Genomic DNA, 55,762 nt, shown 5'->3' with positions numbered 1-55,762 from the left:
CTGAGAAATTACTTCAATTGTCAATTTTCCTCTACCCAAATAAAGGCAGAGCTTTATGACCCTCCTTTTCAGCTGGGGGAAGGAGGGCTGGGAAAAGACTCTGCATTTTTGAAAAAGCAGCCATATTTTGCACTTCTCCCCCCGTGCAGCCTGTAAGCCATGTGCTGGGCTCTGTGGAATCTCACAAAATGGGAGCCCCTGAACTGACTTTTCTCTAGGAACCATTGAGACCCACACCCTCTTTTGTGTGTTTCTGGTCCACGCAAACAGAGAACCTAAATCACTTCGGACTCTTGGTTTTCTCATCCAGTGTTAACATTGGAGGGTCCGATTTTTCGGTAAACGGTTTACAAACCTCTCTAAGCAGACTCTCTAAGCAGTCCAGAGTGTCGGCTGTTTGCAAAGGGTTCTCTGAAGGTTTATGCAAATTGCTGCAGCAAAAATGTTGGTTTGCTTATTGCCGCAAACCCTCGGATGTTTTCAGATTTGAGCCAATTAGAAGGGCATCTCCTGCACTCGTCATTGCGAGTTGTCTGCGTGAAACACTGTGATGGGGGTTTCTAGCCACTGTAAGAAAGAAGGTGGTGAGTGTGTGTGATCTGTAATTCCACAAGCTCTTTATTTGGAGACAAATCTATGCTTTTCCTAGCTACAAAAGGAAGCATATATACCTACATTCATTACCAACACTTTCTACACGACTAATCTACATATATGTACAAATACACCAAATATATACCAAAAATACCAAATTTGTAAATGTACAAATACTCTCAAATGTACTAATTATTACAACAGCCTTTTTCTGTACATGAGCTATGAGTTTACCATGGGTTAGGGGGCCGATGGGGCCAGAAGGTACAACACTTTCAGAGTAGCACAAAATGGAGAGGAAATAAGAACATTTTTACCTCCCTTCCTTCACTGATTTCCACATATATCCATGCACCAGGTCCCACACCATACAGAAAGTCTTGCCCATATCAATGGCTCTAAAAATGATTTTGGGGGAGCATTGTTGTGTAGGAGAGAGCGAATTTTGCTAATAGAGGAGTCTCTGAAATGGAGGGCAGCTGGAGCTCAGCCAGCACCAGTCTCTAGCCAGCTTACTCCCACCCTCTCCCCAGCCAGGCTGTTCCCTAGCCATGCTTTCAGGCACTTGGTATACTTGCTCTAAACCAGTCAACAGCAGAGTCTCAGGCAACACACAGAGCAAAATGTTTCCAAATGCAGCATGCACGTTTGCAGCTGTCTCCTCTCGTGCACCACCCTTGATTTAAAATTGTCTTTCCTGGCTCAGGTCAGCGAATGCCACAGCCACGGCCTCTTCCCTGGATAGAAAGCCAGGTGGTGCTTCGCCTCTTGCCGAACCAGTGCCAACATCTCCGTGGTCCTTGAAACAGCAGGCAAACAGCTCACCAACGCCTGAGGGGGTGATACAGGCCTAAAACTATAGGAATCCAGTTTCTTACCTGTGCAATAAAAGCCACTCTGGAAATTAAAATGTACCTCTTTAAAAATATACAGGCATCTAGAAAAAGAAGAGAATTCTTCAATGCCTACCTGATGAAAGTGCTTTCCCTCTTGGGGGGAGGAATGTTAGTTTACTTGAATTTCTCCTCTTCCCTCCCGCCGCTCTTCCCCCTCCTCTTCCCTCATAAAATGGCAGCTGTAGGAGCAGCCTCAAATAGAAAATGGGTATCTTGTTAATAACAGATCCCAAACCCCAGCATCACGCCAGCTCAGTGGAATAAGCCGTGGTGTAACCTGGACTCCGGGTTGTTCCCCACTGGACCTATGACTCCAGTCCTTTGCGAAGTTCAAAGCTTTCCAAGTATCTTATCAAGGTTATTTAGAGCAAGATGAAGCTGGGATAGCCTAGCCAGCCCTCTCTAGAATGAAAGAGAGGCCCCCCTCCTTGCACTGATTTATTTATTTTTACAGCAAGGGTGCACATACCCCCCCCCCGTTTTAAAAAATCAAATAGACGCTTTAGCAGGATGTTGCCTTCACGTGAGCCCAGACAATTGTTCCTGACTCAGGAAAAGGGTTATTGACGGCGCTCAAAGACACTAGCTCTAGAAAAAGATTCATTTCTTTTATTAAGGAGCTAGCTATGTTCTGCAGCGGTTGTTTACACTCGGATTTTTCTGCGTTTGCTCTCAAGGATTGTTTCAAATAGGTGAGGCCAACCTGGAGAACAGCAGAGGACGTACCAACCGACATCTGAGACGTGCACAGCAAGTTGGCTCACAATGGGCGTGCAAACAGAGCGAAGGGAATACAAATAAATATGGCACCTCCTCAAAAAAACAGAATCACAGCGGTGGCCACAGCACAGAGACCTAGCAATTTCAGGCAATACCAAGCACAGTTCAAAACGAAAGCAAGTTCAGAAACGAGAGGCGTTCCACAAGGCGACTTGCCAAAGTAAAAAGTATATGAGTGAAAATGTTATAATTGGCTTTTCAAGTATTCATTCACTCTAGATGATTAAATTGCCATAATTTGTATAAACTATAGAAAAATGATTAAATGTCAACTTTGACATTGTCCTGAAACTTCTGTCACTGGCCCAACATTTTCCCCAAGTTTAAGGCAGCTGCAGAGCCAGGACTACACACTACACTCTTCAGCTAACATGTGCTTTTTGAATATTTGGCCCAGACTTTTTCCCAGAGATATTACATTTACAAAATACTCAAAGAAACCTTTTAGGAGTAAACAAAAGGCACCCGAACCATTCATTATAAAAGTAGAAAGAAAAAATATAAATAATACATTTTAATCAAATAATATAAAGTAAATATTCTGCAGGCATAATTTTTTTAAAAAAATTAATAGACTTCTTTTAATTTACTCACCATAAAGGAAAGATTTAAAATGTTCAAGTGCACTTGTTTGATTAATAAAGCATTTTATATTCAATTATTTAGTGCTAAACATTAGGAAGTTTACGTTGTTGAGGCAAAATCACCAGCTCAGCCATTAAAAACTACCATTATAAAAATATAGCTACAAGGTCAGTATCAAATTACTCTTACATAGGACAGCTCAAGGGCTGTTTCTGTACGACACTAGAAACTTTTTTTAAAAAACACCCAAATCCCTCTCAAAGCGCAGAAACCTCAAGAGCAGTGACATGAAGGTAGCTTGAAATACAGGTAAAGTCCTTTCCAACAAAGAAAATAGGTGGTGTTCACCAGAATATGCTGATCATTAGTTTCAATAATCTGCGGTAAAATTTTAAAGGTGGAAGTTAATTTGTCGGGCCTTCGGCTCGGTCTTCCTCCAGCTCTTGGGCTTCCTTTTTGGTTTCCCCATCCTTCACCTCCTGTCGGGAAACCGGGAATTTGTCCTTGTTGTTCTCCTTTTTCCATTTCATTCTCCTGTTCTGGAACCAGATTTTTACCTGTCTCTCGGTGAGGGCCAAGGCGTGGGAAACCTCGATTCTTCTCTTCCTGGTCAGATAAGGGTTAAAAAGGAACTCCTTTTCCAGCTCAAGTGTTTGGAATCGACTGTAGGTTTGTCTTCCTCTTCGTCTACCAGGAGCTGCTGATTAAAACAAACAGAAAAAAAAAGGAAAATAAATGTTTTTAAAATGTAATGGTGCATCTGCAGGTTGCTGAAGGTTTCTGGAACGGGTCTAAGGGGTGAAATATACACAACTCTCCTTAGGTCTGATATATATATAGGATGGGCAGTCAAGAGGGGCAGAGAAAACGTCTTCACAATCATTCTGTCCCCATCATCTTTAAATGGTTTCCACTTTTAAAAAAAAGTTTATCTTACTTTATAAGAGTCACTGTAAGCTACACAAAAAGGAAAAGGAGAGGGAGAGGAAAAGGGAGTTTTAAAGCTACAACGTGAGATGAAAGCAGATTTCTCCCCCTCTCCCCGCTTAAAAAAAAAAAAAAAAAAAAAAAAAAAGCATCCCAACCTTGTGGTCTCATCCAGGGAAACATTTGAGAAGGAGACGAGCTCTGATTTAAGTGGTCTGGGTCCTCGCCAATATTACCACTGGACGATTTACAGTCAGGATATTGTACCAGCTCGGCCTCTTGCTGGGTCGTAAAAATCGGCTGTCTCTGTAAGTTATCGTATCCGTAAAACTTCGCGGGCTCCCGGTGACAGGCAATCCCGCCGCAGGGGGGAGGCGGCGGCGGCGGAGGTGGGGCGGCCTGGTAGGCTGCGGCCGGGCTGCCCCCTCCGGGGTGGAAGTACTCCTGGCCGGGACCGGGGCCGCCCCCACCACCGCAAGCCGGCCCGGCAGGCGGCGGCGACGGGTGCGGGTGCGGGTGCGCGTGCGCCTGCGGGGGCGCGTGCGGGAAGCCGGCGGCGCTGTTGCCATAGAGCTGCAAGGCGGCGGCGGCGGCGGCGGCGGCGGCGGCGTGGCGGCCGCCGACCTCTGGCGCGAAGTGACAGTCGTAGTAAGTGGGATTGATGGCCTCGCCGGCCGCCTTGTACTTGGAGTACAGCGGGTTCACGAAGTACGAGCTCATCGGGGCGGCGGCGGCCGGGGGCCGAGGAAGGGCGGCCCCGGGCGGGCGGGCGGCGCGGAGCAGACAGGGAACGCGCCTCAGCGCGACCGCACTGCCGCGGGGGCCTCTGGGGCGGCTGCTGGCGCCGCTGGGGCCGCCGGGCTACGTTGCTGCTGCCGCCCGCCCGCCCTCGCGTCGCCTCTGAGGCCGGGTAGCCGCGGGCACTCAGCTACCGGGCGCTCATGCTCCGCTCTCGCGCCCGCCGCCTCTACCTCGCGCCGCCTCCCTGGCGGGTCGCGGGGCCTCACCCAGCCCCCGCGTTCCACCGCCCGCCCGGCCTCTCCCGGCGCGCGCCGGCTCGGCCTCAGTAAAATCGCCGACGCCCCGGGTGACCTGCCCCGCTGCCTCCACTGTTTCCTCTCAAGCACCAGGCGGCCCTGCAGGAGCGCACCGGACAAGAAAAAAAAGTACGCCCGGCCCACGGGGACACTCTTTGGCTTCGGTTTACAAACCCCCGCTCTGGAGGGAAAAGGAAAAAAACACCCTCTGCCCACCGCCACCTCTCACCTCGCCCCCCCCCGCAGCCCCCTCCCACCGCTCTCGCCGCCGCTGCCGAGGCTGCCACCCCGGTGCGCCCCGGCGAGGCATTTTCGCACCAAGCCACTGCGCAGAGACGGAGCGAGATGGACGCGAGATAACCGCGCGGAGGGATCCGCGCGGAGGCGACACTGCTGCACACGGTGGACGGCTCACAGTGGCTGGGAGATGCCTCCGCCGGCCTTAAAGGGGGCCCATAAAGCCGCACTGCCAAGGGCTCGCCGTGCCCCCGGGGGCCGAGGGAATGCGAGCCACGGCCGGCGGGGCGGGGGCGCAGCAGAGCCTTACACTTGGCGGGGAGGGAGGCAGGGAGGACACTCCCAGGAGGCTGTGGAGCAAATGACTCCCTCCCCGGGCCCCTGGAGCAGCCCCTCAGAGGCTGGCTGTGGCTTTTGCGCCTTTGGACACGCGGGCGCAGCCCAGGGAACGAGGGCAAGCCGTGTAGAAGATCCGGACCGAACATTTGCGTTAGGTCCTATCCAAGTAATTTGATTAAAGGCCACAAGGGTGACCCCAATACCTTGCATTATCAAAGCGAATCTAAGCCCTTCTTTTCCAGCCGAGCGGGCCTTGTGGAAATGAGATGTACATTTACCCTTGAAGCACTGCACGCCTGGCTGAGGCTCCCAGGTTAATTGATATTTAATGGAAATCATGCCCATGAATATAGTTTCCATCATTTCACCCTCGATAGACGTCAGTACCAGGCGCAGGGGGGAGGCTGAAGAATGTGGCGGGGCGGGCGGGGGGAAACATTAGCATTGCTGAGGGAGTAAATAGAAAAGCGGACAGAAATGTTCCAAGGCGGGAAGGGAGGACTCACGCTGGGGTGGGTGGTATTTCCTCGGGCAAGACGCACGACTCCCGGGTCTCAGCCCCTGCGCGGAGCGGACCAGGGCAGGCGGTGGCCCCGGGCGGAGCACGGGGGACCGACGCCCGCGAGTCCCCCCTGGGAGCCTCCGGGCCGGCGTTCGGATCGCACCGGTTCCAAGCAGCTGCAGGCGGCGCGCGTCTTCTGACGATTCTAGTTCATCCAACAAGCCGGTGAAGTTACCGCCGAGAGCGGGTGCCGGGCTCAGCTTTAAAAGTTACCGATTTTTCCAAAAGAAAAAAAAAATAGAAACTCGTTCTAGCTTATGAGCGAGGAGGAAGAGGACCGTCCCGTGTCATGTGGGGAAATCGCGTGTGAATCGGCAAAATATTCTGATTTTAGAAACTCGCTTTGAAGCCGCTTGGCGTTACACCACCGTTCGCTTTCTCTTCCCATCTCCCACTCCCTCCTCCCGTTTTCATGTCCAATAAATGTAATAGGTCTCTACATTTGAGTGCGTTTTCCTTTGCCTATTCTGCCTTTTTCGTGGGTTCTTTGGGTGATCCTTTTCCTTAGGATGATCCATTGTTGTTGAGGGCGCCAGGCCCACCGGCCTTGGGAACCGACCTCAGAAACACTCCCGAGCCCACCGAGGAAGCTCCAGCTAAAGCTAAAACATACCTCCCCGTCTTTTCACGCCAAATGCGAACGTCTAAAACCCCCAGACGGCTCCCAAAGGTGCAGCAGGCGAGTGATTTCAACTACCCCTCTCTCCTTGTGGGTTGGCCCAGCTTGTGAGTGAGCTCCTGAGGTCAGTCCGAGTGGACTGAATATCATATTTTGCAAATGGAGAAAATAAGGTCGGGATGGAAAGGCATAACAAGATAACGTTTAAGACTCAATTGTTTCTACAGGGAATAGCTGAAAATGGTTAAGATAAACGGATTTCTAATGAATCTCCAAATGATAAAGTCATGCTTTGTTTAACTTTTAAATTAGCAGGGAGTGCAAGGAGGCTTTTGTTGTCAGCATGGTGACGGGTAAGGGTTTTTTCTTGTTGTTTTCTGCCAGTTATCGCCGGTAAAATTTCCTTTAAATCCGAAGGCGAACGAACTGATTCTGACAGTTAACGATTTGTACTCCAATCTTGCAAATACCCAATTAAAAGAGTATTATTTTCAATAAAGCCTTGGATTGTAATTGTGCCTTTTTATTTCACTGTTTGGCGTGTGTGCGTGTGCGTGTTTAAACCCTCGATAGTGGGTTTTGGAATGGAATGGGGGAAAAAGAAGAACGAGCCTAGATCTCAATAATACAAGGCACCTTCTAGAACTTTGTGATTCCTGGGGCGGGAGGGCGGGGAGCGAAAAAGAAACACTACAGAATTCATTTCTACGCATTCTGGCCTAATTAAGAAAACATTATAACACAACATTTCCTCTTGGGACAAAACACTTAGTTTTTTGGTTTTTTTTTCCTTCAAGCATTCTGTTTATAATCTGAATAGGAACAGAGTGCGATTAACTTCGTAAATAAAGATGTATGCTTTTACACATTTCTGTTCTGATACAATGCATTGACTTACCATAACGTTTTATAGTTTCAGCTGTGCCGTAGTCCAAATTTTCTGAAATCCTAAGCCAAAATTTTATAAGTAACAAACCCTTCTGGAGAATTTAACAGTGCACATTGCTTCTTTTTGCTTAAATTTATCCTGACTTGGAATTTAAAATAAGATTATATCTTTAATCAAAACCTTCTTCCGCCGCAACTCCAGCTTTACTATCACAAAGTGGAGCAACGGCGCTCTCTAGTGGCCAAATGCCACCTCTAGCCGACGGAGCTTAACCTCTTTAGTGGACTCAAACCATTTCCAATCTTGTTCTTTAGTTTGACTGGGGCTTGGATCACTGACACTAATAATGCTTCATCCCTTTGTCGACGAGTCAAGTGCAGCAAACAGGGGCTCCTAAATGCCAAAGATATTTGGGCTCCCAAGAGCTTCCAGTAGTGTCTTTTTCAAAAGCTTCCAGCCCTTCTTTTGCCAGACACAGTAAGTCCCCATTCTGTAATCGCCCACAATTATAGATAGGATGGGCTAGATTTTTTTAAATCACAACTTTCTGAATATCAACTGCAACAGGCCTGTTTTTTTCCCCAATGGAGCCAGGGACTTCAAAAACTAAGAAATTATAGAAGTTACATTTGTTAATTTTTTTCTTTTAAAGCCGTTACACTTAGCATTAAATCGTGAATATTTGCTACTTTAACTTTGTAATTTTAATGCTTCGGGCCCATTTCACTGGACAATGGAGGGGGATAGAAGTCAAATTAGAAGCTTTTTGCTGTATCTCTGAATGGCTGTCTGAAAAGGCCCTGTTGGGCGGTGTTCGCTGGAACTTCTATGCACAATAAATGAGACATTAAATTTATATCAAAAGTCACATAGTGAAGTGAATTGACTAAGCATTCCACTTGATTTTTTTTTTAAGCCAAGACTTTAATCAGTTTAGGTGTTTCCTGAGAGGTTAATCTTTTTTCTCATTTTCAAAAATTCTTTCCTCTAATTCAGCTGTAACGGTTAATTTTTCTATAAGCAAATAGATATAATTTCCAACAATATTTCTGCTACGAGGTTTGCAGTGGAGGGCCAGATATTTTTGTGAAAGGTCATTTAAGTAACTGCATCTTTTCCTGCCGACCATGCGGCTGGGAGACGCTCGGCCTAAGTAAATGACCCAAGATCACTAACTCTCCCACCCCCAAATAACAGGCCTATTTTTCTCTTTTTTAAAGTACAAGCTAGAAGGCGGCCATAGTCAAATATTGAGAGCCACCCACCGGCTACTTCTAATACCCAGCCCATTTTAAAAATCAGAAATATATCATCTCTTCCTTCCTGCCGCCCTCCATTTTTATTCCCTAGGTGCTCATCCGGGGGTCCCAAGCCCCTGCCTTCTTAGTCCAACAGAGTCCTGTTTACATTTTATTGTCCAGATTTTAAGACCCAGTTTTGTCTGCATTTTTCCTTTCCTCCCACAAACACAAACATCAAAATGAGATGGTTTCAAAGAGAAGCGCCGGGCTTGTCGTAAACTCATTACCTCCAGACGTCTCGCCGGCTCGATGGCTTTATGACACCTTGTCTCTTCCTGTTTTCAAAGAGCCCAAGGTATCGGGTTGGCCGCAGGGGCGGGGGTACGCAGCACCTTCTGCCGGATCTGGGCCTTGGGTTTCCCTCCCAGCCCCCCTCTGCTTTTCCTTCAAGTCCCCTCTTTCAGCCGGATCCCCCAAAACTCTGCCATCGCCCCCGCCTTCCGCCGAGCCCAGGCCGCCCGGCGCCTGCCTCTCCGGCCTGCAAAGGCTGGGCTGGGCCCGATCCTTCACTTACAATGACCTTCATTTTAGCCTCTGAACGCGGCCCTCAGAAGGCCGAGCTGGGGGCTAAACACACAGAAACTGGGTGGGGGGAGGGGCAGCGGGGTGGGGATAGCTGCGGAGGAGAGCCTTGACCATTTTGATCTGCTAAGGTCACTTTGGGGCTCCCGTGGGGAGGAGAGGAAGCTCACGGTCTACCCGGCTCAGCCCTCCCGGAGCCAGCCAGCCAGCCCCGCGAACCTGGAAGAGTTGCCCCAGAGTGCAGAACTGGCCTCTCCCTGGTTTGGAGACGGGGTGTCGATGGCTACGACTCCATGAGCAGAGGGAGAGGTGGGGCACGGTACGTCAAAGCCCCAGCGAGAGGGTGCCTGGCTTCTGGAGCTCGTGGGGCCGCTGGCACTGCTGCAAGGCTGACACTGGGGCCAGGGCACAGAGTTCGCAGAGGCACTGGAAGCAGGCTGGGCGGCAGGGGGGGCGGGCGGAGGACGGCCAAGTGCCCCCAGGGGCCGTGCTCAAGGCTGGGCCTGCCCACCCAGAGGGAGACTCAGAGGCACATCAGAGAAACCTCTCAGGTGGAAGGGCCCCGGATTTTTAGCAGCGTCTCCTTCCCAGGGATGGGGGAGAAGTCCCATGAGGGTGACATTTTGCAGAGAGCCGGAGAAAGCAAGCACACAATGTTCAGGGCCAGCGTCTGGGCTCCATTTGATCAGGTCAGCATTTATTGGTAGGAAGCGGTAACATTTACAACTGGTCCTCAGGCAGGAACCGGGAAGGCCTACACCCGCGGCTGCCCACAGGAGCCAAGCCCTCCCGGGGAGAGAGCGGCTCCTCCAGTGCCCTGAGAAGAAACCTCCGACCCACCGGAGGCCCTGGGCTCCTCTCTCGGCCTCATTCCAGGTCTTAGTGGAGGGCCCGCGGGCTCCCTGAGGAAAGTGGGCTTCTGTAACCGGTGGGCAACACGGCCGGGGCTCAGCCTAGGCCGGCTTCCTCATTGTCGTCGCTCTGCCTTCGCTCTCGGAAGTGGGGTGCGCTTGGCCCCTGCTTGAGCAGCGCTGGGGGCTAAACTACAGCACTTTTCAGAAACATAGGGGACATTTACACAGGAGAGAGCTCCTCAAGCCGGCGTGCACTCACAAAATATAGCATTTCCTAAGGAACCAAAGGGACAGGAAACGGGGGAGCGGGATAGGGCAACACCCCAAAGCCACTTGGTTTCTCCAACACATAAGCGAGCAAATACAGTCCCCCAAATACCTCACAGAAACCAACCACACAGTCACTTCTACCTAAAAAAAAAAAAAAAAAAAAAGGCCGGGGGGGAAATGTCCGAATCGCTGGAGAACTTCTGGAAATCAAGCACCCACACACACAAAAAACCCTCTGCCACTGCAAAGCCGAGCGGTCCCACCGGCGCCGCGCCGGGTCAGTCTCCTTTAGGGCATTTCTCCTTGCTCATCTTTTTCATTTTCATCCTACGATTCTGGAACCAGATTTTGACCTGTCTCTCTGTGAGGTTCAGAATCCTTGCCACCTCATAGCGCCGGTCCCGGGTGAGGTACATGTTGAAGAGGAATTCCTTTTCCAGCTCAAGCGTCTGGTATTTGGTGTAGGGACAGCGCTTTTTCCGAGTGGAGCGAGCGTGGATCCAGTTTGCTGCGGGGTTGTCTATGAAGAGGGGTGTTTGGAGAAGGGGAATGAGGGGCGGAGGGGAGGCAGGGAGAGACGACAGGGTGGGGGAGAGAGGTCGTTAAATTAATTTCACCAAGGATGGCTGCTTTTCACAACTTGGGGGGGAATTATCATAAAAAGCCTTAATGCCCGCGCTCTGTTTACCGTACAAACCGCGCGCCCAGGGTAGGTGGTTATGGGAAGCTTTTTTATGGGTGCGTGTTGCTCGCCTAGGCTAGGGTAGGCGTCTAGACGTTTTTATAGGTTAGTAAAACTATCAGTTTTGCACATTCGAGCCTTACAGGTTTCAGCAATAAATCAGGAGGCAATTTCTTTTGCACTTACTTGGGTCAAGTTGCTGCTGCGGCGGCTGCGGATGCTGCTTCTCCTCCTCCTTCAGCGGGCAGCCCGGGCTCGGGTGGTCGCTGCAAGCCGAGGGCTCCGATGAGCCGCCTGCCCCGGACCCAGACCCGATCCCCGCCCCGGGCCCGGTTCCCCCAGCCACTGCTGCCGCCTTGTCCCGTAGGAACGACTTGCACGAGAACTCGGGGCCGCCGCTCCCCTGGGACTCCCGGGCCGCGGAGCACTCAGTCCGTTTGGAGGAGGAAGACGAGGAAGTGGAGGAGGACGTGGAGGTGGAGGTGGTGGTGGCGGCGGTGGCGGCGGCCGGTGCCGCTCCATTTTCAGGCTTAATCCCGTAGTGGCGCCCGTTGGGTGGACCGCTGGGTCCAGGGCTGGGACCGGGGCCCGGGCCACCGTCGCCTCCGCCACCGCCCGCACCGCCCGGGAAGCCGGACAGCGGCTCCATCCAGGAGCGCATGTAGCGGCCGGGCTCGGAGGCGGCGGCAGCCAGGGGCGGCGGGGGCACGTATGGGTGGTAGAGGCTGCTCATCGCCGCCGCCGCTGGGGGCTGGGCGGGCACCGCGGACCACGAGGCGGAGAACACGGCCGATTTGGGGGCGAAACTACACGAGGCAAACTCGGCGGCGGCGGCAGCCGGGCTGTCGGCCACACCTGCGGGCCTGCCCTGCGCGCCAGGCCCTGGAGGTCCGAAGCGCGCGGCGAACACTTCGTCGCCCTCATGGCCTATGAGCGAGTCCACGTAGTAGTTGCTGAGGGTGCCACTGGAGGACATTTTGAGGCGCCGTGCGCTCCCACCCAAGGTTACACTGCCCGCCGCCGCGCCGCTCCCCGCCGGCGCCCGAGCCACCGACTAGTTCGCAGGCTGCAGCCTCCACCATTGGTCGCGCGGCCCACGTGATCATATTTACCAATACCGGGAGTAAATCAGTCCGCTAAACTGGGGGCTGCTGTGATTTAAAAAAAAAAATCATCAACATAAGCGTGGCAATTAGAGCTCGCGGGTCCCGACCCGTGCGCCGGGTTCAGCCCGGCCTGACTCGGCCAGCCCGGCGGCGCCTGGGGCCACACGCCCGATCGCGGCCGGAGGAGGCGCTGGGGACTATTTGTTCCCCACTTCTGGCCGCACTCGGTCTTGCAGTCCGGAGCTGGTGCTGCCTCCCCAGTTCCTGGGCTCGGAGCTACCGGCCGTGCGTCCTGGGCGCACCCAGCACTTGGCAGAGCCCAGAGTAGCCTGGGGGCGGGGGGGAGCGCAGAGCCGGTGCGGCCCGAGACAGGACGGCCTTCGGAGGCGGCCCCCCTGGCGCCCGAGGGGAGTTCTTCTCCCCGTGCCTCTCTCCCGACCCAAACCCACCCCTCCCTACGCATACCCACACACACGCTCTCTCACAGCTTGTCGTGTTGTTTAAAACAGGTGGAAGACCTCTGTAATGATATTATGCCTTTCAATAAAAATTTTATGAGGTGTATTTGATTATAGATTAATGTGTCCCTAATAAAACGGACGGATGGAGCAGCTCGGAGGGCCCCCTCCCCCTACCACACTCACACGCGCGCGCAGCCACACACACCCCCGATGTGAGGCTGAGCACACGCCGAGGCCCGAGGGGTGAGCTGGGGCGGCCTGGCCCGTGGGCTGGGCGTGGCGGCGGCCACCGCCCGGGCTCTGTCTGCCCTCGGAAGTGTCCGCAAGCTGGCAGTGGGCACCGCGCGGACAGTGGCGGCCAGGGTGCCTTGTCTTCTTCGGGACTTCTGGAAAGGTCCTGGAAGAGAACACTCCATAGGGCAGAACCCAGACTGTAGAGCAGGCCCGCTCCCACCCGCTGCCCCCCACCCCCGAGTCGCCTCAAAGAGGCCAGCATCTCCCTGGGCCGGGCCGCTTCCCATAGTTCCCACTTAAAGGCCTCTGAGTGGACTCCGGATATGTCTTTTAAATGTCTTGGTCCTTTGTCTACTCTCTTAGGAATTCTGTTCTTTCTTTCTTTCTTTTTTTTTTTAAGCCTCCAAAGGTAAGGCTGGGCAGCCTTGAATCTGAGGGAAACGCCCATTGTCACTCCCAAATCCATGGTACAGAGCCTTGGAAGCCCGGCTGGGAGCCGAGACAAAAGCAGCCAGGGCGCCGGCGGTGGAGGATATATTCCTCGCTCTACAAGTTGCCCAGCGCACCCTTGGAGGGCTCCCAGCCCACCTCGAGCCCCGGAAAGGAAGGGGGAAATGGCTGTTTCTGGCCTAATCGATTGCCTTTGCCAATGGCTTTCTGATTTTATTCCAGAGGAGCTGCCTTTGCCTGTAGCACGGGTTTTCCTCTGAGACATGGCCCCTGTCAACAACGAATGATGCTCCCCACATCGCAGGGGGTAAACTGAGAAGCTAAAATTGCCTTCCTCTTCTGCCCAACCAATGGAGGTCTGGGCAAACCTAGTCCAGTGTTCCCAACCTGGCACTGATGCGCAGCCATCCCTCTTCCACCCTAGGAAATGGCTCCCCTAAAGGGTTCTGTCTTGGAACTGGGAAAGACTCTTCGTTTTCGGGAGGAAGTTTAAAACTCTGAATAAATACTGAGTCTCCCAAAGACTCCTTGGATGAGGTTTTAAGGCCCAGACCCCCTAAAAAAGGGGACAAATGAAAAGGACGTGTTTTGTGAAGCTGCTTGAATCTATCGGAGACCCTCTGAAACCACAGTACAACATGGGGTAACGAATTCTCTGTCAGCTCATCCCCCCAAGGCCTCTCCTCTCTTCTCCCTGGACAGACTAAAGTCTGGACCCTCTTGGGCTGAGGATCCTGCAATCTATCTATCTACTTATACACACACACACACGTGAAAGCTGGCTGGAGTTTTCTGAGCCATGGTGGTAGCTGGAACACGGGGCTTCATGGGAAGTCATGTTCATCTGTAAATTCTCTTTCGGTCACCCTTCGTATATTTTCTTGCCTCCCAGATACAGTGGCTCCAACCAGCATTTTGTAATTAAATAGGGGGAGGATTAACTGGGGAAAACCTTTTCTTCCTCTAAAAAATTTTTTCATGTCGGCCACTAAAAGGTAATGACTGAGCATAAAATCCTTCCACAAGGAAACCAGGGCAACGTGGGATGGGAAAACTCACCCATCCTCGACTACACTTTGGCCTGGCTGTCTCGCACTTGGGATGGGGGTGGGGGTGGGGATGGGGATGGGGGTGGGTGTGAGGGAAATGGGGGCCGAATTGGATCCGATGCAATGCTAAGTTGCTGCTTGTCCTTGCTCCTGTAACGGAGACCTGGCGGCTTCCAGGTGGGCAAGACAGATTTCAACCCAGCCCCTGATGATGGCACACCAGCCAGAAATCTCCAAGACTCCACTGAAAGCATTAAAACTAACAACCAAAACCAAAGAGAGGAAGACACACAAGTGGGGAGCTGCGAGGAAAATGCGGTTTGGGCACAGGCTTACTTACCAGGCTGAGACTGGAGGGGAAGCTCACACCCACTGACAAATCAATTATGTTACTATCATGGGGGGAGGGGGAGAGGGGACCCTCCTTCTTCCCAACTAGGAAAACAGCACACACAGTCTGGATTATCACTCCCCTGACCACTGCCAAATTTCAGCACCAAAGACCCTCTTCAGTGTTTCTCTCCCATTTCCCCTCTCCTGTTCTCTACCACCCGGTCAACTGCCCCAAACAAGCAGTTTAACAGGAAGACAATCTCACCAAAGTCTTTCATTTCCACCGTAACATATTTCCATTTCAGAAAGCAGAGGGAGTACACTCGTTTCCAGAGTTTATTGCATTATACATGCGACCAGAACATGCACAGAAAGGACAGGTTGCTGTTGTACTTCTACCAAACCATAGATGCACCACAAGGGAAAGGCTACAAGGCAAATTCTCAATATTCCATCTCACCAAGGACAACTGCTAAACTCATTTGCAAAAAGATACACTGTAATGTGCTTTTTTAGTCCCTCCCCCCAAAGCTTGTGGGTTTTCTTAATCTTTTTAAAATATATATGTAAAAGTACTTTTAAGTACTGGATGTACTCAAAACGCCATGAGCTCATGGACTAACCACACACACAGACCTTTTGTGTTAGGAAAAACATGAAAAAGTCACACTGCTGGATGGACGAGTGGATTGATGGATGCTCTACAGTTCCAATAAGTTAAGACCCAAACGAAAATTCGCAGTAATAGTTACCCTGCATTACGATGAAAAAAATAATAAATTACATGTGCTAGTTTATATATATATATATATATATATATATATATATATATATATATACACTCATAGGGATTACAGATCACTTGCAGCACGAACAGAATGACCCCAAAGTCACATTCTAGCAGGAAACAAAAAAAAAACAAAAACAAAAAACAAAGAGCAATGAAGGTTTTGTTTCCGCCTTCCCAGTCCTCCAGCACTCGGCTCTGGAAGTTGGTGCCCCCTCTCCGATCCTGGCCTCTGACGGGCCTCGGACCTAAGAGAAGGTGAGGTTGGCGGTCAGTTCTCGGATCCGGTTCTCTCGGCTCATCTTCTTGAGTTTCATTCGGCGGTTTTGAAACCAAATCTTGACCTGCCTGTCGGTGAGGTTAACGCTCTTACTGATCTCTAGGCGGCGCTCGCGGGTGAGGTACATATTGAACAAGAACTCTTTTTCTAATTCCAGCGTTTGGTGCTTAGTGTAAGGGCACCTCTTCTTTCTGCCACTCTTTGCAGTGAGCCAATTGCTGGTTGGAGTATCAGACTTGATTTCCTCTAACAAAATTAAAGGGAGAAGAAGAAAAAATATCAAGAATTTTTTTTTTCTCTCAGTCTGTTCAAATGTACCCTTGGCCATGACCCCTGTAGCAGCCAGGCCCTTTGGGAAATGCTGGTATTACACATTACTCACACGAGGTGGGCCCTGGAAGGGATTTGTAAATGATGCCAGATTAGTTAAAATACCCCAAATGACACGATGGGTGGGTACTCTCGCCCTCTGTGTCAGCGTTCCCTCTCTCTCTCTCTGTACTTTCTGACCTGCACAAAATATTAGTACAATAGTAAACTTTCAGGATCTCACCAGCAACATTCTAAGTGATCATCTTACAACAGGGATAGAGTGGAAGAAGCAAGACACAGCCTGACAAGCCTACAAACCCGACTGCTTCCTCAGATCCCCAAGTCTGCCACTTCTTTCCCACTTCTCCTAGGCAGGCAGGGAGCCCTGCATAGCCATGTTTATAGGTACCAATTCTCTTTCAAAAGATAACCGAGTCCACCTTCTCCGCCCTGCTTGGGCATCGTTGTGTGCCCAAGAATTTCCTGAATTCTTATGCCTTCTTGCCCCCACACAAAAACATTCTCCCAGAAATGTAGCTCCTTGCTGAGCACTGGGGGAGAGGATCAGGGGCAGAAAAGCCAGAGCCCTTGGCTCTTTGCCCTGCCCAGCCCTCAGGCTGGCCCTGCTGGGTGGGCCACACACATTCCATTCTCTCCCCCTTCTGCCTCTGCCCCCTTTGCAAATGGTTTGCAAAGCTTGCAGCACTTTCCCCAGACAAAGCCAAGGTTACCTAGCTCCGCAGAGGCAAGGAGCCCTGTTCTTTCTTCGGCCCAAGCACCAACCGGCCCAGCTACCTCATTCCCCTTGCCGTCCCCAAGCTCGCAGGATGCGGGGTGCATACACTTGAACACGAACACGGTGCCTTGGACCACGTTAAATCATCATTGGGTGAAAGGCAGGGCTGGGACTACAAGTCTGAGCAGGAGAAAGGAGGTTCTGGGGCCGTGTTTACCAGCCGCGGGTCTCATTTGCGCTCTTTTGTTGCATTTCAGGTCTAGCTCAAGAAAAATAAACCCAGCAAGCCCTTCCTCTGCCAGGGCGCCCTCAGCACGGAGCCAGGAGTAGCCAGGAGGCTGAGGGCAGCACGGGAAAAGCGGAAACCATCTCGGGACTAAGATTGCCCCTCTAAGAGCGGGGAGGAGTGGCACTTGCCAGTCGGGGCCCCAGGCTGCCAGGTTCGGCACTGGGCACCCAGGCGTTCCCTCTCTCTGCCGGGTTCCCGGGCTGCGCGCCCCGCTGGGGTGGCAACTCTGCTCATACCGACCTTTGCTTTCCTTCTCCTGTACTTCGGGACTGGACACGGAGACCTCAGCTAGGCAGCTCCTCTCTTCTGGAAGGCCGCCCTTGGCCTCGGGGCTCTCCACCTGGGAGACTTTGGCGGGCTCCTGGCCACTTGCGGGCTCGTTCATCTTCTTTTCCATCTGCAGCTGGGCGGCCGAGAGCTGCGGCTTGGCCGCGCCGCGAGGGTTGAGCTGGAGCATGACTGTGGAGCTGCCTTCGGGGCTGTTATTGTACTCTTGGGTTTTCCCGGTGGCGTAGGTCTGACTCAGTCTAAAATATCCAGGGACAGGAACCTCAGGGTTCTCAACGGGACAGGACTCAGGGACCAGCCTCTGGTACGAAGGGACCTCAGCAGAAATGAGTTTGTTGCGCTTATCAGAATACATGCAGCAATTGGATTCTTCCTTAATGTTGGTGGTGAAGGAGCAAGTAGGGACTTGCTGTGTAACAGGTTGCTCTATTCGACAAGATCTGTTCGGGTCTGTCCAACTGTCTACTTGAGGTATATACGGATGCACATTCATACCCATATTTTGGTGGTTCACTTCTCTTTTGGCCAGAGACGGGAGTAGTCCACAGGTTTGCATTCCATAGGTCCCCATGTCTGCGCTAGGTGGTGGCATGTACATGCTGGCGCTGCTCGAATAAAAACTGTCACTCCTGCAGGCACTGATCAAGGAATCTACTAAAAAAGTATTAGCAGCAGGAGAGCTGTTGGGAAAGGACATTTTGGGGAGGAATTTGAAGAAGAGAGATTGTGTCCTTTGTAGGCTGACATCTCTAGGAAAACATTCCCCGTGTAATTGTGGATGCCTCTGCCGACCACATGACAACCAAGCCAATGAGATTTGAAAATGGCCTTGAGCCGCAGCCTCCTCGCAGGTCACGTGCTCCAGAGCCCGGCCAGCCGGCCGCGTAAGCACGGACAACAGCGACATCTACTACGCGACCGCGATAGTGCGCGCTGGAGACAACCGGCCCAGCACTCCCCGCCGTCCGCCAGCCTGCCGGGGCTCGCTCGGCCCGCCCGCCCCACTCGCGTCCCCCACTCCAGCCGCTGGGCCCCGCAGGCGGAAGGAAAGGCTCGGCCCGAGGGGTCTCCGGGAGGACACACGCGGGGAGGGAAGCCGGGGCGCCGTGGCGCCAGCACACAGAAGCATTCTCCGCACACGCCCAGGCAGAAGGCGCCCAAGAGGGCCGGGGCCAGGGCGGGGTTGGGGGCCCAGCCTGGTTCATTTTGTCCCAGGCAGCCTGGGAAGGTGAGTTGGATTCCCCAGGCTCTGAGACATACCACCCCAAGGGTCCACAGTAAAGAGATCTGGTGCGGAGACGCGGCCAAGATATCCTGGGGAGCGGAGGGGAGAAGGGCCGCGAGAGCCGAGAGGCCAGGCATCTGGCCGGCCCCGCGGAGCCCCGAGGACCGGCCCGGCCCCGGCGCTGTCCTCTGACTCGGCCCGCCCGCCCGCGTCCCCGGCGCCTCCGCGCCCCGGTGGGCTACCCGAGCCTTCGGCTCTCCGTGGAACCACACCCTAATCTCTGAGGGTCGGGCCGCTGGGAGCTTTCAGCCCGGAGACAGTCCCTCGCCAGCAGTTCGGTATCCGCGAAAGCATCCCCCGGGTTTCCAGCGGAAGAACTAAACCAACTAAACCAAGGATTCCCTCCCCACACGCCCTGATAGTAGAGGGCAAAGAGGAAGGAAGAGAGAAAAGAATGTTTTCTAGGAAAGGAGGAAACTCTCGCCCTCAAGACTCCAGAAGTTTTAGAAAACTGACTGGGCCAAGCAGGAGAGAGAGAGATGCAAAGGTGTCCTTGGGTTCTTCTGCACAGAAAAATATGTTTTCCCTTTATGGATTTTGTAAAAGCACTGGTTTCTGACAAGTGCAAGGTACAAAATGTTGTGGAATTTATTAATACATATTAAGAAGAATCAGGGTGATCAATAAAATTCTCATCTACATTCTTGGGCTACTTGGTAATTTTCTGGCTTCTGAAGGTTTTTAAAGAGTTATACCCACTGTTGCCACACACTGGAAGATATTTTATTAACAAATCAATTGAGACTTTGTAAAGGATAAGATTAATAGTTAAGATTTAGCATAATGGCGTTTGCTTAATGAATTATTGAAAATTATACTATTGATTTTTCCCCTTCGCTGCTAACCAAGAAGGTCAATTTTTGTTTTAACACAAATTGTCAAATATTGAAAGCTATACTTTTGTCAGAAGTTGAGTTTTATAGTTTTGGACAATTCCTAAAAGTATTTGACATGATTCTATTCTGCTTGGGTAAGGGAAGGGAGGGAAAAAGGAGGTGGGGAAACCTCAGTCCTCTGTTTCCTTTGGTGAGGGAAAGTTCTATAAAGAGGATTTAGTCTGGGGTTGTGGTCAACCTCATTAAAAGAACAACCACCAGCACCACCATGGAAACTCAGAGTTTTATGAGAAACTTCTTCAACAACTTCCTCCCTTGTTCTCTGGTTGCAGGCGGTGAACTGTCCTTCGGAAGCCGTGGCCTCCGGGTAGCAGCAGGGAGCTTTAACCTTGATTTCCAAAGGTTTGCCCTGGACGAGGGACCCCGGCTAGGGCGCTGGAGCTGATCCGGCTTCCCGGATCCCCTTTCCTGCATCTGGGAAAGGATAAGGGCCCTGGAAACTCTGATCATAAACCAGTTCTCTGTCCAGGAAGGCATCCGTGTTTTCTTCTCCCCACACTAGTCCTGTCATGGGCTGGCCTTGGATTTCAGGCCCAGAGACTGAACTTGTGGGCAAATTGGGTTTCTGCCTCAGCAGAACCTTTTTTTTTTTTTTTTTTTTTTGGAGCCTGATGCTCAGTCTACTGGGGGACATAATAGCCCGCTCGCTCCTTCACAAAAACCTTTTCCAACAAACTCTTTGTCCACCCCTCCCCAAAAGGAATCCCCCTGGCCTGGTGGAAACAGTTGTTGGACATTATTTTCGGCCTTGGGACCGCTTCGACTGTCCCCTCACAGTGCCCTCGCCCAAACAATAACCCCTTTTAAAAAACTCTGCAGTGGCAGTGAGACAGACCTTTTAAACCTTTACGCAGCTGTTCAAATACAACATCATTGTCAGGTTAAAAGCCTGGCGCCTCTAACTGCTCTGGCTGCGGGATGCCGCCGATGAAGCGGAGGTTTAAACATTACCTTCGGCAAGGGTGGCTGTTTTTAAGCCTGGGGGTGGGGGAGTGAGGAAGGCAGGGAAAAAACCCAACTTTTGACTCTAGTCTGCTAAGGTCCTGTTCAAAGCTAACAGCCACTGACTAGCACCCTTAAAGTTGCTTTCTCTCAAGGCGGAGATCATGATCTCAGCCACAGCTAAGCATGCCCAGGGCTGGAAAAAGTGCCCGCTGCACACTCTCGTGGCAGGCGCCCTGACGCCAGCCTGGCGCTCCAGCACTGTCCTCCCTTTGCTTGTCGGCCAAGGGAGCTGCTGGGAACTCCGCTGTCCAATTCTCTCTATTCCACAAGAGAGGCAAGAGTGTTCAATCTAATCGAGAATTTTATGCCCATCAAATGCCCTTTCATAATCTTTAGTTATACATGAATAAAACATCCAAGCTAAAACCCAGCGATACCTCACCGAACGGGTAGGTCTGCCACGAGCCAGGACAGGCAGGATCTGCCTTCCGAATGTGGGGGGACTTTGTTTCATCTCCCCGTGCCTTCAAGCTCAAAAGTCACTCCCACATTGGATTTAGTTTTAAATAGGTCTTCTTCACTCACAGGGGAAAAATGTGTATCAGATATAATTTTGGATCTATTATTACAAAATTCTCTTTTATTCTTTTTCAAATTTCTGTCTTCAGACCAGCTCCTTGAGGCCAGAGACTGCCAATATTTCAGAGAGATTTTATTATAAAAATCAAGCAAAATAGAAATAGTACAAGATAATGATCTGAGCCTGGGAGGATGGAAAGTTTGCCTAAGACTCTAAGGCTAAGATAAAGCAAATGGAATGAAAAAGCAAGGCTTTGAAGGCCAGGCTTTATTTTGCTTACAAGCATTTAATGCAGCTACATAGGTGCTGTTTTCGATCATCTTTAGATCAGTTACCATTAATAATAAATCAATATTGCACAATAAAGGAGATGAATATCCACAATTGTACCAAGACATCCTTCTCCCTGGCACAGTTCTTTCCAGAGAAAAATTAAAAGGGTCGCTTTAGCAAGGAATTAGCATTTGTAATTCAAGAAACGGCTGGCTTGCATCTCTGCTCTCCTGTCACCGGGAAGAAGGGCAGCGGCCCTGGGCCTGAGTGGACCTGGGGCTAGGTTCACCCTGAATTTGGGCCCTGAGTGGCCTCTCAGGGCTGTGCCACTTTTGGGGGGCAGAGTGGATGGGCACAAATTTTAAAAGCTGCTTCCTCCGAGCACCCTTCCAGATTGCACCGTGCATCTCCCAGCCAACGTAAAAAGAAATCAAGGGGGCAACTGGGGAGGTTAGAGAAGCCACCACCAATACAAAGAGGGGTCTAAGGAGACATGCAAAAGGACCAGCAGTCTAGGAACCTCTTCCCTTTGCAGACACAAAAGACTACTTCTCCCAATTTCCCTCCACTTCAGGATCTGAGACCTCAGCGATTCAAGACATGTGGCCATGCTCTATGAGCCCCACATGCTGCGAATGATCAAGAGGGGTCAGGTCTGCAGACCCCAGAAGTCCTGATCCAATTCCCTGGCCTTTTTCAGGCTCAATTTGGGCGCTGCTGAGAGGAAAGGAACTGCAGATTGCTAGGCATCCGTGGTCTGGGGGAGGCTGCCAGCCAAAGCCAAGGGTCCCTGAAAGGCCACAAGCTCCCCCACTGGAGCTGCCTAAAGAGGAACGCAACGACATTTGGGGAGGGGGGCTCTCACCCCACTTGGACTGAGGCCCGGGTTAGGCTCCCGGAAATGTCGATTCACAATAGCTAAGCTGGACCCACGGTCAGACAGGCAGGAGCCAGGGTATGCGTGGGGAACATCAATGCCTCTGGCTGGCGCCTCCCATAGGGTGGGGAGACTCATGGCCCCCAGCCTCCACTGAAGCAGATGCCAACTCCCAGGGGTGGACCCAGAGTCTTTGGTCCAGGGCCTGGAGGGAGGGGGGCAGAGATAGCGGAGTGAGGAGGTCCTCACTAATTCCGAGGTTGCATGTACTTACAATGAACTTCAGGAAAGAAGGAACTGCCACCTTTCATTTTGGAACTTCCCTTTTGGACGGCGGATGGTGGCACAGGCCCTCCGCAACGTCAGGGGCTTTTCAGGGTGGGAGTGGGGTCGAGGAGGGCACGCAGTGAGAAAACTGCTTCCAAGAGCTTGTGCCAAAATCAAACTCGGCGCTCAAGGCCAGCAGACGGCTTGGAAGGCTGGCCAGGGTTCTGTCAAAAGCAAAGCCCGTTTGCTTCAAATGCATTCCCCATTCCACGACGCCTTGAAGTTTAAACGTTTCCCGGACTGCCTGACGCTCCCCGCAGCCACATTAGCCCAATCTGGCCCGGGCGCCCCAACTCAGTCCTGCCTGCGCCTCCCGGTGCTACCGGTAGCCCCGAGCACCAGGCACGACCGGGGGTGGGGGGATCCCTCGCGCAGAACGACCCGCTAGGTCCCCACGCGTCTCATTTTTCTGAGACCACACTCAGCTAAGTTGCCGGCGCCCTGATCTGTCTTAAACAAAAGCCTTTTAATCACCCCAGGCGGTCGGAGAGCGTGCAAGGCGGACGCGGTTTTGGGCAGGGGTGGTTCTACCTTCCCATGGCTCTCCACACTCAAACCACCAAGAAAATTGATTTCCATAATTTAAATAACTCGCAGTGGCATGACCTATTTTGAAATGCACATATTTGTCTTTTAAAACCCTGTCCTCGACACCACCAGGTTATACCAAGGTATTCTTTGCAACAACTTTAAGAAGACAACGATTAGGTGATCTCTTGTTTCAGGAATCTGCTCCCGTTCCTCTGGCTTTATACAACTTCCCAACCTCATGGCTGCTTAGAATAAACAAACATCAAACACCTCCGCGATTTCTAACCGCTATTAGAATCCAGTATTGGAAAGATAAGGTACCGCTGCCTCTCCGACAAATGCGGCTTCTGGAACGTGAGCACGCCCCCGTGTGGCTCTCCAAGGCCAGGCAAACGGGAAATGGTATCTCTAGGTTCGGCTCTCCTACTGTGGTGGACATACAAGCTTGCTACATTTAGACGCAGTTTAAAAGAGAGAGAGAAAGAGCGAGAGCGATAGATAGATGGAGAGAGAAAGAAATAAACCAGTTTTAATCTCCTGGAACGATCACATTACTAGGGCACTGACACTGTAACGGATGCCTAGAATTCCAAACAAAGGAATCCCCCTCTGAACGAAGTTATTCCACTGTAGGCTTTGTTTCTATTGCATCTTTAACCAAAGGTTGAGGGACATTTTGGGAAACAGTATAAATATATTTTCTTTTGTTCCATATCATAGGAAGTGCAATAATTTATTTGATAGGGTGACAAATTTTTTCAAATATAAAGAAGTAAGTCTGTAATACCTTCCTTTTTCAAATACCTGCTTTTAAAACCTCGGTTCTTCATTAGAGCAAAAGGACTGCTATCTATGACTCCCCCCACAAAAAAACCCCAAAACAATCTCAGCATTTCCTAGCTGTATTAAAAGCATGCTGGTGGACATTTTAATATAACCAGTATTTTTAAAAGCAGTCAATTGCTATTGAATTACACAAATGTTTGAAAGGAAATTACGGTTATTGATCCTGAAATCAGGAATTGGCTTAGATTTATGGTGAGCCCCCGATATGATTCTGTGTGGTCATAAACGTGTGTGTGGTTCTGGATGTGTGTGAGCATGTGTGCATGACAGTGGGTGGCAGTTGAATATCACAGAAGAACCTTAAGGCACCTAATTATTCAGAAAGGTTAAAGGTGATGACCTTGACATTTTGGAAGTTCAAAGGCATACACTTATGCACTTATGTTTTTCCTTCCCCCCAAAAGCTTTGGTAATCAAAAAAATTTTGCATTTGGAAATGCATGCCCCCTTGGAAGATGCATGGGGTGCTGTGCCTCTTATGGATTTATTTTTTGACTTTGGGCTTACGAGAGGTTACGAGTCATAAGATTCACTTTATTCTTTTCAGAGAAAGAGAAGCTCTTCTCACTCTTCCAGTTTATTGCACATTGCGGAAATCTCCTTTGGGCCCACCAGAAGGTGTATAATATAACCCAATTAAGCTGTTTAGAACTTTGGCTTTTATGGTGTTGTCTAGACAGTTCAAGGTTTTGTAAACAGCCTGGCCTGGCCCTGCAACATAAAGTGCAGTGCGGCCCCTACCACATTCTTTACCTTGAAGCAGTAAATGTGGTGAGAAGTGGGTCTGCAGCCCTGGGCCCTATTTCCAGGGAGGAGGGGTTACCTTCTCTGCTCCAGGCCCGTGTGACACCAACAAGGACCCAGGCCCTCTCCACCCACTGATACCTTCCCTTTAGCAAACTTTTTTTTTTTTCCAATGAGAGGTTCTAGTTTTAATTTCTTCTTTTAAGGGACCCTTCATCCTTGACAGCTTGTTAAGAGTGAATTTGGATCTCCTAAGCATTTTTTTAAGTTTCTTTTGTTTTTTCAGGAATTCCAAGTTTACTACACTGGGGGTGGGGTGGGCAAGGAGGTTTGTTTCTTAGGTTCCTGCTGCCCCAACCTCACGGCCTGGAGAAGGCAGCACCAGTGTGGCTGGCTCACGTCTTCAATTCAGAGATTCATCCCTAAAGTGATTTTTAATGCCAGTGCAGCCTAGAAAGGATGGGAGGGAACGACTCTTATTTTAGCGGGATTAAAAAGCATTTCACTTGATTTTCAGTTACTTGGAAGAGAAGGTTCTGGCCCCTAAAATATCCTAATCAGACACTAAACTTCTTCAAAGAGGAGAATTCATAGTGTATTGAAGCTGTAACCTCCATTTTACTAGAAACCATTTATTCACACAAAAGACAGTGACCCGTGCCTTGATACGAGAGACCAAAGGTACATTCCCCAGAGTTTAAATAATCTGCATTCACCAAAGGGAAGGGATGCGGTCCCTTAAACTCAGAACAAAAACAAGCGCCTTCCAGCCCCTCGGCCTAACTCTCTACAGATCCCACAGCGTGCCCACAGGAGCTCAGAGAGAGGGAGGGAGAACAACAGCGCATTGGCGGTAAAATTGTAAAGGGACGTTTGCATTTACCATTTTCCCCTTATTAGGATCCGTTCGGCCAAGTCCCCGACCTCGTCCGCAGGCTGCAGTGGTCGCTGGGAGGTCCCGAGTTGACCGTGGGAAGGAATCGTGTAGTTCCACAGAGAAGAGGCATCATTAAACCCAAGGACATTGGGCCTGCCCAGGGCAGGCTGGTGGGGAGGAGAGTGGGTGAGTGGGGCTCAGGGGAGAGGGGTGCTTCCTGGAGCTCTCAAAATAAGGGGTTTCCAGTGAAATACTGCAGACGGTCTCTGTTCAGTTTCTTTTCTTTCATTCTGCGATTCTGGAACCAGATTTTGACTTGCCGGTCAGTGAGGTTGAGCATCCGAGAAAGTTGGAGTCTTTTCTCTTTGTTTATGTACACGTTAAAGAAAAACTCCCGTTCCAGTTCGCGGATCTGATACTTGGTGTAGGGACAGCGCTTTTTTCGGGATCGCTGGGGGGCCACTGCAAGGCAAAAAGACCAAGAGGTGAGAGAGGCCGTTGCCTGCCCACCCCCCGGCCGCCCGCCCGGGCCCGCGCGAGGGCCAGGCCTCGGCCCGTTGGGGACGTCCCCTGCTGCCGCTGAAAGGCCCTGCCTGCGTCGTGGGGGATGATATATGGGCGGTCACAGGAGAGAGTGCGGGCGTGGGCGTGTGTTCACGCCCAGACACACACACGTGCACACACACACACACACACACGGCCTGGCATCGAGGTGGGGAAGCAGTGGGCGAGGCAGGCTCTGAACTGGACTCGGAAGGGAGAGAAACACGAGCGCGCCGGGCAGCCAGCGGCTTGGATAAAGTCCAGTTCAAGCATCAAACTGTCCCCAACCCCCCACCCCACCCTTTTAAAAGCAGGAGGCTCGAGTGTCCACACTCACAAATTGGCTTGAAATCTCTCCTCCCTTCCTCCCTCCCTCCATGGACTCTAGGACCAATCCCCCTCACCGCACGCACAAAACTGGGGGAAAGCTCTCTGCAGCGATTAATGTCCTCATCGAAGTCTACCTTAAGCCCACCTAAATTGGTTTCCTATCGTAAACACGCTTTACAACGGCCCGGGAAATCTTATAGGATGTATAAACTCCTTCGAACGCTTATAAAGTAGCACATAAAACTGCGCAAGCAGAGGGAGGCCCCCTCCGCCCCCCCCCGCGCCCGCGGCCCGCGAGCCCAGCCACCCACCCCGCGTCCGGTGCCTACCTGCGCCGCCGCTCTTCTCAGCCCCCGCCTCCCCTGGGGGCACCTCGCCGTCGCCGCCCTCTGCCGCCCCCTTGGGCTCCGAGCCGGGGGTCGTCTTGGCGCAGGGACTTCCCCCGCCGCCACTGGCCGCCGTCTTGGGGTTGCTCTTGTCGGCGGCGCCCTCGGGCTGCGGCGGCGCGGGCGGCGGAGGGGGCTGCGGTCCGGCGAACTGGGGCCCGGGTGCAGCCTCGTAGAACTGGTCGAAGCCCTGCGGCAGGATGCCGTTGCGGCTCACGGCGCTGTAGAAATTGGAGGCGGCGCCCGCGGGGCCGTGCGGCGGCCCGGGCGCGGCGCACACCGGCTCCGGCGCCTTGAAGAGCACATCCGGACGGCGGCCCGCGGGCGGGAGCAGCTCGCGCTGCATGGCCGCCTCCTCGGCCGCCGCCGCCGCCGCCGCCGCCGCCGCCGCTGCAGCGTAGTAGGGAGCGTAGCTACCGGCGCCGGCGCCGCCGCCCCCGCCAGGGCCGCCGCCGCCGCCGCCGCCGCCCCCTGCACCTCCTCCGCCGCTGCCGCGGTATGGCCACTTGGCGCGCTCCAGGCCGTAGTCGCGGAAGGCCACTTCGCGCACTGGCTGGACGTGCGGCGCCAGGTTGGAAGAGTAGGGGAAAGTCATCTGGCAGGACGACGGTTGTGACAGGAACGACGGCTTGCTGGCGAAGTCCGACGGGGCCACATAGTAGGCGCAGCCGGGCAGGTACATGCTGGCTGCGCTCGGGCCGCACTCGTCAAAGTCGTTCATGGCTCCGCGGCGTGCGCGCCGGCGAGCCCCGGGCCGCTCCCCGCGCCGCCAACCTGAGCCATCGATTGCACAAGAGGCTTGGGCCAGGATCAACTAAGCAAAAATCCCCACCGGGAGCTGACGTGCTATTCATCTTGATTGATTCTGGTGGTAATTATGTCACGTGACGCCATGGAGAGAAATGTCCTTATATCTATATCAGTGCAACACACTCCGGGACGGTTCCTGGCGCCAAGACGCGCGCGCGCGCTGGGGGCGGATCGTCCTCCCTCTCCAGCCAGCTCTCCCCGGGCGCCCCCTGATCAGGCTGTGCCTCAGGCCGGTCACCTGTGCGCCGCCGTCGGCTGCCGCTGCTGGGTGCATCTGCCACCTCCCGGCTGGGCCGCCCGCCCGCGCCCGCCCGCGCCTTTAAGTACGCGGACCGAGGCCGGCTGGGAGGAGGAGGGAGGGGGAGGAAGGCGGAGGAAGGGGGAAGGGAAAGAAGCGGAGAGCTGAGGGGCGAGCCCCAGCTCCGGGCACAGGGGACTAGGTGTGAGGGTGTGAGTTTCCCACCCCCCACACCCCTTCCTGCAGCCGCTCCCTCCCCCGCGACGCCGCCACCCTTTTCAGTTTGCCCGCCGGGAGCTTGTTGCTTCTTGTTCAAGGGGTGTAATTGCGCCTCTCTCGGGGCGCAAGGAGCCCTGATTTACATATTTCTCTGCCCAGCGCTTACGCCGCGGAGTAACTTGGCTCTCTCCATGGACGACCGGGAGCGCGAATGCCAGCCTCAAAAAACTCACGCCAAAACCCTACCAGGAGCTCACCCGGCCCAGGGCCTCGGTGCCCACTCGGCCCTGTCGCCCTCTCTCCTTCCTGTCTCTCTTTCTCCTTCCTTGTCTCCCTTCATTCTTCTCACTTCTTTCTCTCCTGTCCTCTCTTCTCTCACTTTCCCGTTTCCTTTTTCCTTCTTCCTTCCTCTTATCACTCCTCTCCTTTCCTGTCTGTCTGTCCCCTGATCCTCTCCTTTCCCCTAGCTACGTGTCACCGCCTCTATCTCTCTCCCTGTCACCTCTCTGCTTTTTCTCTCCCAGTGCTAAAGCAAGAAGGGAGTTCAGCCAGCGAAGATACCCCGTGGCCCTCTAGAAGCTGGGGGATCTAGTGAACAAAAGGATCTAGAGTCCTACTTTCAGGGTGCCTGGCTTCCCGCTTTCCCGCAAGCGGAGACAAAACGCCGGTGCCTCCGCCCTCCTCACCCTCTCTGCCTTCTGGCCTGGACTGGGACCAACTAGCCTCACACCCAGCCCCTTTTCGGCGTCGGAGCCCCGCCAAGGCCTACGCATCCGTGCCGTGCCGTGCCTTTCCAAAGCTCCTGCGGCACCCTAGGGCCTGCAGGGTCACTGGGGGCCCCCCGGAGGTCCGTTGGCTCTGGGGGGTGGGGGGCGGGCTCTCAGAAGCTCTTGGCTCCTTCTTCAAGCCCCTCTTCTCCACTCGGCTCTGAGGGCCCCCCATCCACTCGCCCCAAGGCCTCACTCTCCTCTGCGGTGGCTGCGTCCCTCTTTTTTAGCCTGGGGAGTCCAGGCGAGGCCTGGGCTCCCGCCTTGGGAAAGCCAGCGTTTTCCAAAGGTAAAATCAGTCTCTCAGAAAGAAGCTCCCCAAACCCAAATCCCAGAACCGAGGGCAGGAAGTTGCCCCTATCCCTAGGATTCCTCTGCCAGGCAATCCCAGCACTGGTCCTGGGCCTCAGCCCTATGCCCAGGACAGGCAGTGCAGGTTGTGAAGCTGGTTCCCACCCTGGCCCCGGCCGCCGCAGTGCCGGTGCCGTGAGCTCTGCCCACCATGCCGACAGACAGAAAAAAGGCGGGTGATCAGAGCTCATATCTATTTTCTGGCCGATGTTTCCCCCCTTCCTCTTTTTTCTCCTCCCTGGCATTCTCCCTCCCACTCTCTCTCCTCCGCCCCCCTCCCATCTCAGCTTCCCTCAGAACACTGCGCAAACAGGTCGGTGGGACTGGAGGGCAAGAAGCCCCCCCACCAGAATTGCCCATCCTATGTGCACCTTCCACGCAGCTGGCACTCTCGCCCAGATTCCAGCTCGCCCCCTTCTCCTTAGCCCAGACCGCCGGCACACTTATCTGCCTACCCATCTCCATCCGCGGCCCAAGCCTCTCTCCCTTTCGGGCTCGTAGTCGACGCCCCTGGATCTGTCTCCTAAAATGGCTCCCCGGCCACTGCACACAAGCCAAGGGGCTGCTCAGGATCCAGGGCAGGGACCGCAGGGGCCCCCGCCTGGGTCTTTATGTGTCTGCAAGTGCGCAAGGTTCTGGTACCTTCTCTCTGCACGGGTGGGGCGCAGGCAGCCCGCTGCCCCCAAAGTGGAGCCTGCTGACGGCTAAAGAGGGAAATGGGGGAGGACGAACCATTCAAGTTCAACGACATGGCGACGGCGCTCGGGCTGGAGCCTTGCTTTGGCGGGGGAGGGTGCGCCATCTGCAGCGGCGCGCGGATGCACAGGGAAAGGGGCGGCTGGCCCCTCTCTGCGCGTTAGCGTGGGCCCCCACCCCCACCCCCAAGCCAAGGCTTTCGTTCTGGGCCCAGCCCGCTTCTTCCTTTGGTCCCAGCTTTTTCCTCCATCCTTTCCCCGAAACCCAAGGAAAACCGCAGCCTCCCGACCCGCGCGTCCCGCTCGAGAACCTACCGTGAAGATCCCAGAGCTGTGGCCTTGTCTTTGCCTGCGCGGCCCCACTCGAAGTGCAGGCAGCGCACCGGACCCTCCGGGCACAGCCAGCAGCTCCGCGAGCGGTAGCTTTCCGCGCAGCGCCCGGACGCGATGCGGTAATTTCGAGCCACCCAAGATAAGACACTAACTTGACCTTAACTTTGTCAGGGCGCCCCTGGTATCTGGAGAACGTGAACAGACACTGTCTGGCAGCTCTCGTAAAAGCTGACTGGGGAAGGGATTCTGAGTCATTTCATTTATTGCCACTACAGTTCTGCAAGAAAGCTTTTCCTCCCTGCCAAACTTTAATTATTTATGCTCTTTTAGGAAACGAAAGAAGAGGAGAAACGCGGGGAAAGCACCCAGAGCCAGTCCCTTCCCTGCAGAGCCTTCGGAATGGGCTCCTTAAGTCAAGTGACTGAAGAACAAAAATGTGGGGAGATTACCTTTGTCCAAGGACGGTCGGACAGGCACCGAGCCCCCCCTCCCCACTAACGGGGGGTGGATGCAGCTGGGAGAGGCGGGATGAAGGGGCACACCCTCCCTCCACCTCCACAGACATGAATATTTACAATGGTTCTGGATTTCTCCTCCGCCCGCCCGCCTCCCGGAAGCCTCCCCAGCCTGCCTCCCGTGGGGAGAGCCCCCAGGCCTTAAAAGCGTCTCCTGGTCGGCCCTCTGAGCTCGCAGCCGATTGAATGCCAGACCAAGCCGTTTTTTCTCATTTAAAAACCTTTTCCTTGGTCAAGAGGCCTGCCTGGACTGCAGCATTTCAGAGGACGCATTTGTCTTTGTGCGAGGGAATGTTAAACACTTAGATTTCAACATTTCTCTCGGGTATTTATTTCTTTCAAATATCATCGTGGTTCCAAATCCCTGCCAGGACTTTGGTTAGGAAGGGAGAGAGAACACCACCACATTTGTATTCATATGGATCAGTAGAAAGGATGGATTTGAAAAACACTGCTGAAGCTCCAATTGACAGACAAGATTTTACACTTAGAATAATTTCAATCTCTTTGGGGAGTGGTCTCCATGAATATCTCCTCCCACCCTACATCCCAGGCTACAGAAAAAAGAACACAATGATAATGGTATATATTGCAAAGAAATGGTCTCCCTGTGTTGTCTTAGGCCTGGGTCTAAGTCTGGTTCCCTGGCCCTTTACCCAGCCCTCCAGACCTGAGGTCTGAGTGTGGCCTCTGCCTTTGTTCAGTTGTCTTGAAGGGGGCAAACCTTCTGGGACTCAGAGAGACTCAGTTCTGGTACCGTCACCTCCCTGAGCCCCACTAGGTGGGGAAACATTTCTAACGATAGGGCCTCCCTCGGCAGCTTCTTGCTTCCTTTATTCCTGTATTTTTTTTAGGAGCTGTTTAAAATATATTTCATCAAATTAGCTTCAGGAAAGGGGAGTTGGAACCACTAAATGCTCGGAATTAGAGACTTAACGGTTTTGCTAATTTTCCCACTTACTAAAAGCTAGCAATTCTCTAGTTTCCATAACTGAGCTAGCTGGGAGCTGGGATCTGCAAGAGCTCGGTGAATACCAAGCAGGCCCTAGCTTTCCTGGCTTGCGATAGAGGCTCTGAAGGCCTAGGGGGTGCAGAGGCCACGTTTCCCAAGGGAATCTGCTGGGTTTCAGGCAGAGGTGCCAGTGTGGAGGATTTCCACAGAGCGTTGCCTACTCACAAGAAGCCTGACCCAGAAACATGGCAGGGAGAGATGTTTTGTATTGAAACCCGAGGAACATATCTTGGCAGCCCCCTGAACAGCAAGCTTCAAAGTTTGAGAATTTAGGCAAAACGTGGAAGCCCCAGCCAGCAACAAGCCGAGGGGTCGCTTAGTGTGTGAGACACGCTGAAATCTGCTCACGATTCCCCCACCTTGGATGTTTTATACACATTTTGTTTATAGGCTTTTATACACCATTTCCTGACTGACTTGGAAGCCATTTTCTCATTTAATGAACAGTCAGCACTCATAGTGAAACCGCAACCAGGAAAGAAAAATGAATTTGGTGGCCTGAAAAACATTAGAAGGGAATCTGAAACGTTTTGAAAAATCGACATAAGTCCCATGACAGCATGACTGGGACTTGGATATTTATTTCCACTCAAAACATTTCTGTATGTCTGATATATACACGCTATTGTTTTTGACAAAATCAAAACAAAACAAAACATGCATGAAAACTATTAGATAGCAGAGAAAATGCAATTCATCTAAACATCAACTGAGGTCAGTTGGGATGAGGCTTAGGGCTCCCCGTGAGGTGCCCGCTCCAGATCTCAGGCCTGGTCCTCCACCGAAATAAATCATCATCATACTTTGGTAAGGAATCTTCAACTCTTTGGCTGTTGTGCATCTTGCTAGGAGTTGGGGCGGGGTGCTACTTCTCTGAAGGAGATAGAAAAGGGGCAGAGATGGTAGAAGGAGCTTGAGGGGCCCTTAGGTTCCCAGAAGCTAAGGCAGGACACTCCAGCATACCCAGGACATCTCTATCTGGCATTCAGCAACCGCAGCCTCCACAAAGGAAGCCAGGCAGGACCCGGAGTCCTCCAGGCTCAGCTGGAGCCGGTCAGACATGGCCTCAGAAGGAGCACAGTGGCAGGGACCCTGGTGGAGCTGGTGGGCGGTGGAGAGAGTGAAGAGAGGGGAACTTCTGCTTCTCTCTACTTGGTCTAGAGCAGAGAAGGGGCTGAGGAGCTGAAGGGCCTCCTTCCTAGCCCTCCTGACTGTTGACTGCTGGGGGAGACTTCACCTCTCCCTGTGGTGGTCCATTACCGTAATTCAAGAAAGACAGACAAGTCAACACCTTTGCCTACCTCGACAGGAAAGCCATATTTACAGTCGGAAGGTAGGACACCCCCCCCTTCCTGGCTCACTCCCTTATCCTCCCCCCAGATATTTCCCCCTCCTCCTAGTGCAGCCCAGCCCCAAAGCTAACTAGCAGCTCTCCTCACCAGAGCTCAGCTCTGGGGGTCCAGTTGCAGAGTGAAGGGCCTTGCACTGGGCATGTGTGAGGAGGTGGAAGGAGGAGGGGGATTTTACCAGTCTGGTCTGGAAGCTGCAGTTTGCTGTGGAGCCCCAGCCTCCCTCGTCCCATCCACTGGAAGGACGTATCCAATCCATTCAGCCCAGCCGGAGGGGGTCAGTCCAGCCAGACTCTGAGGTGTCTCTGGAGTTTGGCCACCATGCCCCTTACTCCCTTTTCCTCCTGAAGTCTGAAGGTCTAGGATGGCTATTGTCCTCCCCAAACAGCCAGGGCATACAGGAGGGGGACGGCGCCCTTTCCTTCCTCCAAAGTCGAGATTCTGGCTTTGCCACAAGGGGCTTTGGCTGCAAAGAGACAAAATTGTGCCCTCAACCCTTTCTAATCTGCCCGGGAGTTCTTCCTAAATTCAATTCCACTCTGAGCTCTAGTTAGGTGCCTGCTAGATGCAGAAAGGGCTGGGGAGGGCGGGGGAAAGAAGACTAATCAGGTGGAAGCAGAAATCCAAGTACAAGGACACTGGAGTGAGCCCTGGGTATAATAACGCCCCAGCTAAGAGTTAGGACAGATGACTCCAGACCCCCACTCTGGAAGCCTCAAGGCCAAGGTTGTGCTGCAACTTCTGCAGGCTTCTCTGAGAAAGGGGAAAGAGTGGATGCTCAACCGGCCAGGTCTCCAAACAAATCTCCTGCAGGCTTCTGGAGCTGCTGTCTGAGCGGGAGGGTACCTGGAACCAGCGGAGAAGGAGCAGAAGGAAAAGCCCTATCCCCTCACTTCCTTCATGCCAGGCCTCGATGAAAAAAGGTAGGCCCAGCCCGGCCCGGCCGGGGCCACACCGGGAGCTAGTATAGCGCCAGCGCCTGCTCGCGCAGCACCACGCGCTTCTTCTTCATACGCCGGTTCTGGAACCAGATTTTGACTTGCTGGTCGCTGAGGTTCAGCCTGTTGGACAATTCCTTGCGCTTCTGCCGGTTGATGAATTCGTTGAGAAGGAATTCGTTCTCCAGCTCCGCAATCTGCTGCTTAGTGTAGGGTTTCCGCTTCTTGCGGGCCCTCCCCGGGGCCGCCCCCCACGGCAGGCCTGCAACACAGCCCCAACCCAAGTCAGCCCGGCCCGCTCCCGGTTGCCTGCCCGCCCCTGGCGGCTCCCTCCCTCTACACACTCTCCCCTGCACCCCACCTCCCACCCCGGCCCGGGGAGCGTCGCTCGCGGAGCGTGGCCACCCTTTACCGTCGGGCAGCGAAGGTTGCAGGCAGGAGGCGACGCCCGCCGCCTGCACTGTCATGTTCAAGTTGAGCGGGCCTTTGGTCTCGTCCTTGAAGCCGGAGGAGCAGGGTGTCCCCTCGAGAAGGGCCGAAGAGCCCGGCGCGCCGCGGCCCACACCCGCGTAGTCGTACTTGGCCGCTTTGAGAGCAGCGGACGCGGGGGCCAGGCTAGACTCCGGGATGAAGGGAGGCCGCGCACGGCCACGCTCCTCCGGCCCGGCGGCCGCGTCGGGAGTATAAAACTTGGCCTGTTCTTCGGATCCGTCCTTGGCGCCCAGGGGCTGCAGGCCAAGAGGCCCAGAGCCAGCCAGGTAGGGCTGGGAAAAGCTGCCGAAGGTGGTGGCACCGGCAGGCTGCGCTGGGGCGCAGGAGGCGGGCGTGGTGGCCCAGGGCAGCGCGCCGCGCGGGTATGAGATGGAGGGAAGCGCGGCCAACTGGCCGCCATTCGGCCGCAGGTTGGAAAAGTAGAAGGAGTCGGGCGACTGTAGATTCAGAAGCGAGCCCACATAGCCCGCTCTGTAGAGACTGCGCTCACACATCTCCAACAAAGGGCTTGGGCTGCGCTTGCAGCAGTATTTAGTTACAACCGGGAATAAGAGGACAGGCTCAGACGATTGGACGAAACTTTGCCTGCAGGTTCTTCAAAGCCGGTCATTTCAGCACCGCCTACATCCCCCGACCCGTTTCTCCCCTCCCCGCCCCATTCAGGGTATTATGATAACACCCGCAATATTCGATGGCGAATGACGAGGCTGCCAAGCAGAGCTAAGGCATGTTGAGCAAAGGTGAAGCCTCTTCGAGTTTCCAGGCCAATTTCAGCAGCTGGGGGCATTGGGCATCGGGTGCGTTTGCCTCAGTGTCCCTTGGGGCCCTTCTTGGTCTTGACTGGCTTTGCACTCCCATTTTCCGCTGGCTGCATGGGCCAGGCTTGCTTCTCCCAGCTTTAACTCGCAGCTGAGGCCTTTTCCAGTACGGTGCACTTCTTGGCTTGTCCAGAGAGCCCTTGGTCTGGTGGGGTCATTAACTCTGTCGCTAGGCCTGAGCAAAGCTACTCCTACCCCGTCCCTCCCCACCTCATCCCTCTGGACTGGACTCTGCACGCATGATCTGGCAGTGAAGACCCAGCGCTGCCTGAGCCCTAGGTCCCCGGCCGCAGGCATAGTTTGCAGAAGAGGAATGCATCACAAATTCTGCCTAAGTTTGGCGCCCAGGAAGCAGGATTCACATCACTCCTGGTGTGCTTCTCCATGGTCCAGCCCTCTGCTCCTAAGAAAGTCACCATCCAGGTCCATGGAGAATGCTGGCCTGGGGACCCGGACAGCTTGATTGGCCAATCGTGGCCAAAGGCTACATTCTTTTAATCGCCAGCAGTCACCCTGGAGACTGCAGCCCTTCAAACCAGAACTCCAAGGTGTTAATCCACTCCGTGGCGTGCAGGACGACCTCCCCTGATCTGATGTGGAAGGACAGAAGAGCCAGAGCCACCGGCCGGGAACAGCGGGGCACACCGAGGCAGCGGACTAGCAGCGTTCCTCTGCTCAGCGCCTCCAGGGGCGCGCGGGCCGCTGGCGGGTTCGGAGGTCTGGCGAACAGGGTGGCGGGCGGCAGCGCTCCCTCGCTGGGAGCAATGTGGCAGTCCCCGCCGCGGTTCCTCCCGGAGGGTTAAGGATCCTCCTTTCCTGCCTCCGGTCCCAAGACCCCCAGCTACCCCGTGACTGGCGCCCGCCCCAGCCTGCAGCCCGCCTCGCGGTCCCCGAGCCAAGCTGGAATTGGTTAGACCGCCAGCTCCGGCACGGAGACCACACAGGCGCCGCCGGAGGGCAAGGCTGACCAGCGCGCCGCGACTTTATTGTGTGAGTTATGGCGACCAACTGGGCGGCTCTGGGGAACGCAATCGGCCTCTTCTTCTTGCTCTAGGGCGGGGGTAGGGGGTGCGGGTGGGGGTAGGGGTAGGGGTTGGGCAAGTCTGGGCTCCTCAGGGCTCTGTCGGAGTTTCCTTAGGATCTCAGAAACAGAGACGTATTCCATTCCCTGTCCTTTCGGGGGGGGGCGCGGGGGGTAGGCGCAAGCTGCAACCTCAGTTCCTAGGGACCTAGGGAACCTAGGCTCTCATTTTGGGAAACTCGCCCTGTTTTCGAGGAGCTACAGCCTCCCTAGGTCTGAAAGCTCCAGCTCCAAGGGGTCCCTGCAGTCTTCTCTCTTCCTACCTCAGTATTATACAACGATTCTCCGGCATTGCCAGGTCCAGGTGTGTCTCCTTTGGACGCTTTGGCAGCCGCATAGCTGCGGTTTGCCCTATGGGACTAGAGGTGTAAAGGAATTAAAAGAGAAATAGAAAAGACTAGAACAACTAGACTCCATTTCTCTTTGGCTCAGGTGATGCCCAGCCGCCCCACCTCATCTCCTGGGTTTATAATTTCCGAGGTCCAGCAGACAAAGTTGTACCGTGGAGCTGGCAGCTGGGGACGGGGACAGGGAGGGAGGGAGGCTTTGCTGGTGAGCTGGAGAATGGGAAAAGAGGATTTGGTTGAGGAGCTAAACGGCGAGCTCTGCCAATGCCGCTGACTGCCCAGGAGATGGCGAGCGAGCTCCACGCCTGGTGAGGCGCCGCCGCACGGTCAAGATCAACAGTGAAGGGCGGCGCAGCCGGCCTGGGGTCGCCAGCTCGTGCGGTCAAGGCCCGCTGTCGGGCGCGGCCGAGCGTCTCGGAAAGCCGGAGATCGTAGCTGCAAAGCTGGCCGGGACAGCGGAGTCAGATGGACCCAGCGGGCTGTCAAAGATTGGAAAGCGTCTCGGCCGCCCCTTTGTATGGCAGTACGTCCCGGATCCGAAGCCTCCTTCGCCTCTTGAATCACGCGTAGACGCACCGGCCTTGATTCTCCACCGGCGGCGCTCGTAACCTTCCAGGTTTTGGAGGCGCTCTTCCTGCGGCCTTTCAGTCTCCACCCGAAGCAAAGGCCTCTCCCTGAAGCTCCCTTCGCCTCGCGGGCCTCCCTATCAGCCCTCCGACCACCGACCGGCTCCGCTCATCCCTCCTCAGTTCAGAATATAAAAGGAATGCATATAAATAACAAAGTCTTCATCTGTTATTGATTTAGCCGTCAATTCAAATTCCACTGGAGAGCGTTTGAGCGCAGTTTTAATCTTCAGCAAACCTCCCGTTTCTCTTAGGCGGGGAAAACTGACCGGCAGACTACAGATAGATGAAAGGAAAACCTCGAGGCAATCCTCCCTATCCACGTCAGGAAACCTGAGAAATGGACCTGGGAAATAGGATGCGGCCCTGGAGTCTGGAATTTACAAAAAAGAAGGCGGGGTGGTGGTGGGGGGAACGATGGAGAAGAAGGGGAAACAGGCCCGTTTCAAATGAAAACACGTCTTGTGAGAAAAAGAGAGAAAATGTTAGTAAACTCTTCCCGAAGTGGAAGGTCGGGACGGTGTGGCCCCATTTTCAGGAGTTATTTCTTCTTGAAAGATTGAATCATGGTCACTTTTCCTTTTCTGTCTGTCTCTCTATCTGCCTGGCTCAATTAAAACGAAGTTGCCTGCTCGAAGTCGGTTGCAAGATACGAAAGAAATCAAGCCGAGGAGAAAACGAAAGTAGCTCCGAACCTTGGGTCTCTGCGCCTTCTCTGGCAGATCCATAGGGGAATCCTCCCGCCAGAAGAGTTTACATATCGTGTGAGGTTTTACACAACTGTGTTTAACTCACACACCAAAAGTTAGCAGCCATTGAATTCATCGCGCCTGGGCGCTAACAACGACGAGGCATCCAGCTCCTCAGCGGCCATTTCCCTGAGTGGCAAAAAGCCCTCAGAAAGAAAGTTCGTAGTGCCTAAAAATTGCGTCTAGAGGTTTAGGGTGTATAATTATGGTTTCAGTCTTCAACTGCTGTGTGCAGGCTGCCGGGAGAAGGCGATAAGGGATAAGCCTGAAATGTTTCTTTTTCAGAAGTAGAATTTAATTGGGAATTTTTTTGAGCTGGTCTGGTAAAAAATATAATTTTAGACACCACAAATTATATGCTAATTTAAAGTCATCACTATTTATCGTAAAGGCACAGGAAAAGGAGAGGGAAGGGGTGATGGAAGTGGAGAGCCTGGAGGTTTTACAGACCAGAACTGGTGTTGAGTTTCCTTCATCTATAGGGAATCCCATAGCATTCAGGATAACAAGATTTTATAATAAATAAGACCAGTTTCTAGAGGCAACACAAGCTTGGAAAAAGAAAACAAATGTATAAAGACTCAGAAGAAACAAGAGAGTTCTGTTTATTTGCATCTCCCTAGGAGTAAAAAAGTGATTTTTAAATGCCTGAAGCACTGCCCATGTATCTCAGCTCACAGACATTGCATCTACAAAAATAATCTCTCAGTTGTATAAATATGCAGCACTTTAAAAGTAGTTATTTATCACCACTTTCAGAAACATCTTTTTTTTCTTCCTGGACTTCAGAGCTCCACATTTGTTAGATGTCTTAAAGCTCCACGAGAGCCCAATACATTTGTTCAGACAGTCAAGTTCTTCGCTAGGTTCTGGATAAAAGTCCCCACCCATGGCCACACTGATTCAAGCCTCTTTCAGGGAACTGAGGAGATGGTCTCAATTCTAGCCCCACAGACTGGAGGCCAAGGAGAGGGGATGCGTTTATACCATCCGTGGGTCACTCTGCCAATTGCAGCCATTTAAATATCTGCATCTAGAGAAATGAAGGCATCATGAGGACACATTATTTCCAAATTAAAGATTATAAAAGCACAACTCTACAAGGTGTATTAAACACAAAATTACAACTGCAAGTGAAAGACCCAAAGTCAGAAAGATTGTCTTCACTCCAATATTGATACAAACCCTATTTAATAAGGTAGCTGCTTTTAAAGCCATCACAGTCCCTCCAGCCTCCTATTTTTAGACTTTCCCAGTGACCCTAGAACACTGCTTGCCCAGAGCTGTTTCCATTTGCCTCAGGGAGACTGCTGAGAGCTAATGATTCAATTACCCAATCACATGATATGAATGACTGCAAATCATTCTGCCCTAATGGATTATGAAGATAAGAAGTGCTGGAAACAGGCATAAAGAGTGATTTAAAAAAATAAAACCCTAAAATCAAACTGGCACTTCTGAAATTCATTTGGGGGGATTATTTAAAAATACTTCAAGTCCTTTATACTGGCCTGGAGGGAGAAACAGAACATTAAAAAGTCATAAAAATAAGCCTAGACAGGAGCAAAATCAAAAATAAACAAGTAAGAAACAGAACTATGAAGTCAGGTTGGGCAGCAAGAGGTTTTAGAGCCAGATAAGGGAAGAGAGAAAAACAATTCACAAAATTTGCCATTACTGGCAGGGGAATGGGGGAATTAAATACATATTCAAGTCTTTCCAAAGGTCTTTTGGAGGCAAGTGGAAGCATTTAAACTCTCTGTGGCCAATCTGGCCCACATCAGGAGACAGTATCTTTGAGCTTGGAGACGATTTTCTTGTCTTTCACTCTTCGGTTCTGAAACCAAATGGTCACTTGTCTCTCGGATAGGTTCGTGGCAGCCGAGATCCGCCGCCGCTTGTCCTTGTTAATGAACTTGTTAATGGCATACTCGTTCTCCAGTTCTTTGAGCTGCAGTTTGGTGTAGGGCACCCTCTTCTTCCTCCCCCGACGGTAGACACACATGTCTGGCTGATTTAGAGCCACATCCCCTGGTATAAAAAACAGCACAGGAAAAATTAGACCAGGATATCTGGAGCACCCAGCTGGGGACTGTGTGTGTGGACTTGGAGCGGGTACAGAGAATGAAGAAAGACAGACTGTTTACACTTTATTATTATTTACACAGACATATTATTTACATGTTATTAAAGAAAGATTATTTACACTTGAAAGTGAAGGCCAGTATGATGGATCATCATGGTTTCTCAAACCGGCATCTTAACAAGCCTGAGATTTTATGGTGTAGTTGCTGGGGACTCTCATAAGGACAGTTTCTGCAAATGCTGGTTGCAAACACACAAACATACACAGACTTAAAAAGAAATATCTAGACTGTTTGTTCAAACTTTGACTTTTCGTGTTCCTGCGTTTGGAGCTTGTGAGCTCTTGAAAGCTTCAGTGGTCACTCTGGGTTATTCATGTCCTTGAAAAGTGGGGCTCAACTCCGTGACACCTCTTTGGGGAGGAGGGGCCAAGGCCCGAGCAAAGGGCAGCAAAGAACTTCAACTTTAGGAGAAAAATAGGCCTATGCCGCACACAAGAAGAAAAGGGTTGTGAGAGAGGCAATTTAAATCAAAGGATGAATTTACAGGTTTCACACAAAGTGGACCGACTGTTCCACTGGGTTAACCATGGCTGGGGGGAGGAGGATAAGTGCCCAACTCCCAAGCAGGGGCGTAGACTCCCAGTCCATTCTTTTCCTTCTTTCTCTTTTCCTCTCCCTCCCTCCCTGCATCTCTCCCTCTTGTCCTTCCCCTTTTCCCAACGTCCCTACCTGGGAAGGATGATTTCCAAAAGTGGGAGCCCTGTGGCTGGTCCTTGGCGCAGTACACCTGGCTGTTCCACCCGTTGGCCAGCGTCCAGGACTGGTAGCCCTCCATGGAGATGTACGCCTCGTGCCGAGGCTCCCCGGAGCCGAAGGTAGACACCATGTCGATATAGCCGGGCACATGCTGGTAGGGGCTCGTGTAGCCCTGGTAGAAGGACACCTCCTTGGCTCGCGCGGGCACCTCGTTGGCCGGTACGCTGCTGCTTGCCAGGCCCGACACGTCCATGTACTTCTCCACCGGGAAGCCTCCCAGCGAGGCGTGCGGCGACGACTTGAGAGCATTCTGCTGTAAGCCCACGCCGTGCGACATGCGGCAGCTATAGTAGCCGTTACCGAAGTGGTAGCCGTAGCCCAGGGCCGGGGCGCCCGGGGGCGCTGCAGCGGCCGCGCCGGGCGCCGGGCACTCTTTGGCGGAGGCAACCTCCGGGCGCGCCGCGACCACAGCCGAAGATGACGACGACGAGGCGGAACCCGCGCGCTCAGAGGTCCCCGGGTACGCGAAGCCCGAGGCCGCCGCCGCCGCCGCCGCCGCTGCCGCCGCCGCTGCCGCCGCTGCCGCGCGTCCGGAGTGTGTCCCGGCGAACACTGGCGCCGAGAGGAAGCCGCGACACTGGCCCGGCGCCGCTGCCGCCACGGAGGAGGAGGAGGAGGAGGCCGGGGCCGCCCCGGCGGCCCCGCCGTCCGCCCGCAGCCCGTCCATGTCCCAGCTCCCGGCGCGGCTCATGGCCCGGCCTGGCCCGGCCCCGGCCCTGGCCCCGGCCCCGTGCACGACCCCATGGCGCGGCGCGCCTCCTCCCTCCTCTCCTTTCTCTCTCGTTCTCTCGCTCCCGCCCTCTTCCTCTCGCCCTCTCTCCCTCTGCGAGCCTCCCGCCCGCCCGCCAGCCCGCCCGCCCTCCAACAGGTTAGCTCATCGCGGGACGTTTATAAAAACGAAGTTCAGGTTGGGAGGGGGCCTGAGCCGGTCGGGGGGCCGCCTCCCTCCCCGAGGGCTCCCCCTCGGGGCCGTGCCATTGGCTGCGCAGGGCCACGTGGGGGTGGGGTCGCGGGACAGCCTGGCTCCGGGCCCCGGCCCCTTGGACCCACCCACCGCGACCCCTACCCCTCCCCAGCCCTCGCGCAGCCCACCGCCCCTTCCCGCCCTCCCCCGGACCCAGGCGTTTGCGCCGCAGCCACCCCCACGAGCTGATTGCGCGACCGCCCATCCTAGGCCCCGTCTACGACTGAGGCGGGCGCCGAGGCCTGCGCCTTGTCTCGGCCACGGCAGTTTTTGCCACCTCTCCTTGGCTCCCTGAGCTGCACAGCTTAATGAAGGAGAAGGACAGGGATGATCAGAATGATGTGAAAACAGACCGATTTTTGATCCTGTTGTTTAAATTCCTCGGATTAGCTGACCTAGACCCCAAACCCGAGGAAGCTAATTTTCTCTACCTTGCGTATTGCTACGGGGCAAAGGCATTTAACGCGTGTTCTCCCAGGCGATCCTCCGAATTAAGACCAACTGGACCCTCCCCCCCCCCACGCACACACCGTCCACCCGGAAAATGCCCATGAAGCCGCTCTTGGGGCCGGGGACAGAGACTTACAAATAAATCAAGCGGACGAAAAGACCCGTCCTCGGCGCGGCGAACCAGAGGATCTGCCCCAGCGAGAAAAGTCCGAACGCCTGGTCCACGCTATTCGCCTCTACACTCAGGCCAGCCGGGAGTTGCACTCCCGAGCTGGGCTCCCCAGCCCTGGCGCAGCCTCCCCGGGTCCGCAGAACGACCCTCTGAAGGGCGCCCGGAGAAAGCCACTCTGCCGCCCTCCAGGAAATTTCTGCGCCTCGCCCAGCAGCCGAACTGCCTCTTGCATTTTGCAGACACCACCCACCCCCGCCCGTTACTCACACCAATTAATTGAAAAGTTCACTTTCCCAGGGACCTTTGTTTCGTTTTCTTTTCCAAGCTGCCAACTGCAGTGAAGTGAGAGGGGCAAATTAAGAGGGTGTTTTTCCCAAGCAAATTTGGGGCTCGTGATGGGAGCAACCCAGAGCAATAGGGTCTGACTTCGAGGGGTTAGGGTGGGCTCCGGGCAGCCCCGCCAGGGTGTAGGGATCACAACCCTGAGCCCTCTTCATCCCTTCCATTCCTCAGCCACAGAACCCCAGTCCATCATCCTCCATCTTAGACATTAGCGGGGAGCCTATGTGAGTCCTGCGGCAACTCTAAGGCTCCACTTTAGGAGCAACATTAGATCTGATGAGCCGACAGTACTGGGGTGGGTGGGAGAGCCTCAGAGTGAGCCCATTTCGTTCTGTAGCAGCAACACCCCAGTCCAGCCCACCTCCAAGAAAATCACTCCCCTGAGCCTGTGATTGGTGAAGCCAGCTTGTCACCTAGCCCCACTGTTCCTGGATCAAGACAGGACCTGGATGGGGCAACTAAAAGAGCAAGGGAGGCCCTCTTGGACCTGGCCCGTCATCGCAAGGTGGGCTGCTGGTGTTGGGAGTGTTGACACGCAAAACGCAGTAACCATAAAAGGCTCAAATAAAGGGGAAAGTTATGAGAGGGGTGCTGGAAAGGAAAAGCAGGAGAATTTGTTTGACCTTTTTGAAGTCCTAGACATGTTCATGATCAATTAAAGACAGGAGGGGCCTAAGCCTCTGCAGAAAATTGTAGAGAATCGAAGTTTGCTGGTAAGAACAATTTCGGCTACTTGAGAGAAGGCAGAAGTTAGCAAGAGAAGCTGGATTTGTTTGTTTTTTTTTTAAAAAATGCCAGTCAGGGCCAGGTGACAGGGTTGCTGACTTTTTGGAAGAGTTTGGCTGGGTTCTCTTTACCCAACAATTTCAGTACCAAACCAGTCGTGGGATGTCGCCCCCTGAAATGCTCTTATTTTTCCTTTGTATCCCCTTCTTTTTCTCAGAGAGGGAAAACATGGAGATACTTTAAAAAATTTTTTTCTGTTACCTCAAATAAATTTGTTGAAATATTTCTAAGACATAACTGGAACCAACAAACTTTCAGTCTCTCAAAACTAAATATATCTGTGATTTTTGTGCCCTGGAATTTCTGCTCCATTTTCTATCTGATAAATATATTTTAATGACTGATTATATGCTAAAAAAATGAAGAAAGTGAAATTAAGATAGGAAGGAAGAACTTGTCAGGTTTTGCTGATTTCCGACAGCCCTTCACTTTTGGCTTAATTTTCCATGCAGCAAATTAAGTTGTGCAGGACTGGAAGCAAAGTCTGAATTAATGCTCTGGTTGAAAGACACTTCTCAATGGTGGCCTTGCCTCCAGTTTCCTTGTGGAACTCTGGCAAGACTTGGAGCTTCTCTGCTCATCCTAGCAGGTATTCAGAGACCAGGGAAGTTTTGAACAGTAAGGAGCATAGCCTCTTGCTATTCTGCAGCTGAACCTTCTTCCAGTACAGCCATCTAGGTCCTGGCCCTGGGGGAGGGGATTCCCCTTAGGAAAGAGGCTCTGACTGGACCCTATGAGGGCCCCCTAAACCTAGCATCCCAGGGAAGCTGCTGCTATTGGATCATAGGGCAGTGGTTGAGTACCAGGCAAAGTCAGGGCTGCTCTGTTTATGAACTAAGATGACACATACTTTACAAGCTGGGGGTGGTAGGTAGTGGAGGAATTTTGAGGCTGAATTTGCAGGAACATTTCATTTAGCTTGTATACCCTGTATCCAAGCTGATTTTAGGTTTAAACTTAACGGGAATAACTTTCTTTGGCTGGCCAGGAGCACAGACTGAATGCTGTGTGTGGATGGGTAGGTGTATTATGTTGGGGCTTTAACAACAGAAATAGTCTTTGTTAAACGAAAGTCTTTGCAAACAAAAATATCTCCAAAAAACTGATGTGTTGATATTCAGTGATTTTTGCCATCTTTCCTGATTTTGGTGAGAAACTCAAGGTGGCCCTTCATTGCCCAAAGTCCTACTCTACCAGAGAGAATCAGGTCACCTTTGCTCTCCCCTCCCATCACTTGCTCCTTTCCCTCCTTTGCCTGCCCAAGCACCCTTTTTGGGAACTGATGATATTCTGGAAGTCACATCCTCTCTTTTCCTCCTTGTAGCTGATCTTTCAAATCATGTCCCTGTCCTGGGTTGGGGAAGCGGTAGATTCAGGCTGCGATTTAGATTTATTGAAGAACATAAGTTCCTCTGCTTGCCAAGACAGAAATGAGCTCAATTAACCACCTAATCGGTGGCCATTAGGGCCAGGACAACAATAGCCGGGTCCTAACAGAATGGGGTCCTGGGGACTCCTTTCAAAGTGTTTTCCTTGATGGCCACAGCAGAAAGTGCAGGACACCACTCTAATTAACTTGTAAGAAGCCAAAACTTCAGTGTAGAAATAAAGTCAATTCCAAAGTAAAGTCCAGCAGAACTGGCTGGACAGTGCTCTTAACCAAGTCTGTGCTCTGCCAACTTTGGCGCTAATTTTCCCTCTGCAGGCAATACCCAATTTCACTCAGGCTACAGATATCAAAAGGATTTAAAAGAACAGCAAACCCGGGGTGAAGAAAGGGGTCTCCAGCAAGAGCCAGACAGTGGCATCCTGAGTTTAGGCACTTTCTGAGTCTGAGATGTATTCCATTTGGATTTAACAACACAATTAGGCTTTATTAAATGTAAATTGCTTGCAACAACAAAAAACCTCTTCAAACCGAAGCATTATTTGGTGAAACCAGGTTTACCTCCCGCAGGGCGGTGAGCCCTTGTTTGGGATGGAGAGAACTCCTACAGACCTGGCGGGAATTAAACACAGCGAGAGTCTTCCCTCTCAAAGAAGCACTAATCTCACTGCGAAGGGGGAGCCGGAGGGTGGGTGCAGAGCCCGAGGACCCGGGTAACTTGCTGCTTTTTTCGCAAAACAAAAGATGGGACCGAAAACCATCTTCCGCTGTTTTGTCCGACAACTCAAGGTGTGGGGTTATCCTCGGAATACTTCCCTAGCAGTATCATTGTTAACTGAAGTCCAGTAAGTGCTCACTCTGTCGGCCCTTCGAGATGAAAGAAAATAAATGTCTCTCTCTCTGTCTCTGTCTCTCTCCGCCCCCCACACACACATTCCGCAGAGCCCCACTGTCTTGGTGGGAAATCCAGCTGTGGTCACCGGTAGCAGGAAGGGATGAAGGTTAGGGAAATGCCTAACCACGAAGGGGTGGGGCGGGGCGGGGCGCGGTGGGCGGAGGAGGCCAAGGAAAGGAAGCGGAGGAGTAAGTGGTCCGGCTTAGCTTCCCGGCTGGCCGGCGCGCAGTTCCCCAGGCTCGGCGCTAGATGTCCCTGCAAGTTTTCCTGTCGCGTCGAGGGCGCACGAGCTTCAGGCAGGCAGCGAGTCGGGGTAGCCCCGGGGTCCAGGGACAAAGTACCCTCCCAGCCCCCACCCAAGGCGGTCCTGGTGGGCGCGGGATTGTAGGGGAAAGGAGGAGGATAAATAGAAGCAGCCAAAGAGGCCCGGAGGAGACGGCGCGAGGCCGGCCTGCCGAGGGATGGCAGCAAAAGTTGCCAGTACAGAGTCCTCCCTGCAGTCGCCAGACCCGCATCTTCCCTTATAAACCGAAACCTCCAAGCCGTGGGGACCGCACTCAGCCTAAAGAAAACGTACCCTGTGTTCGCAGCCCGGGTTCTAGCCGTCCTGCTGTCCCGCCGCTCTCGGCGGCCCCAGTCCTCGAGCGAGCTTGCGTCCGGCTGCGGGCCTGCGGGTTTCGGGCCCCGTTGGCCCGGAGCTTTCCTCGCCGAAGGCAGGAGCCAGGCCCCGGCGGTTGCGGGGCTCAGCGATAGCTCCGGCTCTACCGGCGCTCCTCCGCTCGGGCAGCCTGGACAAATTTTTACAGCCTTCAGTCGAAGGCCAAAAGTGTCTACCACTTCACCTCGGAGGACCCGCCGCTGCTCAAGAAACAAATATTTAGTCTGGAGGCCTAACAACAAAAACAAATTTAGGCCTCTTTCATGTAATTCCTCCTTTGGAGTAAAAAGTGCTTTTCAGCCCTTCTGGAGAAAGCCCTTTCCGAACCCTCACCCCCAACGCATCTTAAAAATTCCTGCCAAACCACGCGGGCGTGGGTTGATTTTTTTTTTTTTTTGAGTGAGTCTTGTGCCTTGGTAGTGAGTAGGAGGTTTTGGTGGCCTGGAGGCTGTTTCTGAAAACCAGGGACTTTTGACAGGTGGTTCCCAGTCTCAGCCTGGACATTTCGGAAGAGGTGCAAGGTTTGGGCATTTTAATAATGAGCCCCAACAGAACGGTGTCAGTCTTCTCACTACCTCTATGCAGACTCAATGTTTTTGAGTATTTAAAGAAGATATATGCAAAATAAAAGAACCAACAATAAATGCTGCCCAAAGCTTTAAAATACCGTATAGTTTGGATATTATCAGAGATAACTTAAATCACAAGCAAGTTCTCTAATCTCTGTGTGGAAGCTTTCTTGTCTCTGAAAAAGGGATAATAATAGAATGATTTCTAGAGTTGCTCTGAGCATTAGAGAAGCTAATATATGTAAAGGCACTTGTAATTTCAGAGTTAAAGCTCTATATAGGTGGGCCAATATTACTACTACTACTAGATGTGGAATCTACATAAATTAAGGGACATTAAATATTGTAATGGAATGTTCACCGTCTCCCATGAAACATTATCTGCTAAACGCAGTTCAGTGAAAAATTATGGGTGTCTTTTAGTGTGAGTAGTTTTCCTGACATAGTCTCGAACATACTTTTCATGATAAATGTGCTAGAATACGCAATATTAGTGTTATTTAAAAGGTGCAAAATAGTTTTGGAAACCACTAATGAATGAAGGTGTCGCCGAGAAAATGGTGTTTTCCCTTTTCAACAGACTGAGGTCCGGTTTGCCACAGGTTTTGGCACGAGGGCCGAGGGGTCCCCGAGGAAGGGAGGAAGCTGGAGACCCACCCGCGGGGTGAAGGAGGAAGGGGATGCCGTCAACACCCCGCCCCCAGCGGCGGCTCCTGCGATTGAAAGCAGCTCACAGCCGCCGAAACCGCGAGGAAAACAGACGGGGGCGCCAAACGACAGCAATAAAGGCATCCGCGACTTCCGCTTAAGTCGCGCCTCCGCCCGATCCCACCCACTGCCAGGGCCTTGCCCCCCGCCCCCCCACGCCCCACGGACCGGAGCCTGGACCGAAGTGTCCCATTCAGTCCCCAAAGCTAAGTGGGATTAGGGGGTACCCTTCCCAAGTTCCTGGGACAGCAACCCCCCTCCGCTGGGCGCGGCCTGCCAGGGATGGTGGAACTGGGCACTCGGACTGTGGAAGGAGAGGGAAGGAGAGGTGGGATCATCCACAAGGCTGAGCTCTGACCACGTTAATGGCCGGAAAGCCGGCGCGAGAAGGGCTCATAGTGCTCGGAGTCGGGTGGCCTCTGGGGCAGGGGCGGAGGTGGACCCGGGTGATGTCCTCCTCTGAGCTCCCGACGCCCATTATGCGTCCCACCTCTCACCTCTCCAGTCACCAGGTGCCTATCCAGCTTTCCATTTCTCATCTTGGGGGAGAATTCCGTTTTATTACCTTAAAGAGGCGGAATTGATTTTCCAAGCAGAACTCGCGTTGTTGAAATAAGTGGGTGCCAAGGGGAACAGGAGAGAAACTTTTGGCATCGACTCTGTGTATAAATGTATATAAATATACTTCACACCTCGCCTCCCCTTACATTCCTGACGCGCCCCCAACGGGTCCAAAGTTAAAAGGAAAGCGCCAACAGAGAGATGGGCAAATAGATCTCGGGTTTGCCCCTAACACACCCCCGATGTGCTGGGTGTGGCGGCAGGGAGGAAAGGGGGGGCCCTGGGTTGGGGTCTGGGTTGGCGGTGCAGGACCCGAGACCAGCGCCTAGATTGCCAGGGACTCTCGGCAGCTTCGGAAGCTTGCAGGCCGACCTCCGGGTCGCGTCTCTACCCGCCCTTGTTCCTGTCGGCGGCCGTGGACCTCTCCCCTTGGGCAGCTGGTGGGTGGACCCGCACAGCTCGTTAGGGGTCCGAGCATCGTGGGGCGCAAGCGAGGGAGGAGACGTGCAACGGCCTTGAGTGAAGATTGATCTTCGTTAAAATGGTTGCCACCAGCGTCATTATGACCATCAAAGTTATCGCCAAGAGGCTCAGCCGCCAAGCTCAGGTCGGGAGGAGCAGCAGCAAGGCTAGTCCGCGATTTTTCGCGCCCAGACTCAGCGCAGGGAAGATCCGGGGCCACAGGTAAGAGGCTGGGGCGGGGGGAGAGGAGGAAGGAGAGAAGGAAGAAGAGCAGAGTGGGGAAGAGAGGGCTGGGGGATGGTAGGGGAAGGAAACTAAGTCTCTTCTTTCCCATCCTTGACCTCGAAACCCGGCAACTTTGCCACAAATAATTCGATTTGAGGAGGGAGGGGGAAAGCTGGTAACGTAAAAGTGGATTTGGGGCGGCCCATATGGCGCTGTAAATTGCGACTGTGTTTAAAGTTAGCTGTTGAATTCTGCTATGAAATCGTCCAGCCGAGTTCATTTCCCCCAGGGAAAATGCGTAGGCGAGAAGCCTATCCATCAGCAGGATTATAAAAGTAAAAAACCTGGGACTTCAAGTTCAGAACTCACTCTGCAAACGGTATTAAAAAATCAGAGAGGACCTAATGATTTCCGTTTGGAGGCGCGGGCCCAACGCACCTCCCCAGCCACGTAGCACTAAAGTGCTTTCAAAACTCTGTGTGAGATTCTCTCTCTCTCTGTCTCTCCGTCTCTCTCTCTGTCTCTCTCTGTCTCTCCCTCCTGGGTGGGAGGAGAGTAGCCAGGCTGAGGCGAAGAAGTGGGGAGAGAGAGAACGCGGCGTCCTATTTGTTAAATAAAATACATATTTGGTTCTGAAATTCGAAAGACAAGTAATCCAGACAGGAGCGCAAGGTCTTCTCCTTTCGCAACTCTTCCTACATCCTCCCCCTGTCCCCCCCCCTTACCCTCCTCCCGCTTGTAAATGTTAAAAACAAACAAACAAACAAAACTTCCCGACGATCTACTCTGGAAAATCAAAGCATTATCTATTATTTAACACATATCTGTGTCCGAGGAAAAATGAGCAAGGCGCTGCATGATTAGGACCTAAGGGGCAACCCAGCAAACTGAGAGCGTAATGATGCCCCTAAATGAAGGGGGAAATGTGCCGCTGCGCGCTCTATTAATCAGACTGTCAATTTCACCCCCGAGGCCAAACCCCCGGGCGAGCAGAACCGGCTCTGTGCGGGCAAAGGACCGGGAGCCTTCCTCCTCACTTCTTGTCTCTTCTCGCCTCCTACCTGGATCTATTTGTCTGCTCTGAAGCCGCCTTCATTACCCACTGACAGGAGCGTGTATTTATTTGCTTATAAACCTGTTACAATAAATGATTATTCGAACGGCGTCATTCGTACCTTAATGACGAGCGAGCGCTACTTTTTGATGAATGACATCTCGGGCTTGGAAGGATGTATGGGTCATTTTGACCAGTCATTCCCTCGCTGTGGCATCCCACAATTTTTCCGCCTCCCTCCAAAAGAGATAATAATATTTAGAGGCGCTCGCTGGGGCTGAATGAGAATTAGCCCTAGGCGCAGCCCATCATTAGGACGGGACAGCCGGGCCACTGTGACATTTTTTAGAAAGCTGAGATGATGGAAAGAATAAGAAAAGAGATGATTCTGATGGAGAGAGGGCTGCACAGCCCCACGGCCGGCAAGAGGTTCTCCAATTTGTCCGACTCGGCTGGCAATGCTGTGCTCGAGGCCCTGGAAAATTCGCAGCACCCGGCTCGCCTCAGCCCGCGCCTGCCGTCCGCCCCCCTGCACAGCGCTCTGGGAGACCTCCCTGCCAAGGGCAAATTCGAAATAGATACTTTGTTCAACCTGCAGCACCCGGGCAGCGAAAGCACCGTCTCCTCCGAAATCGCGTCCGCCGCGGAGGGCCGAAAAAAGCCGGGTCATTATTCAGAGGTGGCAGCCGAGGCGGACATGAGCAGCGACGTGGAGGTGGGCTGCTCGGCGCTGCGCTCGCCCGGCGGCCTCGGCGCCGCGCCGCTCAAGGAAAACAATGGCAAAGGTAATCGCGCCGCCCGCGACGCGCTCTCCAGTCCCATCCTCTCTGTTCCTCCGCTGCCCTGCCGGCCGTTCTTGGTGCCTTTGCCCCTCTCCGACCCTCTGCAGCGAGCTGCACAGAGCTGGTTCAGGCGGGGGCGGGACGCGGGCGTGGAACCGTGCCCTCCGGCTCTGCTCCTTGAGCCTCCCAGAGAGACGCAGGCCTGGGGCCTGCCCTCGCTTTAGTCCGAGAAAATATTTCTGCGTGCGGGTCTAAACGCCCGTGCGAGCCGACCTACCCCTAGCCATCCACTGAGTCGCGCTGGGGGAAGGTTGCCCAGGGCAGCTGCTCCGAACTCCGCGGCCTCTGAGCCCCAAGGCCGAGTGGAGGGGGCATTCTAAGTCGAAGGGAGCCTCGCTGGGCGCCTCTGGGAGACCCTCTTGGGTCAGCGGGAGAGAGTTGAAAAGTAGAGTCCACCCCCGAATGGTTCCTGTTTGAGCTACTGCTGTCTTTCCAATCTTAAAATATTTTAAACCAAATCCCAAAAACTGTCAAAGAAAGGTTAGAGGACGTACAGAAAGCTGACCTGCCGTCTCCAGATCATGGCAAATCCAGAGCTTCTCAAACTGAGCCTAGATGTAGGCATTTTCCCTTGGCCAATTTTCCTCCTGAGTTGAAAATTTCCTTTTATTAAAACAAAACAACGCCCCCCCCCCCAATTGAGTTTCTATTATTTGGTTATGAAGAGCTCCCCAAACTTTATTGATTCCATTAACGGCAGCAATTTGTAAGCATGACAGATCCCATCAATTCAGGCAGCGCCTCGCCTTCCTCTCGCGGCTTCCCCCATCCTCGTGCAGCCCCAGCGCGGAGATCTTGGTCCTACAGTGACTCATGCGCTGTCGGCCGTTTGTTTGCCAGGGTTCGCGGAGAGTGGCTCAGCCGCGGGCACCACGACGTCTGCGTCGAGCTCTGGCCTCGGCAGCCTGCATGGAGGCGGCGGCGGCGGCGGCGCGGGCGCAGCGCTGGTCGGCTCCGGCTCTGGCGCGGATCAGGTGCGGCGCTACCGCACGGCGTTCACCCGCGAACAGATCGCGCGCCTGGAGAAGGAGTTCTACCGGGAGAACTATGTGTCGCGGCCCCGCCGGTGCGAGCTGGCCGCTGCGCTCAACCTTCCCGAAACCACTATCAAGGTATTGATTCCAGCATGCGCCTGTTCTAGCCTCCCCCAGGGTGTCTGGGTTGATTTTTGTTTCTCCTTTCTGGGTGGCTAGATTTTGCTGAGGGCCTGAAAACCCGCGGGGAGAGTCACCAAAGGAACTGGCATATTTATTTCTCAGCTGCCATATCCGAAGGGTTGGCCGGCCTGGCTGACCTGGGAAGCCCCCGAATGGCGCAGCCCATGCCACAAACGCTCTCCTCAGCTCAGCGCCTGCCCAGGTGCCCCTAGCCCATGTCCTTGGCCTCACTTTCCCCTCGGCGGCAAAGCCGTCTGGTCTTTGTTCCTCTGGCACGAACCAAAGGTGAAACTTTCCATTTGCCCTTGATCTTGGAGATTTATTTTCCACATAAATCGTTACAACAAGGAGAAAGGATACTGTATTTTAAAAATCGATTAGGTTGAGAAAGTTTTCTAAACATTTTTTCTCCTGGGCAAAGGGAAAAAAGCAACATCCTGGGGGGGGGCAACGAAATTGTCCTTATTTACATATCTTTAGGCGATTAATTCTATTATACGTCCAGGAGAGATAGCCGGGAGGCTGGGCGATCCTCACGGAGGATCTGGCACTCTAGAAAAAGAAAAGAGGAAACTCCACGGGATAGGGGAGGAGTGTGAAAGTCTCCCTTCGGTTTGGTCGGGCTTTCTTTAATTTAGAGTTGTGACGAATGATGTCTTCATTAGATACCGTGTGGGGAGGGGTAGAAAAGTCCCTTTCCCAGTTTAAGAGGATGTTGCTCCCGCCACTCATTTGAAGCAAAAGATTCCAACAAAACCATCCCTTCAATGTCAGAACCGGACCCGTGCCACTCGGGACAATTCCTTGCAGCTCAGAGGACTCAAGACCTCGCGCGGCGACTTTTTAGAAAGGTGCCGCGGCAGCTTCTCGTCAAAGGAGGCCTAGAATCCCCGTGTAAATCCTCGTATTGCGAGACGGGTGCTTGGCGAGGCCGGGCACCGGTGGGTGGCGGGAAGGGGAGGAAAGGTTGGGTTGGGACGAGAAAACGCAGCCCAAAGCAAGAGAGCAGAAGCCCGAGGAGCCGCAGCAATTGGACACAGGGAAGAAGACTCTGTTCGCTTAGGAGGGTGTGCCAGCGGTGCTCCACACTGCCCCCCACACTGTCCCAGCTGGAAGAGGAGAGGGGACTCGGAGCTGGGCCCGGTCGGAGGGGGGTAGGCCAGGCTATTCGGAGGTCCGGGAGGGGCGGGGAGGCGCGGGGCGGGGGCTGCGGCCTCGGGGCGCTCCCTAACTCGGGCTGCGGCGCGGCTCTCCCCGCAGGTGTGGTTCCAGAACCGGCGCATGAAGGACAAGCGGCAGCGCCTGGCCATGTCGTGGCCGCACCCGGCCGACCCCAGCTTCTACACCTACATGATGACGCACGCGGCCGCCACCGGAAGCCTGCCCTACCCCTTCCATTCGCACGTGCCGCTGCACTACTACCCGCACGTGGGTGTCACGGCCGCGGCCGCGGCCGCTGCGGCCTCTGGCGCAGCGGCCGCGGCCTCATCGCCCTTCGCCACTTCCATCCGCCCGCTGGACACCTTCCGCGCGCTCTCGCATCCCTACTCGCGGCCAGAGCTGCTGTGCAGCTTCCGCCACCCGGGCCTCTACCAGACGCCCGCGGCCGCCGCGGGGCTCAACAGCGCGGCCTCGGCCGCAGCGGCAGCAGCGGCTGCGGCGGCCGCGGCCTCCTCGGCCGCGGCGGCCGGGGCGCCCCCCAGCGGCGGCTCCGCACCCTGCTCGTGCCTCAGTTGCCACAGCAGTCAGTCGGCCGCGGCGGCCGCAGCCGCTGCCGCCGCCGCCCTGGGCTCCCGGGGTGGCGGCGGCGGAGGCGGCGCGGGTGGCAGCGGCGGCGGCGGCGGCGGCGCTGGGGCCGCCGGGGGCTCGGACTTCGGCTGCAGCGCCGCAGCGCCGCGCCCCGAGAGCAGCTTCCTGCCCTACTCAGCCGCTGTGCTTAGCAAGACCGCCGTGAGCCCGCCGGACCAGAGGGACGAGGCGCCACTCACCAGATAACTACGTCGCCGCCGCCAGGGGGCCGCGCCCGCCGCTCGGAGTGTGCCCGGGAGTCCCCTGAGCGCCCCGCGTGCCCCCTGTGCGCCCACGTGCCCTCTACGCTCTGCCCGCTGCTGAGGCTGTCGCCAGGGGGCGCCCCAGCGCGGGAGGCCTAAGGGAACGTCCCGAATTGGGGGGAAGAGCCTGCACGAAAGCTCGGCGTGCTTCCCCTCAAATTATTTCTATTTTTGTATTTGCTACCCAGCCACCTCCCCTCCTCTAAGTATGTTTCCCGCCGCCCAGACCCCGCTTTTTTGCCTCTGTCCCGAGCTCTTGGTCTCCCCAAGACAATCTCCTCGCCCCCAAACTAGTCCTCTGGGGTCTCGGGTCCTGGCTTAAGCCGTCAGGCCCGGTTACTCGGCTGAGCCACGTGGCCAGAAGCAAGGAGAACCACACAAAGAGAAGGGAATGGTGTGCGCTAGCGCTTTGTGCGGGAGGGAAATCCACCCCCGATGCTCCTGCTGCTTCTCTGTTTCTTCCATCCATTCTTTTCTTTAAACGAGGGTGAGAGGAGGTAGCAGTTTTTCTCTCATCCTGAGCTTGTTAGGGGCCCTATCCGAGGAGAGCGGAAGAATGGAGGTCTGAGAAGAAGGCCTGGAGGGCGGATGGAGAGCGCAGGCGGCTGCGGGTGTGTGTGTGTGTGTGATTGTTTACTGCGTGCGGGGGACAAGGATGCTGTGGCTGTGGCAGCCATCCCCGGAAAGGACAAAGCCCCAAAGTCGAGATGGGAAGGGGCGGCGGTCTTGCCGCCTGTCTCTCGGTCCACAGCCCTTCTCTCTTCTGATCTGCGGTTTGGGATGGAGGCGTCTTGCATATTTTATGCAAAAAGTAATGGCTAATGAGATTGCCACAGCCAGGCCAGAAAAGGAAAGGGAAAAGAAAGGATGGGGAGGGCAAGACTGACAGATCGCTGTAGTATTTGAAGAAGCGTTTTCAGCTCAGTTTTCCAACGATTGGGTTCCACTCCATCTGGGAAATACTTGAATTTCTAGATATATATTATCCTGAAGCATTTCCTTAGACACTTTTCTAAGTTCGAACTCTTCCCCTCACCCCCTTCCCTCCTCGCTTTCCTTTTCCTCGGATAAAATGGTTCTTGGCTTATTTCTCACGCATGTCTATTGCGCCTTCGCCTCTGCAAAGCCACCGCTGGGTTGTTGAGACCCGCTCTGCCAACCCCAGCTACTGGAGGGGTTTCCTTGAACTTGAAGAAAGGCACATCAAAACCCACCAGTGTTAACTGCCACGTCAATTTTGATGCTAATAATGTGCAGATTATGACGAAAATTGCCAATCATGCTCTCTGATGGACCTCCTTTGAATGTGGAATTGGAGAAAAGTTCCCCGCACGGAGACCTGCTGTCAAGTACTAACAACCCGCTAAGGGAAGTCAT

General features: G+C 53.6%; 7 protein-coding genes across 8 annotated transcripts; 1 reads left to right on the top strand and 6 right to left on the bottom strand.

Annotated features, from left to right (window-relative positions):
* Positions 1–636: 636 nt before the first annotated feature.
* On the bottom strand, positions 637–5,054 carry HOXD8 (homeobox D8). Of its 2 annotated transcripts, none has more exons than XM_060106969.1 (2): positions 3,941–5,054; positions 637–3,552 (listed from the first exon to the last, which is right to left on the bottom strand). In XM_060106969.1, the coding sequence occupies exons 1-2, from the start codon at positions 4,500–4,502 to the stop codon at positions 3,260–3,262; spliced, it is 855 nt and encodes a 284-aa protein (XP_059962952.1). In that variant the 5' UTR covers positions 4,503–5,054; the 3' UTR covers positions 637–3,259. The 2 variants fall into 2 exon arrangements, with proteins under 2 accessions (XP_059962952.1, XP_059962951.1); XM_060106968.1 differs by having other exon boundaries at positions 640–3,555; positions 3,941–5,053.
* Positions 5,055–9,968: 4,914 nt separating this feature from the next.
* On the bottom strand, positions 9,969–12,401 carry HOXD9 (homeobox D9). The gene is made up of 2 exons (XM_060106207.1): positions 11,281–12,401; positions 9,969–10,932 (listed from the first exon to the last, which is right to left on the bottom strand). Exons 1-2 carry the CDS (start codon positions 12,068–12,070, stop codon positions 10,691–10,693), a joined length of 1,032 nt encoding a protein of 343 aa, XP_059962190.1. The 5' UTR covers positions 12,071–12,401; the 3' UTR covers positions 9,969–10,690.
* Positions 12,402–15,506: 3,105 nt separating this feature from the next.
* HOXD10 (homeobox D10) lies at positions 15,507–18,140 on the bottom strand. The gene is made up of 2 exons (XM_060106484.1): positions 17,372–18,140; positions 15,507–16,040 (listed from the first exon to the last, which is right to left on the bottom strand). The coding sequence occupies exons 1-2, from the start codon at positions 18,114–18,116 to the stop codon at positions 15,763–15,765; spliced, it is 1,023 nt and encodes a 340-aa protein (XP_059962467.1). The 5' UTR covers positions 18,117–18,140; the 3' UTR covers positions 15,507–15,762.
* A 7,477-nt stretch (positions 18,141–25,617) lies between these two features.
* On the bottom strand, positions 25,618–27,580 carry HOXD11 (homeobox D11). The gene is made up of 2 exons (XM_060106967.1): positions 26,803–27,580; positions 25,618–26,062 (listed from the first exon to the last, which is right to left on the bottom strand). Exons 1-2 carry the CDS (start codon positions 27,578–27,580, stop codon positions 25,827–25,829), a joined length of 1,014 nt encoding a protein of 337 aa, XP_059962950.1. The 3' UTR covers positions 25,618–25,826.
* Positions 27,581–34,109: 6,529 nt separating this feature from the next.
* HOXD12 (homeobox D12) lies at positions 34,110–35,072 on the bottom strand. The gene is made up of 2 exons (XM_060106998.1): positions 34,499–35,072; positions 34,110–34,348 (listed from the first exon to the last, which is right to left on the bottom strand). The coding sequence occupies exons 1-2, from the start codon at positions 35,070–35,072 to the stop codon at positions 34,110–34,112; spliced, it is 813 nt and encodes a 270-aa protein (XP_059962981.1).
* Positions 35,073–39,771: 4,699 nt separating this feature from the next.
* Positions 39,772–41,793, bottom strand: HOXD13 (homeobox D13). The gene is made up of 2 exons (XM_060106688.1): positions 41,016–41,793; positions 39,772–40,230 (listed from the first exon to the last, which is right to left on the bottom strand). The coding sequence occupies exons 1-2, from the start codon at positions 41,791–41,793 to the stop codon at positions 39,980–39,982; spliced, it is 1,029 nt and encodes a 342-aa protein (XP_059962671.1). The 3' UTR covers positions 39,772–39,979.
* Positions 41,794–50,693: 8,900 nt separating this feature from the next.
* EVX2 (even-skipped homeobox 2) lies at positions 50,694–54,329 on the top strand. Its single transcript, XM_060107360.1, has 3 exons — positions 50,694–51,120; positions 52,018–52,289; positions 53,595–54,329. The coding sequence occupies exons 1-3, from the start codon at positions 50,694–50,696 to the stop codon at positions 54,327–54,329; spliced, it is 1,434 nt and encodes a 477-aa protein (XP_059963343.1).
* The last annotated feature ends 1,433 nt before the right edge of the window (positions 54,330–55,762 follow it).

Source organism: Mesoplodon densirostris, chromosome 8, assembly GCF_025265405.1.
Source record: "Mesoplodon densirostris isolate mMesDen1 chromosome 8, mMesDen1 primary haplotype, whole genome shotgun sequence".
NCBI lineage: Eukaryota > Metazoa > Chordata > Mammalia > Artiodactyla > Ziphiidae > Mesoplodon > Mesoplodon densirostris.
Note: the sequence above shows the minus strand (reverse complement) of the source record. Positions and strands in the feature narration are given on the sequence as shown.

Coding starts and splice junctions, on each gene's coding strand:
- HOXD8 (XM_060106968.1), bottom strand. CDS start 4,502: ATGAGCTCGTACTTCGTGAACCCGCTGTACTCCAAGTACAAGGCGGCC. Junction 3,556..3,940: donor TCCCTGGATGAGACCACAAG/GTTGGGATGCTT, acceptor TGTTTTAATCAG/CAGCTCCTGGTAGACGAAGA.
- HOXD9 (XM_060106207.1), bottom strand. CDS start 12,070: ATGTCCTCCAGTGGCACCCTCAGCAACTACTACGTGGACTCGCTCATA. Junction 10,933..11,280: donor GCAGCAGCAACTTGACCCAA/GTAAGTGCAAAA, acceptor CCCTCTTCATAG/ACAACCCCGCAGCAAACTGG.
- HOXD10 (XM_060106484.1), bottom strand. CDS start 18,116: ATGTCCTTTCCCAACAGCTCTCCTGCTGCTAATACTTTTTTAGTAGAT. Junction 16,041..17,371: donor ACAGGAGAAGGAAAGCAAAG/GTCGGTATGAGC, acceptor TAATTTTGTTAG/AGGAAATCAAGTCTGATACT.
- HOXD11 (XM_060106967.1), bottom strand. CDS start 27,580: ATGAACGACTTTGACGAGTGCGGCCCGAGCGCAGCCAGCATGTACCTG. Junction 26,063..26,802: donor TGAGAAGAGCGGCGGCGCAG/GTAGGCACCGGA, acceptor TTTGCCTTGCAG/TGGCCCCCCAGCGATCCCGA.
- HOXD12 (XM_060106998.1), bottom strand. CDS start 35,072: ATGTGTGAGCGCAGTCTCTACAGAGCGGGCTATGTGGGCTCGCTTCTG. Junction 34,349..34,498: donor GCAACCTTCGCTGCCCGACG/GTAAAGGGTGGC, acceptor GCTGTGTTGCAG/GCCTGCCGTGGGGGGCGGCC.
- HOXD13 (XM_060106688.1), bottom strand. CDS start 41,793: ATGAGCCGCGCCGGGAGCTGGGACATGGACGGGCTGCGGGCGGACGGC. Junction 40,231..41,015: donor TTGGAAATCATCCTTCCCAG/GTAGGGACGTTG, acceptor TTTTTATACCAG/GGGATGTGGCTCTAAATCAG.
- EVX2 (XM_060107360.1), top strand. CDS start 50,694: ATGATGGAAAGAATAAGAAAAGAGATGATTCTGATGGAGAGAGGGCTG. Junction 51,121..52,017: donor CAAGGAAAACAATGGCAAAG/GTAATCGCGCCG, acceptor TTTGTTTGCCAG/GGTTCGCGGAGAGTGGCTCA. Junction 52,290..53,594: donor TTCCCGAAACCACTATCAAG/GTATTGATTCCA, acceptor CTCTCCCCGCAG/GTGTGGTTCCAGAACCGGCG.